At 43.0% G+C, this 60,948-nt stretch overlaps 2 protein-coding genes and 2 long non-coding RNA genes across 6 annotated transcripts; 2 read left to right on the forward strand and 2 right to left on the reverse strand.

Moving 5' to 3' along the window:
- The first annotated feature begins 22,504 nt into the window (after nt 1–22,504).
- On the forward strand, nt 22,505–43,431 carry AMMECR1L (AMMECR1 like). Of its 3 annotated transcripts, XM_087435011.1 has the most exons (9): nt 22,505–22,994; nt 24,474–24,582; nt 32,049–32,493; nt 34,810–34,920; nt 35,235–35,349; nt 36,002–36,092; nt 37,730–37,844; nt 37,980–38,096; nt 39,826–43,431. In XM_087435011.1, exons 3-9 carry the CDS (start codon nt 32,087–32,089, stop codon nt 39,935–39,937), a joined length of 1,068 nt encoding a protein of 355 aa, XP_087291137.1. In that variant the 5' UTR covers nt 22,505–22,994; nt 24,474–24,582; nt 32,049–32,086; the 3' UTR covers nt 39,938–43,431. The 3 variants fall into 3 exon arrangements, with proteins under 3 accessions (XP_087291137.1, XP_014638008.1, XP_004423994.1); XM_004423937.3 differs by lacking the exon at nt 37,730–37,844 and having other exon boundaries at nt 22,657–22,994; nt 38,000–38,096; XM_014782522.2 differs by lacking the exons at nt 24,474–24,582; nt 37,730–37,844 and having other exon boundaries at nt 22,647–22,994; nt 38,000–38,096.
- Nucleotides 27,051–32,167, reverse strand: LOC147916218 (uncharacterized). The gene is made up of 3 exons (XR_015553145.1): nt 32,030–32,167; nt 31,654–31,814; nt 27,051–28,233 (listed from the first exon to the last, which is right to left on the reverse strand). It is a non-coding gene; the product is annotated as an uncharacterized LOC147916218 (long non-coding RNA).
- Nucleotides 42,614–47,303, reverse strand: LOC147916219 (uncharacterized). Its single transcript, XR_015553144.1, has 2 exons — nt 46,997–47,303; nt 42,614–46,414 (listed from the first exon to the last, which is right to left on the reverse strand). It is a non-coding gene; the product is annotated as an uncharacterized LOC147916219 (long non-coding RNA).
- Nucleotides 47,304–47,423: 120 nt separating this feature from the next.
- POLR2D (RNA polymerase II subunit D) lies at nt 47,424–57,516 on the forward strand. The gene is made up of 4 exons (XM_004423936.3): nt 47,424–47,516; nt 52,704–52,884; nt 54,728–54,823; nt 56,326–57,516. The coding sequence occupies exons 1-4, from the start codon at nt 47,444–47,446 to the stop codon at nt 56,402–56,404; spliced, it is 429 nt and encodes a 142-aa protein (XP_004423993.1). The 5' UTR covers nt 47,424–47,443; the 3' UTR covers nt 56,405–57,516.
- The last annotated feature ends 3,432 nt before the right edge of the window (nt 57,517–60,948 follow it).

Below are 60,948 nucleotides of genomic sequence, written 5' to 3' on the forward strand. Positions count from 1 at the left end.
ACAGAAAAGTACACAAATCCTAAGCATACAGCGCAGTGGATTTTCATAAAGTGAACATATCTGTGTAAGCACACGCAGATCAAGAAACAGAATATTACCAGTGTTTCAGAAGCTCCTTCGTGCCCTCTCCCAGCCATTGATCTCAACCAACACCCCAAGGATAACCATATACTTGGCTCTTCACACCATAGATTTGATGTCTGGAATGAGAGTCTCTTCTCTGTAGCTAACAATGGACTGGTCATTTTTTCTTTAACTCCAAAGCTCTCTTAGCCTGCTCAGCCTGCTATAACAAAGTACCATAAAAACTGGATGGCTTAAACAAAATTTACTTCCCACAGTTCTGGAGGCTGGAAGTCCAAGAATAAGGTGCCAGTCAATTCAGTTCCTGGTGAGAGCCCTCTTCCTGGCTTGTAGACAGGCCCTTCTCACTGTCTCCTCACATGGAGGAGAGAGAAAGAGCTCTCTTTCTTCCTCTTCTTACAAGGCCACAGTCCTATTGGATTAGGGCTCCACCCTTATGATCTCATTTAACCTTAATTATTGTCTAAAGACCCTGTCTCCATATACAGTCCCGCTGGGTGTTAGGGCTTCAAAATATGAATTTGGGGAGGGACACAATTCAGTCCATAGCAGAAGCCAATGCTTCTCAAATTTTGGTAGCTTTACGATCCCCTGGAGAATGTGTTGAGATTTCAGATCCCATCCAGAAGACACTGATGTAGCAGGCCTAGGGTGGAGAGCATCTTCTGTATTGGTAATCTGTCCCCTTGATGACACTCACCACTCTAGTGGGAAAACTACTGTCTCAGCCGTCAAACTGAAACAGCCTATTTTTGAGCTGTCTGTCTTCCTTACCTTCCTCCTACTTGTCCACCCTCTCTCTAGCTAACACATTTATCTCTCTGCAGTCTGAGGATTATCTCTATGCAGCTTACATGAGGATTTTTGTGTCTGATTTGGAGAGGGTTGCAAATAATTGAGGAAACAGCTTTTTTTTTCCTTTGGTGAGGAAGATTGGTCCTGAGCTAAACATCCGTTGCCAATCTTCCTCTTTTTGCTGAGGAAGATTAGCCCTGAGCTAACATCTTGTGCCCATCTTCCTCTATTTTGTATGTGGGACACCGCCACAGGTTGGCTTGACGAGCGGTGCGTAGGTCCATGCCCCGGATTTGAACCTGAGAACCCCGGGCCATTGACGTGGAGCACACGAACTTAACCACTACACCACCAGGCCAGCACCAAAACAGAATTTTTTTTAAAACGCAGGTTTTATATTTTACAAACTCAGAATGAAATTGATAAGCCGAGCCTCTCCTGTCATGTGGGACTAACTTCAAAGTGAAGGGCACATACAATGATTTCAAATCAGAATCGTTGGTAAATGTCCCATAATTTTTACTAGAATACTCTAGATGTCCCCATATTGCAAGGCATTTCAGCAGTACTTATTTTAAATAAACATTTCTTCTACAGGATTTTAAATAAACATTTCTTCTACAGGTATTCAGCACCTAGATACACTGAGCAGGCCTGCGTGCCCAGGCACATGTCCTCCCAACGTCTCCTGTTGGAGCCAGAGAAAAGGCCTGCCTGTCATTGTGGTTCTGGCACCAACTCTCAGATTCTCTCTGACACCAACTGGGTGTCCAACAATTCAACTCAATTATGACACTAACTACACAGAGTTAGCGGCAGATCTCACAGGTTTAAGGATTTGGTTTCACAAGACCACCCACATTTTGTACACCAATTGCAGGTCCTAGGAGGCCACTCATACTGCTGACCGACCAGCTATAGATCAGGGGTGCCCATTACAATAATTCACTAGAATGACTCATAGAACTCAGGAAAACACTTTAGTTATGCTTACTGGTTTATTATAAAGGACACAACTCAGCAATAACCAAATAGAAAAGATGCACACGGCAAAGTATGGAAGAAGGGGCATGGAATTCCTGTGAATGAATTTTGGGAGGGAAACAAACATTCAGTCTATGCCACATCTTCTAGTGTAATAAAGGAATTCACATAGTATTTATTTTTAAAAATCACTTCCTGGGCCGGCCCCGTGGCTTAGCGGTTAAGTGCGTGCGCTCCACTGCCAGCGGCCCGGGTTCGGATCCCGGGTGTGCACCGATGCACCACTTCTCCGGCCATGCTGAGGCCGCATCCCACATGCAGCAACTAGAAGGATGTGCAGCTATGACAGACAACTATCTACTGGGGCTTTGGGGGAAAAATAAATAAATAAAAATTTAAAAAATAAATAAATAAAAATCACTTCCTGTATAATTATTTGAAAAGGTGTTTAGTTAGGATATCTTAGGACAGTTCCCTCTTCCTGCCAAGATTCCTGAAATATCTTACAAAAAGTGTCACTTTATAATGAGAATTTGGGAGTAATTTTCTGCTAAAGTAGTTGCAGTCCATGGGCCTTAATGATGAAGTTGGCTGGTAGAGTTTATAATCATACAGTAGTCTGAATTTAGGGGCCAGTACTAAGTTTCACGTGGATAAGGGGGATTGACTTCAAGCTCAGATGACTGTTGGGTTACTCGTACCTTAACCTGGCCCCATCTCCTCCACATCTCACTCTTCTTGTTAAGAGCCAGGACCAGATCAAGTGACCTGTCAAAGGAAGGGCACAGTGGCCAGCCCCTCAGATAGACAGCGACAATAACCAGGTCCCTGGAGCCTGCCACGTCCTTGGCACCTGCTGGTAGAATGAAGGCTAACAAAGAAGGACTGGTTTCCTGAAGCTGCTAAAACAATCTTCATGTCCCTTCTCCAGGGAACTCTGGAATATGAGAAACTGTAACCTCTCTTGGGCCAGAGACACCCCCTCACACCCAGCATCTTCTCCCCCACCCCAGCCCTGGCCTCTAGGGAAGGAAGGAAGCACTGATCATTGCTTGTGTGTTACCCATATGTTGAGTCTTTCTCTTTAGAGTCAAAAGAATCTGATTCTGGCTCCACCGATAGAACTAGAAAATTATTCCCTAATGAGACTGATACAAAACAGGGTCAAAAAAGTGGGTGACCGTTCCCGCAAAAATCTTCCGACTCGTTAGGGATCTCCCATTTTTGTGAGGATGGAAGATAGGGCTCAAGCAACACAGAATAATTCTTCTCTAACATACATCCCCTTCCTTTAGACTTAGGGAGTTCAGCAACTCCTTCATTCCGAGCAGAGGCATTTCTGTTGTCTGCTGCATTTGAATTGTTCCAGCGACACTTTATAGTTGGTTTGTTCTTTTAAGAGAAGACACAATTTACTCGCTCACATAAGTGATTAGTCTGGGGGTCGTTTTACCTTCAGGCTGAAACAATATAATTGGCATGGTTTTTTCCCAGCTCATCCAGGTCACGTGCTACGTGGTGGCAAGACACCAGCCAGCAGTGCCAGAAGAAAGTTAAGCCAAGACTCTTGCTCAGCAACTGTCTTTGGCCTGGGGTCATGTGGTCAGACCTGAGCCAATCACTGGAATGAGGAGGATGAGATGCCAGGCCCGAGTCCCATCTTGTCCTCGTGGTGGAGAGTGAGTTGGGCCTACCTGCAGCAGAGGCTGGAGAGTGGTCGAGGTGTGCTCCTTGAGGACCTCTCGACACACGGCCACCAGCTCCTGCTCCTTGAGCTCCATCCAGGCAGGTGTGTTTTTCAATAGTTTGTTCATTTTTATTAGTGAGTAGTATTCCACAGTATGGACATATCACAATTCATTTAACCTTCACCCATTGAAGGACATCTGGGCTGTTCCTAGTTCTAGGCTAGTATAAACAAATCTGCTATGAACAATCGTGTAACGGTTTTTGTGAGGACGTAAGTTTTCATTCTCTAGGATAAATGTCCACTGGTGCAATTGTCAGGTCATATGGTAAGTATAAGTTTAGTTTGTAAGAATCTGCCGAACCAGCCATAAGAAAGGATGAAATCCAGCCATTTGTGACAACATGGATGGACATTGAGGGTATAATGCAAAGTGAAATAAGTAAGAGGGAGAAGGTCAAATACCGTATGATTTCCTTCATTAAGTAGTAGATAATAACAACAATAAACAAACACATAGGGACAGAGATTGGATTGGTGGTTACCAGAGGGGAAGGGGGGAGGGAGGAGGGTGAAGGGGATGATTTGGTACATGTGTGTGGTGATGGGTTGTAATTGGTATTTTGGTGGTGAACATGATGTGGTCCATGCAGAAATAGAAGTACAATGATGTACACCCGAAATTTTTACAATGTTATAAACCAATGTTACTGCAATAAACAAAAAATTAAAAAAAAAAAAAAAAGAATCTGCCGAACTATTTCCAAAGTAGTACAATTTTACATCCCATCCACAAGGTATGAGTGATCCAGCTTCTCTGAATCCTTGCCAGCATTTTGTATTACCACCACTTTTTATTTCAGCTGTTCTGATAGGTGTGGAATAACATCTCAGTACGGTCTTTATTTGCCTTACGGCCAGTGATATTGAACATCTTTTCATGTGCTCATTTTCCTTCCATATATCCTCTTCAATGAAATGTTTATTCATGCATTTTGCCCATTTTCTAATTGGATTGTTTGTTTTTTACTGTTAAGTTTTGACAGTTCTTTACAGTCTAAATACAAATCCTTTATTGGATGTGTGGTCTGCAAATATTTTCTCCCAGTCTGTAGCTTGTCTTTTCATCCTTTTAGAGAGGGTCTTTCACAGAGAAAAAATTTTTATGAAATCCAATTTATCAACTTTTTCTTTTATGGATGGTGTTTTTCTTGTCATGTTTAAGAACTGTTCGCCAAGCCCTAGATCCTGAAGATTTTCTGCCATGTTTTCTTCTAAAAGTTATATAGTTTTCCATTTTACTTTAAAATCTATGATCCATTTTGAGTTAATTTTTGTTAAAAGTGCAAGGTTAAGCCAAGGTTCTTTTCTTATGTTTTTTGCCTTTGGATGTCTAATTAGTCCAGCACCATTTGTGGAAAAGACTCTCTTTTCCTCCACTGAATTGCTTTTTCATCTTTGTCAGAAACCAGTTGGTGTACCTGCACAGGCTATCTCTGGCTTTTCCATTCTGTGATCTATGTGTTTGCCCCTCAGCCAAAACCACAGTCTTTTTTCCCCCAGTTTTATTGAGAAATAATTGACATACATCACTATATAAGTTTAAGGTGTACAGCATGATAGTTTGATTACATATATTGTGAAATGATCACCACAAAAGGTTCAGCTAACATCTACTCATATAGATACAAAAAGAAAAGTAAAAAAAAAAATTGTTTCCTTCTGATGAGAACTCTTAGGATCTACTCTCTTAACAACTTTCTTATACATCATACAGCAGTGTTAGCTATAGTCATCATGTTGTACATTACGTCCCTAGTACTTATTTACTTTATAAGTAGAAGTTTGTACCTTTTGACCACCTTCCTCCAATTCCTCCTCCCCCCACCCTCCACCTCTGGTAACCACAAGTCTGATCTCTTTTTCTATGAGTTTACTTGGTTTTTTTCTTTCAGATTCTACATATAAGTGAGATCATATGGTATTTGTCTTTCTCTAACTTATTTCACTTGGCAAAATGCCTTCAAGGTCCAGCCATGTTGTCACAAATGGTCAGATTTCCTTGCTCATTTTTTGTGGCTGAAAATATTCCATTGCATATATATAACACAAGTTCTTTACCCATTCACCCATCAATGGACACTTAGGTTGTTTCCATGTCTTGGCTATTGTAAATATTGCTGCTATGAATATGGGGGTGCAGATACATTCTTGAATTAGTGTTTTTGTCTCCTTTGCATATATTTCAGAAATGGAATTGCTGGATCATCTGGTAGCTCTATTTTTAATTTTTGGATGATCCTCGATACTGTTTTCCATAGTGGCTGTACCAATTTACAACCCCACCAACAATGCACAAGGGTTCCCTTTTCTCCACAACCATGCCAGCATTTTTGTGTGTGTGTGTGAGGAAGATTAGCCCTGAGCTAACATCCATGCCAATCCTCCTCTTTTTGCTGAGGAAGACCGACCCTGGGCTAACATCCGTGCCCATCTTCCTCCACTTTATATGGGATTCCACCACAGCATAGCTTGACAAGTGGTGCATCAGTGCACGCCATGCATCTGAACCCCGGCCAACAGCAGCGGAGCACGCACACTTAACTGCTACGCCACGGGGCCGGCCCGGACGCCAGCATTTATTATTTCTCATCTTTTTGATAATACCTTTCTAATAGGCATGAGGTGATATCTCACTGTGATTTTAATTTGCATTTCCCTAATGATTATTGATGTTGAGCATCTTCTTGTATATCTTCTTTGATATACAATATTTAATACCACAGTCTTGATTATTGTAGCTACATAAGTAAGCCTTAATACCAGGTAGAGTGAGGCTTCCTACTTTATTTTCCTTTTCCAAATTGTTATATTCTAGTTCCTGTTCTTTTCCATATAAATTTTAGAGTAAGCTTTCTATGTCTACAAAAAACATTGGTAGAATTTTGATAGGAATTGCATTGAATCTATATATAGATCAGTTTGGGGAAAACCAATATCTTCATTATGTTGAGTCTTCCAATCCATGAACACAGTATGTCTCTTCATTTTTTAGATCTTTTTTCATTTCTTTCATCAGCATTTTGTAGTTTTCATTATACAGGTCCTTACATATTTTGTTAGATTTATTTTGTTTTGTTTTGTTTTGTTTTTGTGAGGAAGATCAGCCCTGAGCTAAATCCATGCCAATCTTCCTCTTTTTTGCTGAGGAAAACTGGCCCTGAGCTAACATCCGTGCCCAACTTCCTCCATTTTATGTGGGAAGCGGTGCATTGGTGCACGCCCAGGACACGAACCCAGGCCACCAGCAGCAGAGTGCACACACTTAACCACTACACCACAGGGCCAGCTCCTATTTTGTTAGATTTACACCTAAGTGTTTGATCTTTTTTTTGAGCAATCGTAACTGGTATATATTTTTAATTTCATTGTCCATTGCTAGGATATAGAAGCACAATTGATTTTTGTGGGCTGATTTCGTATCCTGTGGTCTTGCTGAACTCACTTATTAGTTCTAGAAGTTTTCTGTAGTTTCTTTGGGATAGTCTACATAGACAATCATGTCATATGCATGTAGGGATTGTTTTACTTATTACTTTCCAATCTGTACTCCTTTTATTTCCTTCTATTGCTGTATTGCACTGGTTAGAACTTCCAGCACCAGGTTGAATACATACTTCACTTTTTTAAAAGATAATTTAAAAAATCCTTTCTTCTTTTCCAAGTAACAATATATTTTTCTCCTAAACCGTCCTCAGCATATTTTTTTTTAATTATCTGTTAAACACTTATGAACATGTACCATGTGCATACCTCTACGTGAGAGCCAAGGAGATGGAGGTGAATGAGCCCCAGTTCTGTTTTGGAACAGCTCTCATTCTAGAGGCAGAAACAGACAAGGAAATAAATAATAGCCCTCCTGGGAGGGACGAGCACCCAAGGAGGTGAGTACAGGCTCTAGGTTCAGGCACAGTGACTATTCAAAGGAGCCCATGTTTCCTCCCTGGTGGTCTGGGCAAGGGCTGGTGGGAGAGGGGCACAGAAACCCATAGAATGGCCCAGACATCCCTGGCATCTATACTGGGAGCAGCTCTTCCTCACAAGCACAATGGATTATGTGGTCCTAGAGATCCAAAACCTCACTTCTTTGAGGTTCAAATGGTATAATTAAAGAAAATTAATAGGAGAAAACTTGGTTCTGATGGGGGATTGTTAAGTCCTTTCTCTGAGTAGGCAGGAGATAGAAATATGTAGAGGAGGTCTTATATCTAAATTGGGCAGCTGGCAGAAGCTGAGCTATTGTTGTCCTCACAGTGGTGAGTCAAAAATACCTCTGTGCTTAGAGGCTTGAAAAACCATATTCATTTCCAGCCCAAATGGAGTAGTAGGCCCCGAGGTGCATCCACATGTGCATGTCCACTCTCCGGCCTCCTGTTCTCCTGCACACCCCTCCCTACAGCTTTGTGTAGTTAGAAGAAAGAAGTTCACTAGGCTGGGTTGCCTAGGCTCTAGGTTTCTCTGGAGAGATGTGTGCCGGGGTTCTAAGGCTCTAAAGCTTAGGAACTCAGTTACTTCTCAAGTTAAGACCCTCGCCCTGACAAATAAGAAACTATTCATGGCATGTTAAGCCTTTGAAATTCACTCATTTATTCACTCTTTTAGTCAGACACATCTGTGCCCAGGGCTGTAGCTACATGTACTTCACAATTTGACCTGTCTGAAGCTGCATAGCTTCAGCCTTTATGAATTCTGGTGGCCAAGGAACAACAGTAGGGTCAGTGAGCAAGGGTTCCTGAAGCTTTCAGCTTCTTTTACTTTGCCTGGGTGTTACCCTCAGCAATTCAATGTTTTCTATTGCTCTGTGTCTATTCAGTGATTTCCATCAACATGGTTACTTTCTGTTGTCCTCGAGCAAGCCCCAAGCAAATTATCATCTTCTTCAGCACAAATCAGTATCTGCGCTTATAGCTTCTCACCAGCTCCTTCCTTCTGGGTCCCCATATCCTGCCTTTCCTTTTGTGGTTAGACGTTAATTGTTTATTCAGTCTCATTGTTCACCTATCGTGTCTGCACATAAAGGTCTCCTAACAGAACAGTGAGGGGAAAAAGATGGTAGTCTTAAACTGCTCTCATTTGTTTCCATTTCTGAGAAACTTAAACTCATTATATTAAGAGAGTCCTTGTAACATTTGTAAGGCATTGACTCTTCAAGTGTGTCCCACCAAAGAAGGCTCTTTCCTTCCCTTGGTGTGTATCCTATTGCTGCAGCTTTAGAAGCTAGAAGTTCAGGAGCTCTGCGAGCCCCAAGGTGTGAGACAGTTCAGGAACAGTGACAGCTGTCATCTTCATTGGGAGAAGGACCAGAACTTCTAAGGTTTCACTCAAGACCCAAAGGAGTTGCTACTGGCATATTCCCAGAAAAACCAGAGGGCAATCTTCTTATTTTGCTGAAACCTTGATGTGATGGCTGTGTCGTTATTTAGCTATTCTTGCTCAGGCCAAGCCTACCCTTCTGAATTCCTCCACTCTGTGACGCTGGGTCTGGGAGTCTGCAAACTACATTTCCCAGACTCCTTTGCCACCTGATTTCCTTTTAAGTTCTGCCAATGGAAGGCGCTGGTGGAAGACTGGAAGGTGGGAGGAGAGAAGAAAGTCCTCTCTTCCCATTTTCAGCTACTGTGGCACTCCTCCAGTAACTGCAGGAATTTCCAGCTCACCACTACTCTGGTTCTCTGAGTACTGGCCCAAGAGCACCCTTCAAAGGCCTGAGCACCAATTGTACACTGGTCCCAGTACCAGATGTACAACAGTCTCTCAATCCAGCACCAGCCCATGGGGGACTATCCCTCAGTTTCATAGGTTCTGGTGATGCTAACTCTTTTGTTCTTCCAGTCGTGGAGGTGGTAGCTACTTCCTAAGTTGCTAATTTTGGGGTTACCTCAACATCTACTTCATTCTTTTAGACTTCTAACATCTGAGTAACCAATTCCCTGTATTAATCCCTTTTTGTTTTGTTTAAAATGCTTACTGCAGTTTCTATTTCCTGATCCCTAATTGGTACAGTACTTGGTACCAGGATCAGGGGTTATTTCCCACCTCCTGGAACACATGTGACTTTCTAATGTATCTAAGGTACTTACCACTTCCTGCTCATCAGGTCCATTCAGCAAGTTTTCACCAATGTAATGGATCAGTGTGATGCTCTGTGGAATGTCAGGAATATTAAGTTCTTTTTTTTTTTCTTAATTTTATTTATTTATTTATTTTTCCCCCAAAGCCCCAGTAGATAGTTGTATGTCATAGCTGCACAACCTTCCAGTTGCTGTATGTGGGACACGGCCTCAGCATGGCCAGAGAAGCGGTGCGTCGGTGCACTCGCGGGATCCGAACCCGGGCCGCCAGCAGTGGAGCGTGCGCACTCAACCGCTAAGCCACAGGGCCAGCCCAGGAATATTAAGTTCTATGCAGGCAATATTATTGCAGAGAGGATAGGTGACATAACCCTGAGACTAGCCAAGTGAAGATGTATTGCTATCTCTGAAATACCTCCTTCCTTACTGGATCCTGGCAGATACAATAGCTATTTTTAACCATTGTAATTTGAAGATGAACTACACTGAGCTTGCCAAAAAACACAAGATCTTAGAAAAAATCTTCAATCTCTAGACCCAGAGAAGGGAACAAGATGGTTTTAAAATAATGCTGGCTAGACAAACTGTCACATATTCATTCAATATATATTGAATAGTATATATTCAATAGTATACATTCAATATATATTGAATGGCATAGTAGTCTATGCAGCAAAGAAAAAGAATGAACTATAGCTGCATATAACCAAAGAGATGAATTTCTTGGACATAATGTTGAACAAAAGAAACCATACACAAAAGAATACATACTGTATGCGTCCATTTCTATGACATTGACAAACAAGCAAAACTATTCCATGGTGATAGAAGTCAGAATAATGGTTATCTTTTGAAGGGGGATTAGTAACTGGATGGAGGCACAAGAGACACTTCTGGGCTGTTGGAAATTTCTACATCTTAATTTGGATGGTGGTTACATGGATATATACTAACATAAGAATTTGTCAAGCTGTACACTTAAGATTTATGCATGCCACATGTGTATATCTGAATAAAAAAGCAATACAAAATTCTTGGTACGGACTAGACATTAAGAGTATTTACAGGGCCGGCCCCGTGGCTTGGTGGTTAAGTGCGCGCGCTGCGATGCTGGTGGCCCGGGTTCGGATCCCGGGTGCGCATCGAGGCACCACTTCCCCGTTCATCCTGAGGCCGAGTCCCGCATACAGCAGCTAGAAGGATGTGCAGCTACGACATACAACTATCCACTGGGGCTTTGGGGGGAAAAAATAAAATAAATAAAATCTTTAAAAAAAAAAGAGTATTTACAGAATATGTGTGACTTGAGCATCCCAACTTGGTTTCATTTATTTCACCAGTAATACTAGTAGAAGTTTAGAAACTTTTGATGTTAAATTGTGTTCCCACGTGACAAACCAAGTTTAAAAACACATCCTCTTGAGAGTGACATCAGCATCACGGTAGAGTGAGTTGTTCCCTTTGTTTCTCCCCTCTAAGTTACAACTAAATGGACATTCATTAACCAGCAGAGAATTCCTTACATAGCACAACAGGACATCTGAGAGAGCCATGCAGCCATGCATCTGAAAGTGGGTGGACTGGATCCCTGGGAAGCAGTGGAACTAGGTGAGCACACCCCTCCTCCTCTCTGGCCACACCAATCTAGGTCTTGGGTCCTCACACAGCAGCTGACGCAACTGTAAGAGAAGGCAGGGGGCACCCCGGCCTGAGTGAACACTTTCAGAATTTAGCCCACCCTGCAGGAGCACCCACCGTGCCACGGAGGCCCTGCCCATGGGAACGCTTCCCACCAAGTGACATGGTTCAGCCCCCAGGAAGGACCCCAACCAAGTGCAGTAGCTCAGCCAAGCTGCCCGCGAGTGCAGAGCTGCCCCACGCATGAAAGAAAGTGCCCCTCCACATCCACTTAGTGCACCACCTTGGCTTATCACCAGCTGAGCACAGTAGTTCTGCACCAGAGCAACCCACTGGTGGAGCACAGAGCCCCACCTGCACATTCATGTAGGACCTGCCAAGCAGCTGCAGCCAGCACACAAACACAGAGAAGCTCTACTGGCACAACTTCCAGAAGACAGGGTGGGATCAGACAACACAGCTCCTGCCCATCCCCACAATGGTGGCAGGTGGAATCTGCGACCTGATACTACCACAAATGCGCCAGCAAAGGGTCACTTCATCAAACACCATGAGGAACTACATTAACACTTCAGAGCAGAAGGAGAGAAGTCTCCAGAAACCAATCATGAACTCACAGAAATTTGCAATCTAAATGACAGAGAATTCAAAATAGTTATCATAAAGAAACTCAATTAGTTACAAGAAAACTCAGAAAGACAGCTCAATGAGCTCAGGAATAAAATTAATGAGCAGAAGGAACACTTCACCAGAGAAACTGAAACTCTAAAAAAAAAACTAAACAGAAATTCTGGTTATGAAGAACACGATGACATAAAAAATAATCTAGAATCCATAAAAAAATAGAGCTTAGTTATGGAGGACAGAATTAGTAATTTAGAGGATAGAAATGCTTCAGGTGGAGGATGAGAGAGAACTAAGACTTTTTAAAAATGAAGAAATTCTTCGAGAAATATCTGACTTAATTAGGAAAAGCAATATAAGGATTATAGTATTCCAGAGGGAGAAGAGTGAGAGAAAGGAGCAGAGAGCTTGTTCAAAGAAATAATAGCTGAGAATTTCCCAAGCTTGGGGAAGGAACTGGACTTACAAGTACATGTAGCCAGTAGAACTCCTAATTACATCAATACAAAAAGACCTTCTCCAAGGCATATAATATTTTTTGTTTTGTTTTTTGTTTGGTTTTTTTTGTGAGGAAGATCAGCCCTGAGCTAACATCCATGCTAATCCTCCTCTTTTTGCTGAGGAAGACCGGCTCTGGGCTAACACCTATTGCCAATCCTCCTCCTTTTTTTTTTTCCCCACAGTCCCAGTAGATAGTTGTATGTCATAGTTGCACATCCTTCTAGTTGCTGTATGTGGGACACGGCCTCAGCACGGTCAGAGAAGCAGTGCCGTCGGTGCGCGCTCGGGATCTGAACCCGGGCCGCCAGTAGCGGAGCGCGTGCACTTAACCACTAAGCCATGGGGCTGGCTCAAGGCATATAATATCAAAACTATCAAAAGTCAATAACAAAGAAAAAATATTAAGGGCAACAAGGCAGAAGAAAATACACTACAAAGGAACCCCTATCAGGCATTTAGCAGATTTCTCAGCAGGCACGTTACAGACTAGCAGAGAATGGAATAATATATTCAAAATACTGAAAGACAAAAACTTACAACCAGGAATAATCTATCCAGTGAAACTATCCTTCAGATATGATGGAGAAATAAAAGCTTTCCCAGACAAACAAAAGCTGAGGGAGTTCATCACCTCTAGACCTCCCTTACAAGAAACATTGAAAGGAGCCCTCCCATCTGAAATTAAAAAGCAAAAGTTTACAAAACCTTGAACAAGGAGATAACTAGACAGATAGAATCAGAAAATTGCAGCTCTATATCAGACTGGGTAAGTAAACACTTAATTATATCATAAAAGACAAGGGAAAGAAAGCGTCAAAAATAACTATAAACACTTCAATTTATTCATAAACTCACAACACTGAAAAGAAAAATTTGTGACAACAATAACTCAGAAGGGGAAGAGGAAAGGGATGGAACTTGTTTAGGCTAACGGAGATAAGAGGCTATCAGAAAATGGACTGTCTCATCTATGATATTGTTTATGCAAACCTCATGGTGACCACTAAACAAAAAAGCAGAGCAGAGCCACAATTCATAAACAAAGAGAAATCAGAAAACCACCACAGAAAACTACCAAACTGAAATGGCAGTCAGAAATACAAGGAAAAAGAAACAATGGAAATATAGAACAACCAGAAAACAATAGATAAACTGGCAGTAGCAAGTCCTCATATATCAATAATCACCCTAAACGTAAATGGACTGAATTCTCCAATCAAAAGACACAGGGTGGCTGGATGGATTAAAAAACAAGACCCAATAATATGTTGCCTCCAGGAAACACACCTCAGCTCTAAAGACAAACGTAGGCTAAGAGTGACAGGATAGAAGACGATACTCCAAGCAAATGGCAAGCAAAAGAAAGCAGGTGTTGTCATGCTTAGATGAAACAGAATCAAGGTAAAAAAGTCAATGGGTGACAGAGAGGAGCAATATATAATGATAAAAGGGACATTCCACCAAGTAGACATAACACTTATTAATATATATGCATCTAACACAGGAGCACCAAAGTATCTAAGGCAACTATTAACACACCTAAAGGGAGAAATTGACAACAACACAATAATAGTAGGGGACCTCAACACCCCACTTACATCAATGGATAGATCATCCAGACAGAAAGTCAACAAGGAAACAGTGGCCTTAAACGAAATACTAGACATGATGGACTTAATAGATATATATAGCACATTCCATCCAAAAACAGCAGAATACACATTCTTCTCAAGTGTACATGGAACATTCTCAAAGATAGACCATATGTTGGGACACAAGGCAAGCCTCAATTAATTTAAGAAAGTTGAAATCATATCAAGCATCTTTTCTGACCACAGTGCTATGAAACTAGAAATCAACTACAAGAAAAAGGCTGGGAAGATCACAAATATGTGGAGACTAAACAATATGCTACTGAACAACCATTGGCTCAATGAAGAAATCTAAGGATAAATCAAAAAATATCTGGGGCCGGCCCCGTGGCTTAGCGGTTAAGTGCACGCGCTCCGCTACTGGCGGCCCGGGTTTGGATCCCGGGCAGGCACCGATGCACCGCTTCTCCGGCCATGCTGAGGCTGCGTCCCACATACAGCAACTAGAAGGATGTGCAACTATGACATACAACTATCTACTGGGGCTTTGGGGGAAAAAAAATAAATAAAATTCAAAAAATATATCTGAAGACAGATGAAAATGAAAACACAACATACCAACTCTTATGGGATGCAGCAAAGGCGGTGCTAAGAGGGAAATTTATAAAAATACAGGCCTACCTCAACAAACAAGAAAAATCTCAAATGAGTAACTTTTTTTCTTTTTTTTGTGAGGAAGATCAGCCCTGAGCTAACATCCATGCCAATCCTCCTCTTTTTGCTGAGGAAGATTGGCCCTGGGCTAACATCCGTGTCTATCTTCCTCCACTTTATGTGGGACACCGCCACAGCATGGCCTGACAAGCGGTGCGCCGGTGCGCCCCCAGGATCCGAACCCGGGCTGCCAGCAGCAGAGCACACACACTTAACCGCTATGCTACGGGGCTGGCCCCTCAAATGAGTAATCTTAAACTACACCTAACAGAACTAGAAAAAGAAGCACAAACAAAGCCCAAAGTCAGCAGAAGAAGCAAAATAATAAAAATTAAAGCAGAAATAAATGGAACAGAGACTAAAAACCAATAGAAAGGCTCAATGAAACTAAGAGCTGGTTCTTTGAGAAGATAAACAAAATTGACAAACCTTTAGCCAGACTTACTAAGAAAAAAAGAGAGAAGGCTTAAATATGCAAAATTAAAAATGAAAGAGGAGAAATTACAACAGATATTACAGAAGTACAAAGGATTATAAGATACTACTATGAAAAGCTATATGCCAATAAATTGGATAACCTAGAAGAAATGGATAAATTCTGAATCATACAACCTCCCAAAACTGAATCAAGAAGAAATAGAGAATCTGAATAGACCAATCACAAGTAAAGAGATTGAAGCAGTAATCAAAAACCTCTCAAAAAACAAAAGTCCAGGACCAGATGGCTTCTTTGGAGAATGCTACCAAGCATTCAAAGAAGATTTAATACCTATCCTTCTCAAACTAGTCCAAAAAACTGAAGAAGACAGGATGCTTCCTAACTCATTCTACGAGGCCAACATTACCCTGATACCAAAACTAGACAAGGAAAACACAAAGAAAGAAAATTACAGGCCAATATTGCTGATGAACACAGATGCAAAAATACTCAACAAAATACTGGCAAATCGCATACAGCAATACATTAAAAGGATCACACACCATGATCAAGTGGGATTTATTCCAGGGATGGTTCAACATCTGCAAATCAATCAATGTGATACACCACATTAACAAAACGAGGAATAAAAATCACATGATCGGGGCCGGCCTGGTGGCGCAAGCGTTTGAGTGCGTGCGCTCCGCTGTGGTGGCCCGGGGTTCACCAGTTCGGATCCTGGGCACACACCGATGCTACCACTTGTCGGGCCATGCTGTGGCAGCATCCCATATAAAGTGGAGGAAGATGGCCACGGATGTTAGCCCAGGGCCAGTCTTCCTCTGCAAAAAAAGAGGAGGATTGGCATCAGATGTTAGCTCAGGGCTGATCTCCTCACAAAAAAAAAAAAAAAATCACATGATCATCTCAATAGATGCAGAGAAAGCATTTGACAAGATCCAACACCCATTTATGATTAAAAACTCTGAATAAAATGTGTATAGAAGGAAAGTACCTCAACATAATAAAGGCCATATGTGACAAACCCACAGCCAACATCATACTTAACGGGGAAAAACTGAAAGCCACCCCTCTGAGAATAGGAACAAGACAAGGGTGCCCACTCTCCCCACTCCTACACAACATAGTAGTGGAGGTTTTGGCCAGAGCAATTAGGCAAGAAAAATAAATAAAAGGGATCCAAATTGGAAAGGGAGAAGTAAAACTCTCACTGTTTGTGGACAGCATCATTCTATATATAGTAAACCCTAAAGAATCCACCAGAAAACTATTAGAAATAATTAACAACTGTAGCAAAGTTGCAGGGTACAAAATCAACTTACAAAAATCAGTTGCATTTCTATACAATAATAATGAACTAGCAGAAAGAGAAGTCAAGAATACAATTCCATTTACAATCCCAACAAAAAGAATAAAATATCTCAGAATAAATTTAACTAAAGAGATGAAAGACATGTACACTGAAAATTCTAAGACAATATTGAAAGAAATCAAAGGAGACATAAAGAAATGCAGAGATATTCCATGCTCATGGATTGGAAGAATAAACATAGTTAAAATGTCCATATTACCTAAAGAGTCTATGGATTCAATGCAATCCCAATCAGAATCCCAATGACATTCTTCACAGAAATAGAACAAAGAATCCTAAAATGTGTGTGGAACAACTAAAGACCTCAAATACTCAAAGCAATCCTGAGAAAAAACAACAAAGCTGGAGGCATCACAATTCCTGACTTCAAAATATATGACAAAGCTATAGTAATCAAAACAGCATGGTACTGGCACAAAAACAGACACACAGATCAGTGGAACAGAATTGAAAGCCCAGAAATAAAACCACACATCTGTGAACAGCTAATTTTCGACAAAGGAGCCAAGAACATACAACGGAGAAAGGAAAGTCTGGACAGCCACATGCAAAAGAATGAAACTGGACCATTATTTTACACCATATACAGAAATTAACTCAAAATGGATTAAATACTTGAATGTAAGACCTGAAACCATTACACTCCTAGAAGAAAATATAGGCAGTACACTCGTTGACATCGGTCTTAGCAGCATCTTTCGAATACCGTATCTACTCAGGTAAGGGAAACAAAGAAAAAATAAACAAATGGGACTACATCAGACTAAAAACCTTCTGCAAGGCAAAGGAAACCATGAACAAAACAAAAAGACAACTCGCCAACAGGGAGAAAACATTTGCAAATCATATATCTGACAAGGGGTTATTTTCCAAAATATACAAAGAACTCAAACAGCTCAACAACAGAAAGACAAACAACCTGACAAAAAATGGACAGAAGATATGAACAGATATTTCTCCAAAGAAGATATACAGACAGCCGAGAGGCACATGAAAAGATGTTCAACGTCACTAATTACTAGGGAAATGCAAATCAAAACTACAATGAGATATCACCTCACACCCGTCAGAATGGCTATAATTAACAAGACAAAAAAATATAAAATGTTGGAGACGATGTGGAGAAAAAGGAACCCTCGTATACTGCTGGTGGGTATGCAAACTGGTGCAGCCACTATGGAAAACAGTATGGAGATTTCTCAAAAAATTAAAAATAGAAATACCATACGATCCAGCTATCCCCTACTGGGTATTTATCCAAAAAACATGAAGTCAACAATCCAGAGAGGCTTATGCACCCCTATGTTCACTGAAGCATTATTCACAATAGCCAAGAGGTGGAAGCAACCCAAGTGCCCATCAACAGATGAATGGATAAAGAAGATGCGATAGAAATATATACAACGGAACACTACTCAGCCATAAAAAAAGACCAAATCATCCCATTTGTACAGGCCCCATGGCTTAGCAGTTAAGTGCACGCGCTCCGCTACTGGCAGCCCGGGTTGGGATCCCCGGCACGCACCGACGCACCGCTTCTCCGGCCATGCTGAGCACGCGTCCCACATACAGCAACTAGAAGGATGTGCAACTATGACATACAACTATCCACTGGGGCTTTGGGGAAAAAAAAAAAGGAGGAGGATTGGCAATAGATGTTAGCTCAGAGCCAGTCTTCCTCAGCAAAAAAAAAAAAAAAAAAGGAGGAGGATTAGCACAGATGTTAGCTCAGGGCTGATCTTCCTCACAAAAAAAAAAAAAGCATCCCATTTGCAACAACATGGATGGACCTTGAGGGTAGTATGTTAAGCGAAGTAAGTCAGACAGAGAAAGACAAACACCATATGATTTCACTCATGTGAATGATAAAAAAACACATGGATAAAGAGAACAGATTAGTGGTTACCAGAGGGGAAGGGGGTGGGGCGACAGGCGAAAGGGGTAAACGGGCACATATGGATGGTGATGGATAAAAACTAGACTATTGGTGGTGAGCACGATGCAGTCTATACAGAAACTGATATATAATAACATACACCTGAAATTACACAATATTATAAACCAATATGACCTCAATAAAATAAAAAAAATAAACACCGCTTCTCAAAGTAATATGGTTTAACTCTACCACATACAAAAACTGTGCGTCTCATCCCACAGTTTATGTAAAGTACTTCTTATTTCTGAAATACTCAACCCATGTACACATTTGTATATACAGATAAAGATTTATTTTAACCAGATAGATATTCGTCATCCCTTTTAAGTGCCCAACTGGACTTATCCTGTGAAGGATACTCAGGAGACAGGCACTGTTTCTGAGGGAGATTACGGTCTCTCTGTGCCTGCCTGTTGTGGATGCTGAAGCACAGATTCGGACTACTCATCTCCAAACAAGACCAGACTCACGTCCATCTGGCAAACGGGACAGATGAAATCTCCTGTCATCCATCAATATCTCCTGTGAAACCTTATTTCATCACCACAGGTTGGCAAATGCCCTTAGCGCATCAACGCGTTCAAATGCTCATCCGAGGTGCAAATCCAAAAGAATGAGTGTGTCTGGTGTGCAGGCTAATTTCATGCTTATTGCAACACCCTAACATTAATGAGGCTCAGTTATTGAGCATTTTTGACATGCTAATCCTATAATAGCTTTATATGTACAAATTTATTTCAATCTCATAACAACCCTGAGTCAGGTACTGCTACAATCCCCATTTTACAGATGATAAAACCGTCACTGACATATTAACTTGCCCTAGGTTCACAGGTCTTCAGTGTCAAGTCTGGAATTTGAACCCATGCTGTCCGATTCCAGAGGGCACTCTCTTAATCACTGTCATATATTCTTTTATTAAAATTGAGATATAATTGACATATAACACTGTGTAAGTTTAAGGTGTACAATGTTGATTTGATACATTTATGTTACAATATGACTACCACCATAGAGTTAGCTAACACCTCTATCATGTCACATAATTATTATTTATTTATTTATTTTTGTGAGGAAGATCAGCCCTGTGCTAACATCTGCCAATCCTCTTTTTTTGCTGAGGAAGACTGGCCCTGGGCTAACATCCGTGCCTCATCTTCCTCCACTTTATATGGGACGCCGCCACAGCATGGCTTGCCAAGCAGTGCATCGGTGCGTGCCCGAGATCCGAACCGGCGAACCCCGGGCCGCCACAGCAGAATGCGCGCACTTAACCACTTGCGCCACCTGGCCGGCCCCCAATTATCATTTATTTATTTTTTGTGGTGGGAACAATTAATATCTAGTCTCGTACATTACCATATATTCTTAGCCATTCAAGGTAAGAAATGATAGAAGGCTGCACATCAGGGAGGCAGATGACTTGTTTTGTGGTATTTTGAGTGTGGTACAGCGATATAACAGCAGATCGCAATGACATTTCAGGATCAGGCAGAGAGCTTGAGCCACCTAGCTTTTCTGCAGTTCCCTCTTCCCAGCTATATTATCTCCCCACTGCTTGCTGGCTTTCTTCTTCACTTATTCATTCAGGATACAAACAATTATTGTATGCCTACTATGTACCAGGTTTCTGGTAGGAAATGAGAAAATAAATAAGACACAGCCTCTTCCATAGTGATAGCATATATTGCCCTCAGTTTCTTCCTCCTGTTCATAATTTCATTCTGTTCATCTTTGCATCAGTTCAGACTGTTTTCCGCTGTTGTTAGGTGACCCCAAAGTGACTTTATAAAAGTCCTGATCCTTTGCCTTTTAGCATCAGTTAACAACAGCAGCAGCATCTGGGTCCTACTTCTCAGGAAGATGCCTTTTTGACAGCTCAAAGCAAGGTTTGGTTTTGTTCTAATTTGGGAGTGTTCCAAGTCCAATTTAGTACCATCATTTACCTCCTGGCAGCTTGACAATAAGGGAGCAATATTTCCCTTATCTGTGGGCTGTTTAATGATGATATAGGACCACCCTGGGAGCAACAGACTAAAGCCCTTTTCCAGATGCCATGCTTTAAGACTTTCAGGTGGAAAGACCTTCACCATGTGAAATTTATTCTGATTATTTTAAGTTAGGATTTGGTCTTCTCCTTCAGAAACCAACAAAGTTGACCTCTGGCTTGCTGCCTCCTGCATTTCTGACTCTAGGCCATAAGATCATCTAATTTGTACCTGTTCAGGCAGATGTTAGATATGGGCAAATGTGGCCTCAACAGCAGATAAGCACGTCAAGACTGTGACAGGAATTATGAAGATTGCTATAGAAATCGCTTTTTTAAAAAAGTCTCCTCCTGTTCTACAAAGCATAGCTGTCTCTTCCCTCCTCTGTTATCCTTTGCCAGCTTCTTGATAGCTCCGGGTCCAAGAGGCACCAATCAGACACTCAGTTTCCCTGGTTTTTGTTGCCTACAGGTAATTATGCTAAAAGTGTGTAGTAGTAGATCTTATTATGCTTGAGTACATTATGCATTCTAGAGCAGAAACTTTTTGCTGGAAAGCTTCACTGTTAGATGATTTGCATTTTTTACTAGATACTTTTCTTTGCTCCTTGACAAACATGTTAAGGATTCCTTTGTGCATAAACAGAACGGCAAAACACAAAACTATCTGTACGCTTCAGTCTGTGTTCTTAAAAAGACTGGCAGTGCCTTAAAACAGAGCATGCCTTTGCTGCAGGGCCTACAGTTTGCGTGTGGAGTGGTCAGGGGAGGGAGCAGGGCAGAAATAAGACTTTCAGTGCAACTCCACCTGTAATTAAAAATAAAAATGCTAAGTCATCAAATCAAGTAGCAAGTATTTGAAAGAAAAATGATTTACTCCCAATTTTTATTTATTTATTTATTTTTTTTTTTTTTTAAGATTTTTATTTATTTTATTTTTTTCCCCCCAAAGCCCCAGTGGATAGTTGTGTGTCGTAGCTGCACATCCTTCTAGTTGCTGTATGTGGGACTCGGCCTCAGGATGAACGGAGAAGTGGTGCCTCGATGCGCACCCAGGATCCGAACCCGGGCCGCCAGCATCGCAGCGCGCGCACTTAACCACCAAGCCACAGGGCCGGCCCTATTTAAATTTATTTTTGTGAGGACCAGACCTGAGCTAACATCCAATGCCAATCCTCCTCTCTTTTGCTGAGGAAGACTGGCCCTAGGCTAACATCGTGCCCATCTTTCTCTACTTTATATGGGACGCCGCCACAGCATGGCTTAACAAGCAGTGCTACGGTGAGCGCCCGGGATCCGAGCCGCTGAACCCTGGGCAGCCGCAGCGGAGCGCGTGCACTTAACCGCTTGCACCACCGGGCTGGCCCCTACTCCCAATTTTTAAAAAATGTTTTGTATTGTTCTTTTTGAGGTCCTTGCCCTGCAAGTGATGAAGAATGGGCATAGTCGGCCTATTGAATAATCCTGTACTGTGGGTAATTGCACCGAAGTCATCTCCAGCCTGGGGATTCCAGGGTCAAGACAGAGAGATGGTCTGACACCACCTAAAGCTGGGCGTACTTTGCCCTTCTCTGTCGTAAGGACGCCTGCACTGATCCTGGAACAACTTCCAGCAGGCCTGGCCAGGGCCGGTGGGTCCGCTTGATTTAAAGCTGGTCTGAGCTGCCCCTTCCTGGCTGCGGCCGGGTCGGGTGAGGCGACGTGGGCTTGGCTGCTAGCAGAGAAAAGCCGGGGACCGCTGAGTGTCGGGTCCAAACGCGGCAGGGGGCCGCGCTGCGAGGCCGGGGCACTCCGCTGGCATCCCAAGGCCGCGTTGCCGACACGCCGCCCAGCTCCGGCCTGCACTACGACTCCCGGCGCGCTCTGCGCTCCGCTGCACGCCCGGGGCGGCCCGACGTGCACTGCGCCCGCCGCGTGACAACCGGGGCTGCGCTCCGCCGGCTCAGCGACCTGCCGGCCCGGCACTCGCTGCTCACCTGGAGCCCCTCTTTATTCCAACTGCCTGGGACTTGGCCCCACGGGCGGAAAACAGGCCCCTAAACTCAACCCCGGAGAGTCGGCGCCAGCCAATAAAGCGCGGGTGCTCAGGCCACGTGACAGTAGCGGGGCGGTGCTCTGGTGGCTTCCTGATCTCTATGGTATTCGCGGCTCGCTAGAGGGCGGGAGGTCCGCCGGAGGACTCCCTACATTCTTCCTCCATTACCTCACTGCCTCCAGTGGCTGCTGGGATACCGGAGGACTCGGGTCCCGGCTCGACTGAGTCCTCCAGCTGGCCGGGGAATACCTCTAGCAGTTCCTCCTCGCCGCCACCGCTGCCCCGCCGCTTCCTCCTCCGCCCGCCCGCCGGCCTTCCTCGCCCCGCCCCATCCGCGCCGCGCGTCCGGGCAGCCCGCGGCCCCGCTTCTCTCCGGAGCCCCCACCTAGGCGCATGGCTCCATGAAGCAGGAGAAGAAGGCAGGGCGCGAGAGGTCCCGTCCACCCCGGCTGCGTCTGGGCCAGGAGAAAAGGTGGGAAACTCGGGCTGCGCCGCGCCCTCCTCCTCCCTTCCCCGCCGGGCCCGGCCTCCCTCGGGCCGCCGCCGCCGTGCCCGCCGGGCCTCCGCACCTGAGGCGAGCTGAGGGCCGGGAGCGGATCCTGGGGTCCGGGCGAGGGTCCCGGGGCAGCGTGGGGGAGGGGCTCCGGGCGCCGGTGGAGGGAGGCGGGCGGCAGGGCCTGCGAGCCGCGTGTCCCAGCCGAGGGCAGGCGATCGGGAGCACTGCTGGGGAGGGGTGGGCGGACGCCCCTGCCCTTGGCCACGAGGTGAGGCTCCAGCTCCATCTGCACTCCCTCCAGGAAACAGTGTCGCTCCGTGTAAAGTTTGGTGGTCTCCGGCGCCGCCTGGCGGCCCCCACCCACCGTCCCGCCGCCCCCTCCTCCGCCCGGCGTCTAGATTCCACCCCCGCCGCTCGGCCCTCGCTGCCCTACCCGTTCTCCGTGGTCTCCCCGACTCCTTCCGGCTCACCGGACCCTCCTTCTCCAACCTCTTCTTTCTTACCTTTCACCTTTGCTCGCTGCCTGCTTTGCCCCTCCCCGCTCCGGCCTCTCCTTTCCCCACTCTATCTCGTCCTTTTCTTGCTCAACTCCACGCGCACGCTTTCTCCTCTTCCTCTTCTCCTTTTTTCCAACCCCTCCCTCAGTCTCTCCCCCCTTATCCATCCACCCCGTTTCCATTATCCCTCCACCTTACACTCTGGGTCTTATGCCTCTCCTTCCCGAGCTGTGGGTTTTGCCCTTCATTCCCTGCCCTCCTCCATTCTCTGTCCTGATGTGAACTCCTCACTCTGCCACATTCCCTTACCCGGTCCCTCTGGGCCTCTCCTCTTTCACTGCCCTCTCCTTGGATAGAGTGGGTGGGGCCTGGAGTCTCCTGTTTACATCTTTGGGAATAGCTCACTTCTCTACTACTGGGGGGTGGGGAGAGTTGGTGAAGAGATTATGAAGAGATTTATGCAAGACTGAGATGGGTGATTCTCACCAGCAATTATCTCCATCTGGGGCAACAAGACGGCCTGTCCTCAGGACCCTGGCCTTGGCCTGCTGTGCCTAGTTCTTCAGCACCGTCTTTGCAGATAATTTAGAAATATGTATTCTGAAACCAGTGGAGAGGCTTGAAATGGTATATCTTGGCCTGAGAGCAAGTTTTGATCTAAATTAGCAGTGGAGGAAGTTTTAGTGTGTCTCATGTTCAGGTTCAGTAAAACCTTTGATCCTCAGTGTCCTCCCTTCTTGGTGATGATGCCAAGGATGAGGGGATTCAGTGCATGGGGCTGCCATTGCTGCCTTGTATTTAGATTTTGAAATGTTTTGAAGAAAGGAGAGCCTGTTCCCTAGCTTTTTTTTTTTTTGGTATAGAAATTGTTAGTTGAGTTTTGGTTTTTCAGAAATCCTCTCTTATCTCGGCCCTACCTTGATTTTGTTTGTTGACTGCACCTGCATTTCCATCTTAGGTACAGGAAGAAGGAATGGAATCAGAAGGAAGGAAAGTCATTTCAGAGACAAAATAGCTCCCCTCCTCTGTTGTAGCTGTTCCCCAGCAACACAAACTTTCTGCTTTCAGTGAGTATTACTTTGGAAATATTTAGAAAAGAATTTTGTTGCTTTGCTTTTGGTGTGAGGCCTTTGTCAGGACTTGAGGATGTAGGTCTACTTTGTTCACTTGTCTTTTCCAACTTCCATGAGGGGGTCCTAATGTTGATGAAGTTCCTTTCAGTTGCTCTCTTTTAAAATAATGTAAATATGTAAAGACAAGTGTATTGTCTGTAATCCCTTTAGAGTGACCTAGGTGGTGGTGTAGCGTTACACTTACCCTTTATGTTTTGGTACATAAAGTAGGCTCCCACCCCTTCCCAAATTAATCATTTTTTTAAAGACAACCAGAGATCATAACTCAGAGGTTAATGCAGTTCCTATTAAAGTCAATTATTGGGTCTCTTCCATATGGTTATAGTCTTCAGAGCTTTTTGGAACATTTTGCCCTAAATCTGCTATGGTGATACTATTTTCTTCAAAATAATTAAAATTCTGTATGTAAACAAAGTTCTGGAAAGATTTTTATTACTGCTGCGTCCCCTTGAGTTTATTAATAATGGTATGCTAACACTTCTAAGAGAGTTTTTCCTGCTTCATGTCTTATTGGAGACTCACAATCCCTCTGTGAGGGAGGCAGCAAACAAATATTTTCATTTTACACATGAAAACACCAAGGCCCAGAAAGATCTGGCACCTTGCCATAGGTCGGTCACATAGTAAAGGGAGGGGATCTAAAAACAGAACTTTTGACTCCTATATTCAAGTTTTTCTTTAAGCTAAGTTGATGTGAAGATGTATATTTCCATGCATTTTTCTAAACCTATAGATTTTAAAAGCAATTATATAGATAGATCTGTATTTTGTGGGGAAAATTTTCACACAGCAAGTGTTTTGGATGTGTGTGTGTGTATGATGGGGTTTCAAAAATATAGAAGTGATTATTTGAAATGATTACCAGAATGTTTGTGGGTTTTTTCTCTATTTCTTGGAATAGTTCCATAAGTAGGCCAGAATTACAGCTCAGGTGCTATTTCACTACTCATACAATATAAGTATTAAATTGAATTTCATTTCAACTCTCTGTCACAAAGGAAACAACAGCCTGTTCCCTTCTGTATAAAGCTTGATTCGAACAGACATCTGGACACTAAATAATAACAGAAGAAAATGCAGAGACCCCTGGGTTGTTTTTTTTTTGCCTCTTTCCTACCTCCCAAATCTATTTTCTTTGTTTTAAGATCATACCCCCCAATAAGCTGTTTTGAGGCTTGTCTTCAAAAAGTGCATCTAGATTTTTTTTTCCCCACTTTCAGGCTTTTTTAGATATTTTAATCTGGTTATTTGAAATCTCATTACTTTGAAGCCCTAGTTCTATTAGTAGTCAATATATATCAAGACTTCTACAATAATAGCATGTTTAGCAAGTTTAGTTTCTTTTTAGCATATGTCTTTAAGCTTAAAAGAGGGCCCTGGTAGAATAGAACTATGTACAACTCTCAGACAGTCCAGTATTCTTTATGTTTTCTGGCATCTCACAGTGAAAAGAACAATGATGGTTAGAAGCCATTGCTCTCCAAAGAGGAAAAGCATCAAGATTATTAGAGTAATTATTCCATGATAATAATACGATCTTTTAGACTACATGGTAGTTCTTAGTAGAATTTTATTTATGAGGGCATTTATTTCTCTAGAAATTCTAAGAACTCAAGCTATGTTATTTTTATAACCAACCCTATTTTTATTAGTAGAGGTAGTGGTAGTATTAGTAATAGCTGACACTTTAATCAATAGCGGTTATATGCCAAAGAACTGCTAGATGCCCTTCATGTATTCGTCGTTGAATGCTCACAACCCTCTGCGGTACCAAGAGCCTGAGAGATGTGACAACCCGCCTGAGTTTGCATAGCCAGTACGTGGCAAGTCAGAGTTGGGATTTGAGACAAGACCATAATCCCAAAGCCTAGGTTCTGTCCTTTGAAGATGGGAGCTGCTCTGGGAAGACATCAGCTTGTTGTTTTCAGTGGACTTAGAAGCCTTGGAAGGGACCCTCGGTAAGGGAGGAAGGCCTCTTGCCCAGCCAGCCACATCAGTCAGGGCGTCCCTACATCCTCCCCTCAATACTGGTCTCCATACCTTGTCTATAAACATCAGCAGTTTATGAGACATCATTTGTATTAACTCCTAAAATCACAAATTGCCCTCCAGGCAGATAATGCTCCAGTGGGTAGCTCTTAAAGTGCACCATCATTCAAAAAGAAAAAATTCTTCTCAAGTGCAGTTTAGAAACCAGGTATGGCCTGTCAAAGGAAAGCCTTGAGCAATCTAAAGTTAAATAGCACCTGAGGCCAAGTCCAGAACTGACCAATTTCTGCTGCGTTTTAGTAAAGAAGACTGCTACCAGTGTAAATCAAACCAAGAAGTTAATGTAGGGAATATTTGACCTAATTTTTAGAATGAATTGTCCACCTTCATTGTGGTGTGCATTGTGCTATGAATTAAACCGTTCCTTGGTTTGGGCTGAATAGAGTTGACATTGTTGATAGAACAGATACTTGTAATACAGTCACCCAGTCACCTTCAGCTTCTGACAGGCTCCACAGTCACCATCTCACAGTGGAATCAGGTGTCGAAAGATCAAGTTGTGCCATAAACATTCTTTTTATTAAAAAGGCAAACTTAAGTGAAATTACTAGGAGATCTGTAGATAAGATTGTTGGATGTATACTACATGCAGGGCACCGTGTTAGGGGTTGTGAAAGATAAAAACACAAATGCGCGCAACCTCTGAGACCACAGGTGTTGATGAGTTCAGTGCTGGCTGGTATTTAAGTGGCCTTGTAAGCCACCCAGCCCAGAGCCACAAAGCACTGCTCAGCTTCCTTGCAGAGAGGGAGGAGTTGCCAGCTGACATTTGTTGTGGACTCTAATGAAAGTCTGGACCCCTTGAGTTTTGCATGGCAGGTAAAGGGCAGGTGGTGACTTTCAACACTGAGAGCGTACTTTATTTAACACTTTGTAGGTTAGGAGGTCTTAAATGAAAAGGTACAACAGTGATTCTTGTTATTTCCTCCAGCTTTTTGTGGAAGTACAGGTGTTGTCTCCCTCCAGTGGAAATTCGGTTTTACCTAGTTCATTCTCATTGATTTTCTAAAGTGCACAGGCAGTAGGAAAATGATTTCACTGCTGCTGGCTCTTACAGTGGCCTTTGAATTTAGCTTTGAGAGAGTAACCAACCAGGTTTGGAAGGGTCTCGCTGATACATGCGTTTATAAGGGAAGGGTTTTTACACCTGATTCCAATTATTTCAAATGAACCAACTTCACAGTAACCATTCAGTTACTCCCACTATGATCAAAGTACCGTTGTTGATAGTTTTTATGAGGTTTTGGGCAAGGGTGAGAACAAATTCACACACAGTTTGAGAAGAGGTAGAGTATATCATTAGGAGTTTTTGTTTTTAGCTGGTCAGACAGGAGGTTAGTCTGGTGTATTGAAATGCTGTTATTCTGGGGCTGGCCCCGTGGCTTGGCGGTTGGGTGTGCGCGCTCTGCTGCTGGCAGCCTGGGTTCAGATCCCGGGTGCGCACCGACGCACCGCTTCTCCGGCATTGCTGGGGCCGCGTCCCACATGCAGCAACTGGAAGGATGTGCAGCTATGACATACAACTATCTACTGGGGCTTTGGGGAAAAAGAAAGAAATAAATAAAATTAAAAAAAAAAAAAAGAAATGCTGTTATTCTGAGGCATCTTAGACTGTACTCTCAGAAGCTGAGCCGCTGAAGAAATGAGTGTCTCTTTGATCATTGTTAAGGCAGTGCTGGGAGCTGAGTCTGGAACTACTTAGTTAGATGCCCACTTTGTTGGAGTAGGGTTAGAAAAATCTCAAACCTAAAGAGAAAGTTTTGAGGAATTGGTAGGGGCCGGCCCAGTGGCGTTAGTGGTTAACTTTGTGCACTCCGCTTTGGCGGCCTGGGGTTCGCAGGTTCAGATGCTGGGCACGGACCTACACAGCTCATCAAGCCATGCTGTAGTGGCATCCCACATACAAAATAGAGCAAGACTGGCATAGATGTTAGCTCAGGGACAATCTTCCTCAAGCAAAAAGAGGAGGATTGACAACAGATGTTAGCTCAGGGCCAATCTTCATCACCAAAAAAAAATTGGTAGATGGTGGTTGATGTTGTAAATAAAAACGTATTTACTACCAGCATCCTAATGTACTTCACACTCTTTACTGTGATTCACTTAATATTTGCTTTATGCTGACTAGTAAGTAAAATATTGGCCCCCTTAAAAACACGCCTTCAAAATAATTCAGTGGGAGGAGAGGAGATGGCGTGAGTTAGGTGTGCTATAGATGAAATAAGATTGGCCATATGTTGAAAATTGTTAAAGCTGGCTATTGGGTTCACTATACTGTTCTATTTTGTTTATGTTTGAAATTTTCCATGATTTAAATTTATGGAATAAATTTTAAAAGAAATGCCTTCTGATATATTTTTGTTGCAGAAAGTCTCTAACTCTGCCTTTGGTCACTAATTGAGAATATTGATGGAGTTGTCTGCTTCGTGGCCTCTAGAGAAATGCTTGGGCCTAAAGAGCCACAAGATTTGGGTCGGTTCTGTTGATGTCAAATCAGAGTTTGGGAGGGTGTGGGGGAATTGTTCAAAGGACTCACTTGGTATCAGTGGTGACCCTGCCCCACTGCAGTCAGAAATAGTACATGGTGTGGAGGCAGGACCTGCCTAGACTTGAATTCATCTGCCTTGGCATGGTTTGCAAATCCTTCTCGTTGCTCTGTTGTAGGGTGTTGTGCAGTCAGGTGGCTGATAACACCTGCTCAGGAACACCTGAGTTGCCACCATCTCATGACATTTAGCTCTTCCTTCAGGTATGCTTTGGTGTAATGAGAATGAGGAAAGATTTCTTTTTTTAACTTTTGTGTTTCATCCCTTCTGTTTGCTGCTTTGAAGTTTGGAGCTCTCTAGAGGCAGAGCCTCAGGGCCCTGTTAAAACTCCAGCTCTCTAGAGATGGTCCTGCAGCTTCATTCAACACGTGTCCTACACCCCTGCCCACACAAGTTATGCACAAGTCAAGTAAGAGCTCAGAGGCCAGTGACGTCCATTGTGGACTTAAATGACAACGGCAGGGGTACTGATAATTGTCAGGGTGATGGCTGAGATGTTGGCTTTGGGCTTAGGTTTTGATTTTTTTTCCTGCTCCATTTTTGTTGGCAAGATTCTGCAAACTATTAGGTTAGTTTTTAGTATGCCATTGATTGTACTTTTTTTTTTTTATCACTCCCTTAGGAAAGGGACTGAATCCAGTGGATGTTATTGGCAGGCCTCATTCTTCTTTGTGGCTTGGTGAGAAGACCCGGGCCTTGGAGTCTGACAGATAGATTGTGGTCCTAATCCTCACTCTGCCACTTAGTGGCAGTCTGGCTTTGGGCAGGTTATCTTGCTTATTAAATCCAAGGTTCATCCTCTGTAAAATGATGGTAACATCATCTGCCTTGCTGAGTAGTTTCGAGGACTCAGTGAAATCTTGTTTAAGGAGCACCTGTTCAGTGCAAGCACTGCTCTAAGCCCGGAGTGGACAGCGGAGTCCTGGCCCTCCGGGATTTCCATCCTAGTGGCAGCCATCGAATGAGAACCCAGATGATAAGAGCAGCTAAAGAAATTGATGCTTACTACATACCAGACACTGTATTAAGCACTTTATATATATTAAACTCATTTAATTCTCCTAACAATCCCATGAGGCAAGTAGTATTGTTTTTCCCATTTTGAGGAAACTGAGTCATAGAGAGGTTAATCCTAGAGGATTTGAACCTAGGCCATTTGGCTCTAGAGGCAGCATTTTTAACCAAGACATTCTGCTCTGTTTCTTAACAGTCTGAACAAGACAATGACATCTGCGCTCAAAAACAATATAATCATTGGAGGTTTTATTGTATGAAGTGCGTAAGGCTTTCTCAAAAAGAAGCCCCTGTTTCTAACCAGACTTTGAAATGTGCAAGCTATTATTCCTTGGCTACAGACAACTTTCAACTCATTAAGAATTGTCCTAGATACAAAAATGTGTATTTTGTTGTGGATCAGCATGTATCAAGAACATAAATAAATAATGTTTGTGAAATTTTTTATCTCGTTCAACCTGAAGTGACAGATTGTTTTTGTAGAAATAATGGCATTGCAAATGGGTATGTAAATATCTAATTTGATTTAAAAGGTTGTAGAATTTACAACCAAAATACTATGTTGTAGAGCATTGCCTAAAAAGGCAGTTAATATGCTACCTGTTCAAATCACAGGGAAAATTTTAGGTAGGATAATACATACACACACATATATACACACAACTACCATATATTGACTTGAAGGAAAAAAAGTGTACTTTTCTCAAGTCAGCAGAATTTTACAAATTTTGGTATTATCAATATTGAAATAACTAGAGTCTATTTTCCTGATTCTTTTGACACAGACAATAGAGAAAGGATCTTGGTCATGTTATAGCTATACATTTTTACCTTAGGCTTTTTAAGGAAAAAAAGTAAAAAAAAAAAAGATTCCTTCCTCCCCTTCACATCATCAGATGGGAAGCTCTGGTTTCCTGGCCCATCTGACGCCACATTTTGTTAAGCTGAGTGGCTTTGCATCTGTCTGCCTTGCTGTGACAGGGCAGAAACAGCTACCTCACAAAAGGACTGTGAAACTTGGGTCATTTGTGTGAATAAAGGTTTCTACTAGGTTGTAGCTTTTTTTGAATGGGATCTTGAAAGAATAAAGAGATGTGTAGAAATTGAAGTGAGCTCAGAGGAAGACCAAAGAAAATGAGTAAGGCATTGGAGAAGGAGCATTGTGAGGACAGAAAGGTGGGCCTTGTGTTAGAAGGTGTGCTCTTTTCAGAATGGCAGCTAACTGCTTTTCATCTTCACTAAAGGCTGGGCTGAAATTACACAGATAGATTTAGGTTAGTGATGAGGAAAATGCTGAAAGGATGTGGTTAACAAGGAAAAGCATGAATGTTCCTCTGGGGTTCTTTAAAAATGGGGTGGTTCAATTTGGAGCTTCTAAAAAGGTAGAGAAAGCAACCTGATGAAGAGTCTGTTAGGTCAAGTGCAATCTTCCAGTCAGTCTTCAGATGTCCTCATCCAGCTTCATGCTGGCTGCCACCCCACCCTTCCTTCTGCCCTGAGGAGTCCTGGGCAGGAGGGAGCTGCTTGTTGCCTGCCTCCATCCACGGTGATCATAAGCTTTATGGGAAATAAAAAATAGTTTCACTTTAGGAAAAGCTTAGGAGTCCCTGGTTAGGATCTCAGGGTCTCTTCTAGCCGTGCTGGTCTGCAACCCGTTGTGACCATGTGACCTGGGTTAGAACGAGAATTTGATGACTCTTACCCTCTCCATGTAGACTCTTTCTCTTTGATTTTCGTTTTCTCCTTTTAAGTAACTTTGAATTAATGCTTACCTGTTCTCTTTTTGGTTAGAGTTCTGCAGCATTCCAGACCTCGAGCACTGAATCAGGATGGGAAAAAGACGTTGTGTTCCTCCACTCGAGCCCAAGTTGGCAGCAGGCTGTTGTGGGGTCAAGAAGCCCAAGTTATCTGGAAGTGGAACGCATAGTCACGGGAACCAGTCCACAACTGTCCCTGGCTCTAGTTCAGGACCTCTTCAAAACCACCAGCATGTGGATGGCAGCAGTGGTCGGGAGAATGTGTCGGACATAACTCTGGGACCTGGAAACTCTCCCATTACGCGAATGAATCCCGCATCGGGAGCACTGAGCCCTCTACCCCGGCCCAATGGAACTGCCAACACCGCCAAGAGTCTGGTGGTGACTGCAGAGATGTGCTGCTACTGCTTTGACGTCCTCTACTGTCACCTCTATGGCTTCCCACAGCCACGACTTCCTAGATTCACCAATGACCCCTAGTGAGTAACTCAATCAGGTACAGGGGACAGGGAGAGAGGCATGATGGCATCTTTCTGGAGTCGTTCTCTTGAGAGAGTCTGCTATTTAGAAAAAGCGTTAACATGATTTGGGTAAAAAGTAATGGGAATAGGATGATGAGAAATGTCCAGAGAATATGTAGAACGTTCACTGGATTCAGTAATGGAAGAGGACTAAGTTACCTTTGGAGGACCTGTAGGCTTGTTGTTAATGTGCTAGAAATCAGGAGGATTTCGTTCTTAGCTCTTCTGTTGGTTCATATGGTAGTGGGTAGGTCATTTAACCTCTCAAGTAGAGAGCTCACACCATCACACCATTGTGGACCCCAGTAGTGTTGAAGTCCAAGTGAATTGGGAGTGTCTAAGGGCCAGGCTGGAGACTAGGAGGTCATTTAGTGGGAGCTAGGATGCTCTTAACAAGGATCCCCTCACTTCGTTCATCAGCAATCCCATGGTAATTCCATCAGGCCTCTGGCGCCCCACCAAGAATGTCAGAATCTGCTCTACTGTTTTTAGTTCCAGACTATTTGTCCCAAGCCCTCTCACGGTGTCAAGGACTTAAATAAGGAATATGTATAAAGCATAAAGTAAAGTGAAGAAACTCACGCCAATGTTTTCTTCTTTCTCGGAATTGGAAGCAACCCTGAGCTGGTTTTAAAGAGCACTGCTGCTTTTGTGTGTGTGTGTGTGTGTGTGTGTGTGTGTGTGTGTAAGATCAGCCCTGAGCTAACATCTAACATCTGATGCCAGTCCTCCTCTTTTTTGCTGAGGAAGATTGGCCCTGGGCTAACATCCATGCCCATCTTCCTCTACTTTATGTGGGATGCCGCCACAGCGTGGCTTGACAAGCCGTGCGTCAGTGCGCGCCTGGGATCTGAACCGGCAAACCCCGAGCCGCTGAAGCAGAGCACACGCACTTAACCACTGCACCACCGGGCCAGCCTGACTGCTGCTTTTTGATTTTTGTTTTTAGGAGATGCTTTTGGAGCATTCATTGACCTAAGATCATTCCTTCCTCAGCTGTTCATGCCGTACTGAGGCAGTGCGTAGCCCCACTGGGCAAGGAATGAGGGAGTATGAAGAAAAAGTCCTTGTTCTTGGGAGACTTGTTGAGTGGGCAAATCACACACGTGAAGCTAAATAGTATGTGTGGCACACTCTCTGGGCAGAGGTAGAGGGGAAGTTACTCCTGTGTGGTTGTGTCAGAAGAGAGGAAATGTAGAGAAAAATGGGCTAACTTGTTAGGGAAGTATTGCCGTGGGATACTGTGGTCAGAAAAATCCTGACTGAGCAGGTGGCGATTCTGAGCCTTGATCTGAGTGGGATCAGGTGTGTCCTATGCAGGAGAGGGACGCGGGTATAAAAGAGTGGGTAGTGGCCGCGGTGTTGTAGGGTGTGGGCTGTTGTATTCAGGGGCTTATATTTCCATCCTGCAGTCAGTGGAAGTCTTAGAGGTTTTTGAGTAGGTTTTGGGATGATAACTTTGGCTGGTGGTGTTCAGGTATTTTATTGGAAGAAAAAGATGGGTGGGCGGGAGATCTGCTTTGTAACAATGATCGAAGAAGTAGATAACTTTAAATATTTAAGTTGCTTTTTAGAAGTGTTTAACTCAAGAATCTCAGAGATAAAGGCATAGGAGTATGGAGGAATCTCATGAAGAGGGGACAGCCCTGTAACCTCTTTCTAAAAAATCTGTCACCATCAATCTGATGTAGCCTAATGAAGCATGACTTTGGCCTAGAAACAGAAAGTGGCAGCTTCTGCTAATAATAAGCTTTCTTGAGGAGACATTGTTTTTCTTTTCTGAACATTTATGAGCAGGAGATATTTGTAGTTGCCAGGAGCAGACATAATTATGGGAACAATGGGGTTGCAGGGAATGCTTGCAGATAAGGGGTGAAGGTATCCAGGCCCAGTGTGTCTTTATGAAGATTAGAACTGGGAAACATGGACACTCATAAAAATAGAATAAAGAAGAGGAGAAAGACATGGAGAATTAGAAGAAGGAAAAGTTGAGTCTTGGGCAGAGGAAGAGGAAGATAGCACATACAAGTGGTGTCAAAGTGATTTAAAGCTGTCAGCAAGGAACCTAGGAAAGGCTGCGCAGAGAACCTTTCTTTGTGCCATCTTGTTGAGGGGTCCTCTCCCACAGAAAGGCACAGAGCCCTTCAGATAGCCAGCAATTCAGAAAACAGTCTTTTTGGGGAATAACAGAAATGAACAGGGATAAAGCCAAGGTTTTGTTCTTACCCATGATTGGTTTGGGGCTGGAGAATGTTTTGTGTTTTGCTTTTTTAGTCCGCTCTTTGTGACATGGAAGACAGGGCGGGACAAGCGGCTTCGTGGCTGCATTGGGACCTTCTCAGCCATGAATCTTCATTCAGGACTCAGGGAATACACGTTAACCAGGTAATGACACCAGACATAGGATCTGAGATAAACTGGCTAGAAGCGAAAAGAACTGCCTGACTTTATTTCTTCTAAGTGATAAAGTTTGAGTGTTCTCTTTTTGGTAATCAGGAAATGTGGGGGCTTTAATCTGGTGAGTCACTTATCAGTTCAAGTATAGACAGTTAATATTAATAACATCACATTTTCTTAGCATATTAGTGTTGATGGGTAATAGATGTTCTCTGTATAGCTCAGGATTCATCAATATTCAGGCACGTGATGTTGGCTCCAACTCCAGAGCAGCCTCACTTATGTTTTCTGTCCCCCTCCAGTGCACTTAAGGACAGCCGATTTCCCCCCCTGACCCGAGAGGAGCTGCCTAAACTTTTCTGCTCTGTCTCCCTCCTTACTAACTTTGAGGATGCCAGTGATTACCTGGACTGGGAGGTGAGAACAGCCGCATTTGGAACTCTGCGTCTCTCGTTGCATTTGGGTTCGGGTTAGTACATGGTAATGTATCTCCTTCATTGAGAGGGTATAAGAATGTGAAGCAATTGTGGGCAACATAGGTGACTGAAAAGGTGCTGCAATATTAGAAGCAGGAAGAAATGTGAAGACTTTCTTCTTCTCCTACTTCTTCCCAGTCCACTCTGTTCCACATCTTTCTTCCATGTCTAATAGGAAATAATAATGGGGATAAAGGAGAACATTCCAGATCCCTCTTGGTAAGCCCTTGAGTAAATGTTATTAGGAACCATAGGTGAAGAGTCCTGAACCCAGGTCAAAACCCTGTGGCATGTTCATTTAATGGGATAGATTAAAGATGGAATATTCAAGACTATTGGATGAGCTAGTGAAAGAATTTATTTCTATAACCTTCATACTCTCAGAGAGGTGGCTACACATAGACTCACACCTTCCCTCAAGCTGAGGTTTCTTTGGCTTCTATACCTGAGAAAGAGAGTCATGAAAAGCAAGAGAGTCTCCTTTTCTCAGACCTGGGTCAAGCTGGTCAGAGGACAATGTCGATTTATATGTGGGTAACTGAAGTTCCATTAGAATAAGTAAATGCCATTTATTCGGCTATTTTTTCCTATAGGTAGGGGTCCATGGGATTCGAATTGAATTCATCAATGAAAAAGGCGTCAAACGTACAGCCACATACTTACCTGAGGTTGCTAAGGAACAAGGTAAGCTGGACAAAGGGGATTTCAGTGAACAATACTAGTCACAGTATTGCCAGTTAACGGGCAGGAAAGTGGAGTGTGTTGCCTTTCAGCCCAACTGCAACTAAGAATGAGTGCCTTTCTTTCTCTTAATATCTATCAAATTCCTATAGAATGAGAAATCAACTCTCAAAAAGAGGTAGCAGGTGGTAAAAGAAAATGGGTAAAGATTTCCCTTACTTACCCACTTGTTTTATTTCTTGGCCCCCAAAACTACTGTGGTTGACCATATTATGGAGTTCATTGTAAAGGGAAGTTGCCCATATGAGTGGGTTTTTTTTTCCCCCCCCCCAAAGCCCCAGTAGATAGTTGTATGTCATAGTTGCACATCCTTCTAGTTGCTGTATGTGGGACGCGGCCTCAGCATGGCCAGAGAAGCGGTGCGTCGGTGCGCGCCCGGGATCCGAACCCGGGCCGCCAGCAGCGGAGCGCACGCGCTTAACCGCTAAGCCACGGGGCCGGCCCTGCCCATATGAGTGGGTTTTAAACTTTTTAGTCATGAATTATTAAACAGTGTTATACTTGGAAAAAGGCAAAACATGATGTCTCCTCTTTTTTTAAAGAATTCAGTAGTTACTAAATGCTTATAATGGGACACTAAAGGTAGGAACTGAGTTGGGCAGATTTTCTGTTTAGAAGAATACCTTTAAATGTTGCTTGTGCATTCTGTGATGTGTAACCCAATTTTCTTTCTTTCTTGGAATTAGTCTGCTTTTGAAAATAATATGTGAAATACACAGTGTTTGGTGGGTGTGAACCTAGAATAGAGAAAAATATCTAGTTTAATTTATGAATGAACTAATTACGTGGAGAGCAGTTGCCTTTTTGGTTTCCATCATGGTAGCGTTTAAACTTTTTCAAAAGCAGCGTGGAGGGCCGGCCCCATGGCGTAGCGGTTAAGTGCTCGTGCTCCGCTGCTGGCGGCCCGGGTTCGGATCCCGGGTGCACACCGACGCATTGCTTGTCAGGCCGTGCTGTGGCGGCGTCCGGCATAAAGTGAAAGAAGATTGGCATGGATGTTAGCTCAGGGCCAGTCTTCCTCAGCAAAAAGAGGAGGATTGGCATGGATGTTAGCTCAGAGCTGATCGTCCTCACAAAAAAAAAAAAAAAGGCAGTGTGGATATGGCATAAAAAGGAAGCCTTTTAGCCACCTCTTTTGACGTCATAGATCTAACATTTCTGTACAAGGAGGCACATCAGAAGTAGTTTCTAATAGTGAGATGTGATGATAACTTAGGTAAATAAAGTTTTGCCATTTTGAAAATTGGTTGGGAAAATTTAAAAAATTGGAGTATCTACTGCAGTAATTTAGGGGTTTTTCTTCAGTTTGATATATTTGGTTTTATCTGTTAAAAATGTACAAGAACAACACTACAGTATATGTGTGAACAACTTTCCCATCCTTCCTAAAGAAATAGCCTCCTTCCTGCTATCAGTTCTCTGTAGCAGAAAACAGGACTCCTAGAAATCATCAAAATGAAGGAAGGCCACACAAAGGAATACAAGCTGCAGAATTTGAATTCACTCTTCCCACAGAACAGCCCGGGTTACCAGCACTAGGCCAACAGGCCAGTCAAAGTTGGGACCACATTTGTTCCTAGATAATTATACTGGGATCACATCTGACAAGACAGATGCAGGAGCAGGATGCCTGGGGACAGCCATTATGAGATGTGTCGGGCGATCATCTCATGTCTCTGAAATTCCATTCAGACTGTCAGTGAGGCAAACAGGGCTCCAGGGATGTGGGGCCAGGGCTCAGGGCTTCCTCTGCCCGTAGCAGACTTGGCTGCTTCTCTTCTCTCACTGTGTTAGATGTCCCACTTTTGTGTCATGGTATGTTGACCTCAGTGTGCCTCTCTTCTCCTTAGACTGGGATCAGATCCAGACAATAGACTCCTTGCTTAGGAAAGGTGGCTTTAAGGCTCCAATTACAAGTGAATTCAGAAAAACGATCAAACTCACTAGGTAAGCCACTGTCTCATTTTCCTTATTTTAATTTACTTGGGGTTGGATGGAGGATACTTTTGATGAAAAGGGGAAGAAAAAAACTTTGTCTGAAAAAAACTTTGTCTGCTAATGTCCCCACACCAAAGACGTATGGGTGAGGTTTAAGCTCTGAGGACACAGTGGCAGCAGGGGCAGAGACTCTCCCCAGCATCCTGGGCGTTTCTACAGCTAAACTGATCAGCAGAGTGGGAGCAGGGTTTAGGCCACTGAGCAAGTTGTGGAGTCTTTGCCAGACCCACTTGTTGGGAGGCTGAGGGGGAAGATTGAAGTCAAGAGAGAAGGCTCTCAGTGCAGAAGTCCAGGGTCAGTTGAAGTCAGGTGGCAGGGGATACAGGTGGCATGTTAATGGAATAGTCAGAAAATGCTTTTTACAAAGAGTTACAAGGAAACGCCTCTGCTAGTTTAGGACAAATGCTTCTGTGGGGAGGCTGCCTAGTGTAGTAGAATGCACATGGACTTGGGGTCTGAATCCCAGCTCCACCACCTCCTAGCTGTGTGACCTGGGCCAGTTATTCCGCCTCTCTGAGCAGAAAAAAATTTCCTGTCTGTAAGCAGTGAATGTTAATGCCTTGGGTTGTTTTACGGTATGGTAAGGTAACGTATGAAGAATTTCTAACCCACGGCCAGGCAGTATTGTAGGTAGTCAGTAGATGTCAGTTCTCTTCCCATCCCTACTGAAATTGGAAACACTAAGAGGTTTAGCTTGTCTGGGCTTCTGTGGGCCTCTGTTGGCCCCCTCATCTGTAAAATGCTAAATATAATCATATACTAACCTCACAGGTCTATTTGGAAGATAACCCAGTGTTTTTGAAATGCTTTGGATTCCAAAAAAAAAAAAAAATTCTTCAAATACAAAGCATTATTATTATTATTATTATTATAATTTATTTGAACAGCCATTTCCCTGTCAAAATTCAGGAATAATCACCTTGCAGTGGAGGAGTGATAACAGTGGGAAAGAGATGGCTCTGGGTAAGGATTGTCACACCCAGCTCCTGTGGTCTGTAGTAGGCTCCATAGGTTTGTAACACCCCATGCTTCGCATCCTGACTCATGGCTCTTTCCAGAGCAAAGCCAAAGTGCTATGAATTCTGTTCTGGTGACCCTGTGATATATGATATGGCATATTCATCTGGGAATTGAGACCCGTCCTATATAGCCCCAGGATCTTTTAATCTGCTTCATCAGAATTTGACCCAGAACTAGGTGTCTGTGCCCCTTTTAGTTATAAATAAATTGTTTGTTGCTTTTCTGCAGATTGAGGTTGCATTTCTGTCAAATTTATTACATTTTAACCTGAAAGTAGATACACAGCTTACACTGGGCATTGGTGCAGCCATCTTCCAATCTGCCACCCATGTAATTTGACCTTGAAATTCTTCATCCAGACCCCAGTAGCAGATTGCTTAAGAGCAGCCTGATGATAAGCATATGTAGTGTTTAAAGGTGGGATGTGCAGAAAATACATTCTCAGGGGTGAATTGTGATTGTGCTTTTTCATCTTGTTCATTTGTAATAACAACATTGTTTTCTTGTGCTGTCTTTCATTTTCTGTAAGTAAGATTGCTCTTGGTCTTCCATTTTATTCTTTCAAAATGTGGAATAAGCTTTTGGTTTTCACTGCTGAATGACTTGACAAAATGAAGTGTTTGGGGTTCCTAATACCCTTTCCTGTTTCCTTATACAGGTACCGAAGTGAGAAGGTGACAATCAGTTATGCAGAATATATTGCTTCTCGACAGCACTGTTTCCAGAATGGCACTCTTCATGCCCCGCCCCTCTACAATCATTACTCCTGACACACGGCTGCATGACCAGTCCCACCCCCCTGTGGCCACCAATGGCTATGACATCATTGGAGCAGATGCCTCCTCTTCCTGGTCCAGTTACTTCTATTACTGCACCATTTTATGATGCTAGCTTCCGTTGCCAAGTCTGCCTCCAGCTGACTGAGGGGGGGGCGGGGTTATACTGAATGAAACAGAACTTTTGGGGCCCAAGCCTTATCTCAGCCTTTCCTCAATATGGGGTTCCGTTGGATTGGGGCTCCTCCATGACTAGTGAGAATTACCGTGTGGGTTCAGAAGACCCTTGGCATGCAGGTGCCACTGGTGATTTGCTGCCTGTGTGTTGGCCACACAATGGAAGCTGGAATTGATGATCTCTGAAGGCTTACCCCACACACACCCCTACAGCCTCCCCAGATCAAGTAGGTGTATTCCCTTGGCAGTCTGGGCAACGGAGACCAACAAAAAACATTTTTAGGTTGTTTTAAATTCCTTTTTTTAAACTTCCAGTTTATCGCGTACCAAGAGTTGATCACAACCTCCATGCTTCATAAGTGGACGCCATGTTAGGGTTGAACGTGGGCACCATCAGTCCTTCAAGGCTCTTGGACAGAGACCCACATCAAGATCGGAAGCCCTTTGGATGGCGTTGCAGATCTCATTGCTCAATTAGCCTCGAAAGTTTTAATTCTCATCCCACTATCAGTTGGATTTTCTGGCACTCTTCCTGCATTGAGTCTCCTGGTATTGAACGGAGCTCTGTGGTGTAGCCTGCTGAGGAATGGACTGGGATGCTCACGGGAGGTCCTGATGTCATTGCTGCATGCAGTGTGAAAGGAGAGACCTCTTCCTTACCACCAGGCTACCTCATTCCTCTACTGGTAGCGGTGCCTATAGCTGGATCTAGGTTCTCAGAAGGCATAGTTGTGACACAAGCGCTTGGGTTGGGCTTTAGAAGGACACGTCATAGGAGAGAATCCAGGGTCTCCAAGCTGTTTTTCTTTTGAGGCAAACATCCTGAGGAACTCTTAAGCAGAGGAGTTCCTTTTTCTAGTTTGCCTGTAAAGGTGGGAAGACTGTTGATGTTTCAGTCCTCTACAGGACTTGAGAACAAAGCGGTGTTATTAAACAACGTGAATCTTTATCTTGCCTAACATGCTGGAAATCTTCACCCCACCATGGCAAAGTTCCAAAAAGCTCATTTTCTTCTAGGTCATTCAGACTTTCATGTGGCATATTTCCCTTTCCTGTTGTTGCTGATTCCAAATAGCTGTCAGCAGGTTTCTCCCCCTCCTGCCTATTCTTCACCCATTTGGTGGCAAAGTTCATAGAAGTTGGGGACTTGGAAGATGCTTTGAAAACATCACAGAGGCACTGCTGAAATGATTCACAGGAAGAGGTGGCCAGTTGGAAGAAAGGACCCTAAGGGTGATAAACTGGTTTTCAACAACATGCTTAGGGAACTCTTGAAGTGGATTGGGTGTCAACCCGGTGAACACAATGTTTTGATTTAATTTATTTTTTAAAGTTTATGTGGTGATGGTGTGGCTTTCCGAAATGGGCAAATAATTCAAGTCAAAAGATCTTGTGAGTTTTCTTCTGCCAGGAATTGGGGGAGGGGGAGTAGGGACACAGTCTAAGAAACGACACACGTGCTGTTCTAGGCATTGCTGTCTCATTTCTTGGAAGAGCTGGGTAAGGGTGAGCAGATTTGCTTGGCACCATCCTCTGTTGTTTATGAGGATACGGAACGTGCAAGGGAAAAGTAGGGTTGACGTCAGGATACCCAGGCCAGGCCGCATCACCTCATCTTACTGTTGTGTTGCGTTCTTGTACCCTGCTACTTTTCCCTTGCAATGTTAATGAGAAAAAGCTTTTCAAGATGAAGGAGTTTTTTCATGATTTCCTGCTGCTGAAAATAATAAATGTCTTGTTACAAACAAATGTGACGACAGTTACTCTTAGGTGCCATGGATTGATGTCAGGGTGGTCAGCTCTGGACTAAGCCACCCACCTCCAATTTGTACAACAGTATTGATACATAGGGCTACACTCATTACTGTTCAAGTGTTCTATGTTAAAAGTTGTGTTTAATTTCTAAAGATTAAAAAAAGCAAAAAAATTGGTGCTAAACTTTCACCCCTGAGCACGCTCAGTGAGACTGGTCATGCAAGCATTTACAGTGCCATGCTCTTCAAGCCTATTTTTTCTTGTAGAAATGTTGCCCTGTTCGTCGTCTTCTGTGTATAGTGTGTTTTTTATTTTATTGAGGGTGGGATAGGATACCTGCCATTTAAGAAAATGAACAGAAAATTTAAAAACCCACAAAATGGGGAAAAAAAAATCAGTGCACAAGAATCGGGCTGGTGAAGCCCAGCACCACACTGAAGTGGGCTCAGTGGTTTTTGGAGTAAAGAAGCCTTATTCCCTGCACATTCCCTCATGTTCCCATACAAGTCCAGCAATGGAGATGCTCAAGGTCCTCTTGCCTTCCAAGGGGACTCAGGAGTCAACCAAGGAAAACTAGCTGGCCCTGTAAGGAGTGGCACTGTTAGTGTCTGTCCTGAACGGGGCTTAGTCAGGAAGTGGTCTGGAAGCGTACAGTCATGGTCACCTCATGAAGATGTGTGGCAGGTGGCTCTCAGGAAAAATACTGTCTGGATCATCCATGTGGCAGCTTTGCATAGGGAGATGACGACTCCGAACTGGAATCGAACTGCCTTCCACGTGCTTGACCAAAGCAGTGATGAGGGTGGCCGATACATGTGGTGTGAGTGGTAGGTTTAAAGAGAAAGGAATGTTTTCTGCTTGGTGTTTCCTTTGTCCTTGGGCTGCTCAAGCTGAACAGTAGGTAACCACTGTTTTCAAACCATCCCAACTTGGCTGGTTCGGTTCGGAGTTCGTTTCATCCCTAGCTGTGAGTGCCTTTTGGTCTGGAAAGTTGGCTTGTCTCATAATACCCACAGCTAGGACATTCTCTCTGTAATTATGGATTGTCCTTGTTTTACATGAACTAAAGAAGAATGTCTTTGATCACTAGAGTTTGTCGTGTTGGATTGTTTCCACAGTGAGGTTCTTAAATTTTTTCGCTTCATAATATTAAAGCAGCTCATGTTAGAGATCCTTTCAACATGAAAGGTTTGTAGTTGAGACATTACATATATTTTATTGTTTATAATAAAAATCATCTATACAGAAGTCCTGGGTGTTAATTTCAATATTTGCACAAGATCTGTTTTCCATGATATGTTAACACCTACCATTTCACTAATTGTTGATGTTATTTTCTATTGAGATTCTGGAGCCTAGGAAGCTATGTGTTCTTTCTGTTTATTTTCATTCATATTTCCCTGAAGCAAGAGACTTTGTATGGCCTTCAGTGCAAAGACTTCAGACCAATTCTTTGTATTACACTTGGTTGCCTCTTGGCTATATAATTTCAGAGTGCAAATCATTGAACTCTTTAACAAAGTATTGTAGAGAATAAATCATAATGGGTAAAAATTGTTCTTTGTGATGCCTATTTTTTTTTTCTTGGAATAGTGGTAACAGTCATCTTATTTTTGAAGACTGCCAACCAGACAATGTTCATTCAGCCTGCATATTTTGTGTGGTGTTCATGACCCCCAATAACCTCGCACTTGTATTTTTTTTGTGGTTAGTAATAATGCCACTGGTTTTTTAGAGCCAAGTTTCTTGAGCCATGAGCCAAGAATTCATGAATCCTTTGAAATTTGGATTTTTCTAGAAAGAAGGCTCATAGTTTTCATTAGATTTTCCACTGAAACTGACCTTGCCCAAAAAGCTAAAAACTGAAGAGGGGAAAAAAATGCTCAAATTTAAGATGTCATCTGGTGACGTTAATCCAAGCAAAGACCGTAGGACATATTGATGGTCTGGCCAAAAGGGAAATGTTTTGGGCCAGAAAGGATGAGATGTGTTTGAAGATAATGGTAAGGAGTAATGTTTCAAACATACAAACATTCATATGCTGGGATTGTCAGTCTTCAGTTGAGATTTTTATTTGCAAGGAAGTAAATTCTTTTTTTTTCGGATTCCCAGTTCTGAGGGCCTTACACTTGGCAGACCTCATAAGCCACAGGTATGCATGCTGTCAGGCTTAGGTAATATTGGAAACAGACTACAAGCAACTGGTTAAACACTTAGAGATTTGGTTAGACTTAGAGACTGGTTAAACACTTCACAGATTTGATAGTAACTCGGGTGTGTGAGAGGAATTCTTTCAAGAGAAATTATGGTTCTTGAGATTACTATTCCATATTACCTGTAATACCACCTGTAGTCAAACAGCATGGAATTCCATATCATTGATTTTTTTTTTTTGGTGGTGGCGGTATAATATGTATAACATAAAACTTGCCATTTTAACAATCTCTGTTGTCTTCTGAAATGCGAACTAAGCCATCTAGTCAGAGATCAGTGGTGCTAATTCTTGTGGGAGTGGGGGCAGGGGAGGTGCTCTAAAGCTGCTTCCAGATCAATCTAGGGTCTGTGACCTTGGCTTGAATATCTGGCTTTGAAATACTACAGTGATCTGGCTGAAGGATCTGACTCTGAACCAACAGTGTACAAAGAACCATGTAGCGTCCTGAGGAACGTAATGTTAGTCCTGTCCCTCCTGGGTCTGTTTCCCTCGTTCTAAAATGAAACTCTGACAAGGATTCTAGGGTCTCTTCCTGCTGCTTACTCGCTCTGTTTCTATGAGGTTTTGTATGCTACAGCAAATTGGAAAACAAGTGACTCCTCCAATTTCAAAACTAACTATTGATGGGGGAACCAAACAGGAGAGAGTTCTCAAGTTCTGCTGCCAGTCAGACCCCGACTCCCACTATGGCCATTGTTTCTTTGATCCCACTTTGGTTCTCAGCCAAAGAAGTAACCAACCAGAATGCTGACATTGGAATCTTCACAGTCTGGCAGTCTGATATTTGAGCTCAAATCTTGTTCCTGCCATTTATGAGCCAGACAACTAGTTCTGAGCCGAATTTCCTGCTTTGTGACAGGCCTGTGAATCTCCAAGGTAGCCTGTTGGAAATGCTTTACCAAGCCCCAGCACATGGTGCACTGGCTGAATGATTATGACTATCCAGACTGTCATCCAGTGCTAAGTGTAGATGGGAACAACTGGGCAAGTGTCAAACCCTCTGAACCCTAAGCTACTCTGGGCCCATGAAAAGAGGTGGCATAATTGGTGTACTCAGCCCTTCAAGTCCGGACAGGCTTCCTGAAAGACATGGGTGCTGAAATCAGCCCAGCTTGACCTGAAGAAGAGAGGGCTTCTCAGGTAGAGTCAAACAGCGCCAGCACAGCATGATGGGGTGGACGAGCCCTCTCAGGGCTCACTGCCCTGTCACATTGCCACAGGCCAGCCAGGCCTTAAAATCCTGGGACTCCCAGGACCGCCCCCGGAGGTTTTTGTGCCTGGAAGTCAAGGGCTGTTGGCAGAATCACACAGCCCCACCCCCACTGTATATACCCCATTCCTTTGTATCGCTAGAGACTATTAATAGCATGAGGGAGAGGATTACAGGTGGATGCCTTTAGCTTCCTTTGTAGCACTTACCAGCAGACTTCAGCAGCTGGTGACAAAGATTTTTTAATTTATGAGAGAATAGCTTAAATTGGGAGATTCTGTACATTAACTTTGAGTATACAGAGAACTGGGAAATGTCATCATTCTACATTAGGGGCAGAACACCTGGGTCCAGGAAAATACATGAGTGATTCAGTCCACAAGCACTTTGAGAAGCACTGTAAAAGGTTACAAAAGGTGGAAATTACTCTTTTGATTGAAAAATGATAGAGCAACATTAATGAAAAATATAGCAAACATTTGTATAAGGGCTGCATAATTACTGTGTTTTCCTTCATTTTCCAAGAATGATATAATGAAAATGACATTTGAGGAAGTTGAAATATGAATTTACCTTAAAGAGCGAATATTTCTCTTATGTACCTGACAATTTTGTTCATGTGACTCCTCCCCCATCACTGACTACATGTTAAGGAGTGGTTCCAGGCCAGCCCCTGCTCCCCAGACCCCTTGACTCATCTACCTCCAATCAGAAGAGGCCTCTTTCTCTTTGTATCCTTCCACAGCACTTGTTTTTACTTTCTCGCATACTATTTGCTACTTTCTGTCTTTTATTATGGAAAATAAGTCCAGATCTTGCATCAGCTACTCCAGGAGAGCTCCTTGTGGGGACAGAGCTATGATTGATTCATCTTTTTAAACCCAGGGCCTTGTACATAAGTGTTTATAATGGTTTCCTGAATGAAAACGTTGTGGACAAACTAACCTGTGAAACATCACTGCATGTATTTTTTGTTATTTTCCTTTCTTCTCTCCTCACCTGCTGACTTCTCTCCCGCTATGTGTGTGCAGAAGCTACCAAGTGTGGGGTATCCAGCGAGCCCTCGAGCCAGCACATGGTGAGGTCCAGTAAGTAGTAGGTGCTCTGTAAAGCCCTGTCGATGGACAGATGGAAGAAAGAGGCCTACACTGAGTTCCAGGTCCATTTCCACACCCAGCGGCTGCATGTCCTCAGACTTCTCAGCAGGACATCTGTCCGCAGTTCTAATGAAAGCACTTTGAAACAGTAATAAGCTCTGCCAATACTATGTAATCTACTATTATTTTACCCAATACATGCCTTCTGGAAATACACATACAGAGCAAATTAATTTTGTGAAAATTATATTTATAAATCAAAGGAATACAGGTACACATTCTTGTCTGGTAATATCTTAATTCATTTTTTGTTAACAGAGCTTATATGATACCTAAACATTGTTCGCCACTGAGCCACGTTGTGCGCTATGATTATTTCCTTTACGGTATAACCTGTTTTCTCTGTAGTTGAAAACACCATCATTTTTCATTTGCTTACTTTTCTATGTATCATCCAAATGCTCCAACAGATGTGTTAAAGGCCCCTCAATATCACTGTTCACGAGCTCAGAAGTATCCACTACAAATCAATCAAATTTTTTAAACGCTTAAGGTATTGAAAGGAATTCCACTGTATGTTTTCGTAGTCACCTACCCACCTTTCCATCAACCGGAGTTCCTTGGGTCAGTCACTTGGCGCGTTTCTGCATCTCATCTAATCCGTTCCTTCGCCCTGGAAGGCAGGTTCCTTATCCACACTTCATAGGTGAGGAAGCTGAGGCTCAGAAAGGCCTAGTGACCGGTCTCAGGACAAGCGGCAAAGGACGTACTGGACAAGAGAAGGAGCACGGCTTCCCCCAGCGCAGACCAGCGCAGGACGCCCTTGGCGCTCCGCTAACCTCCGGAACTCCGTCGCCCTGGCCCGGTCTCCGCTTCCTCTCTGGCAGCCCGAGTCCGCTCGCTTGCCCTCGGCCGCCTTTCCGGCCCCGCCCACCCACCGGGCCCGCCCACCTCCGCCAGGTGCCCGCCTCGGCCTCCAAGGCCACGCCCCTCCCGCGGCTGGCGGCTCAGCGCTTCCGCTTCCGGTGGTGTGGTTGGCGGCTGTGATGGCGGCGGGTGGCAGTGACCCGAGGGCTGGCGATGTAGAGGAGGACGCCTCACAGCTTATCTTTCCCAAAGGTGGGGCCTGGGGCTGCCCGACTGCCCCTATCGTCCGGCTTGGTCGCCGCAGGCCTGGCGTTGCCGGCGCCCGACCAAGGTCTGGCCACGGCGGGCAGCCAGGCGTCCCCGGGCGGCGACGGGCGGGGGGGGCCTCGAGAGCGGGCCACCTAGGTTCGGCGCCTGCAGGCCTGGAGCCGTCGGCGCCCAGCCCACTCTGCCCCTGGGCGGCCTCTTGTACCTGTTGAAGTCGTTTATTTTCTCTGATAAACCGCAAGGTGCTGGAGGGCTGTGTCAGGCTAGACAAAGCCGGCACTGGTCGAAGCGGTAAGGACAGATTGTAATCAGTAATATGCTGTCGCAGTAGGGGAAGAGTCCAGCGTGGCCTAGGCTCAGCTTCGATTTGGCGTTTTAAAGGAAGAATGAGGGGATAGAGAGGGGGTGAGCGGGGCCTCGGCAGGGAAGTGAAAAATTACAGAAGGCGGGAAGGGGGGCTTTGGTCTATTTGAAACTCGTTTTGTTTGTTAACTGGCACTTAGGGAAGTTCGGCTTCTGCCCTCCCTCTGGGCTAGGAGACAGGGAGCCTCTCTTCAGGTGTCGGCTGGAGCAAACAGTCCGTTATTTTAGTGGCCTTGAGTTTTCACAGGCAGGCGCTTTAAAGGGGCTGGGGTGGGCCATGAGCTGTTAGCAATCATGTTGGTGTTTTGTTCAGGTCTTTATGGGCCAAGGTTGAGGCCTAGTGGAGAAGAGGGCTCAGAAGAGCCCGGCTAGTGATTGGTCAAGGAGGGACTCTTGTCAGATGGCAAGGAGTAAAGCACATTTTGCTATCAGGGAACTTCCTCAGTGCAGTGGGATGCACTTTGCTTGTAATTTAGAAACCCAAAATAAGCAGGAAGCTTAAGATTTTAAAATACCATATTTTACAGGTACTGAAAAACACGAAGTAAACAGGGGAAACCTTAACAACACCCTCCTGTTTTAAAAATTATTGTATCCGGGCTGCCCAGTGGCTTATCGGTTAAGTGCGCACGCTCGGCTACTGGCGGCCCTGGTTAGGATCCCAGTGCGCACCGTCGCACCGCTTCTCCGGCCATGCTGAGGCCGCGTCCCACATATAGCAACTAGAAGGATGTGCAGCTATGACATACAACTATCTACTGGGGCTTTGGGGAAGAAAAAGGAGGAGGATTGGCAATAGATGTTAGCTCAGAGCTCGTCTTCTTCAGCAAAAAGAGGAGGATTAGCACGGATGTTAGCTCAGGGCTGATCTTCCTCACACACACACAAAAAATTATTATATCCACAGTAACAAGTGAAACTCCACACCCCCTTCACCCAGAGGAAAGTACTGTAAACATTTTAGTGCTTATCTTCCCAGACTCATTTTATGCTTATTCATAAATATATACGTATACACTTTTTTCTTTGCAAAAATGCAATTATGCTGTAGAAATCCTACAGCTTTTTAAAAATTTGACTATATATTGTACAGAAGTCTTATTTTTTTAAAGGGCTAGATAGTACTTAATATATCTATTGATAGACTTATAGGTTGCTTCCAGTTTTTTATTTCATAGACTCAAGGTCAAATGTTTCTATAGGATAGCTTCATGGAAGTTTTTGGCATAATGGAAATATGTTTGTTTCTTTTTTAAGGTGTAATAACTAAGAGGGACATGGTTTTTCTTAATTTCATGGTAAATTAGGACAAATTTTTTGTACTTGAGTTTTATCTACCTACTTTTTATTTAGTTTTTTTTCACTCAAAATATTTGTTTTGATAAAATCAGGTAACATCTGATACACATGAACATTTTATTGAATTGGGTATAATTAGATCCTATCAATTAACAGTGTATCAGTTCTGAATATCTATCTTTAACTTCTCAGCTGATATAGGCATATAAAATGTTTATTATGTATTTTAGAATGTATGTAGATACATAGTATTTAACAGTAAGTAATGGGCCGGCCCGGTGGCTTATCGGTTAAGTGCGCGTGCTCTGCTGCTGGCGGCCTGGGTTCGGATCCCAGACACACACCGACGCACTGCTTCTCCGGCCATGCTGAGGCCGCGTCCCACGTACAGCAACTAGAAGGATGTGCAGCTATGACGTACAACTATCTATTGGGGCTTTGGCGAAAAATAAATAAATAAATAAAATTAAACAGTAAGTACTTAAAAGATAGGGAAAGTCTTTGCTGTAGGATGGAAAGTAAACAAATGTGTGATATTCCATTGTAGGACTGAAAGAATGGATGAGACGATTGAAAGCTTCTGAATACGTGTAGTGGTAGTTTTCACAAGCATATTTGCCTGCAAATAAAATTTGTCCTTCATCGGCATAATTAACAGCAACTGTATGGAAGAAATTAGGAAGTAAGCCATTTTTTCCAAAAAAGATTATATAATCCCAGTCACTCCCTCCCTCAACTAAAGAAATCCCCTAAACCATTTTATTCTAGAGAGAAAAATGTACATTATAAGAAGACCACCTGAAATTGCTACCCTTATCATAAAACATTTATTAATGGTTGTAATGAAGAATCTTTAAGAAAATTCCTAGATGAGGTACTGACCAAGGAATTGTTTTCCTTCTTACAGGAACAGGGATTAATAAATTGTTCTGAAAATATCTGCACAGAGGGAGAATAACATGCAGATTCCCTGATGTATTTCATTTTGTTTCCCAAATAAATTAAATTATGTATAATGTGTGTGTATATGGTTTCACCTAAAAAAAGGTTTGTTGGGATTAGCATGGGGAGAGGTCTTGGCTTCCTTCTCTCCACATTTATTGGTGCCACATCCCGGAAATGCGTCCCCAGGCCTCTGCGGTAGGTCTCAGGTACCCTTCTCCTCGGTCCTCAAAGTCAAAGTTTGGCTGCCTTGACCTTTCTTTTTTTTGAGAGATTGGCCCTGAGCTAACATCTGTTGCCAATTTTCCTCCTTTTTTCTTTTTTTCTCCCCAAGGCCCCCGTAGATAGTTGTATGTCATAGTTGTGCATCCTTCTAGTTGCTCTGTGTGGGATGCCGCCTCAGCATGGCTTCGTGAGCAGTGTGTAAGTCTGCACCCAGGATCCGAACCAGCGAACCCTGGACTGTCAAAGCAGAGCACACGAACTTAACCGCTATGCCGCTGGGCCGGCCCCTGCCTGGGCCTTTTATTGGTTGAAAGGAGTGAGGGTGATGTATAAATAGTTCTTGGGCATTGCTCTCAGTGAGGAATAGGGACCCGTGACTAGTCTCATGGTGTCCTGAAATTTCCATCCCACTACATTTAACAGGTAACTTTGGTTTAGTGCAGAAAGGGAGGCATTTCTAACTTTGGCCGATTTTCCAGTAGCCTTAAATTCTTATTAATAACTCTTATTTAGCCTCTTAATTCTCATTTTCTTTTTTTTTTTTTTTTTGTGTGAGGAAGATGGGCCCTGAGCTAACATCCGTTGCCAATCCTCCTGTTTTTTGCTGAGGAAGACTGGCCCTGGGCTAACATCTGTGCCCATCCTCCTCTACTGTATATGGGACGCCGCCACAGCATGGCTTGACAAGAGGTGCGTCAGTGCGCACCCGGGATCCGAACCTGTGAACCCCGGGCCACCGAAGTGGAGTGCGTGAACTTAACAGCTACACACGCCACTGGGCAGGCCTTTAATTTCCATTTTCTAAGGCTTTGTTAGTGCTGCAGCCTCAGAAGCTGAGACCGACCTACTAATTAGCTGCTGCTCGTTTTTTTGTTGTTGTTCCCCATTATGTCACTTATTACTCTTACATCAGTGATTTGGGGTCGTACAGTCCAGATGTTGAATGCCTCCTCCACTGATTGCTCTGAGGCAGTAGTTTATTCACCTGTATTAACACCACCTCAGCTGCTTGGACTAGAATTAACTCTGAGGTTCCTCTTGTTTGAGCTGTGCTGCCCTCAGGTAGAAAATAGCTTTTGGGTGCCTATTATATTCAGTAGCAATAAGAACCTTTTCGAATAAAAATACTGTTTCCTCCTGACACCCACCCCCCCCACCCCCGCTCCCCAGCTCCCCACACATAGGCGTTGTGGAAGGGGAGTGAAGCTCTTGTGACCTGGCCTGAGAACTGGAAAGGCATTATTCTGATGGCAGTGTTAGTGAGTTCCCCAATAGTAAACATACATCACATGTAAACGCCAGATTTCAGGTAATTTTGGATTCTTCTCACTGTTGCTTCCTCTTCAGTGTGGGATTATGAACATGAACTCGTGTTTATGAATGGTTCCTACTCTGGGGGAACTCACTGATAACGAGAAGGCGGATAAAAACCAGCTCTAATACTTATGGTAATAAATATTAAGAACATATACTCCTATGGGAATGTAGGGGAGATGATGATTTTCCCAAGGAGATAATACTATTTTTAACAGTGTTATTCTGAAAATATAGGAAAAGGTAGCCATATATTATGGAAAGGAGTCATGGGTATCTTTTTCTCCTTCACACCTAGTTTTTAAAGGTTGCTTCTAGTTATTCTTATTGGTCAAGAGGATTTTTTTAAGTGAGTATCAAGGGCAAGAGATCTGTGCAGTGGTAAATATTTGAATTAGGTTTAGTTGATAGATGACATTAGACTATGAAATCCAGAGGTCAGGGGCTACTAGACACAAGCCCAATGCCTAGTAGTACATAATAGGCAGTGACGTGGGTGAATGAGCAAATAATAGATTTGTGTAGATACAAAAATAGAATTTGGGGTACATTATTAATCTGTGTTTCCAAACATTGGCCCTCTGTTAACATGTAATAATTCTTGAGAGAGTATATCAGCATTGTGGAACTAGAAAGATTATGAGCTCCTGCAAGCTAAAGGGAAATAATTGTTGGTTGTGCTCCATTTTGAACTCAATAACTGGCCTAATTTGGATAATGATGTATCTTTATTTTTTTATTATTTTTGTGTGTGTGTGAGGATGATGATGTATCATTACTTAATAGCATGTTGAGGTCAGATTCTTTAATGTTAGAAACTGTCTAGCCCAAATGAGCTAAATTTTAGTATTTTATGAACTCCACTGTGCCTTGTGGTACACAAATCTGGATGAAGGTAAAGTGGGATATGAAGCCTCTGGATTTCTGCAGGGACAGAGACCTGCTGTTAGTCTCAAAGGCAAAATGAACATTTGGAAGCTGACTTTTGAAGGAATATTTTCAGCTGACATGTATGCTTCTCACAAATAGAGTTTGAAACAGCTGAGACGCTTCTAAATTCAGAAGTTCATATGCTTCTGGAGCATCGAAAGCAACAGAATGAGAGTGCAGAGGATGAACAGGAACTTTCTGAGGTCTTCATGAAAACTTTAAACTACACAGCCCGATTCAGTCGTTTCAAAAACAGAGAGACCATTGCCAGTGTCCGTAGGTGAGTGCCAAAAGAAAGTTTTTATTAATCTGCAGGTAGAATGCTGTCCTCCACCCCACCCCTTCCTTGGGTATCATCTGTAGGTTTAATGTAAGTAAAATAATATCTTTGTCAAAAATTTTAAAATTGCTTATGAGGCCAAAATCCTCTTTGGCCGCTTCCTCCTATACCCCAAATCCCAGTTATCTCCTCGCAAAATAACTATTAGCAGTTTGTTGTCAGCCCTCTAGATCTTCTTCCATGCATTCACATTCATATATACACCTATCGAAAACACATAGCATCTGTTCCTTGGAGTTTTGTTTTCCTTTTTTAAAGTGGGCTTATTTATTTGTTATTCACCTGAAATGTCTTAGAGATCTTTATATGTTAATAAATATAAAGCACAAGCATTCTTTCTGGATCTTTGCTTTATCTTTAAAAACGTGACCAGCTTTTAGTATCTGTTCCTAAGGCGTTGCTTCTCACATGGGATTGAGAAGCAATGCCTGGGAAACGGTGATGTGCTGGGCCATATAGGAGGCCAAGGAACAACATCCCATCTTCCTGAAGTATCAGTTTCACTTGTTGATGGGTGATTTAAAACATTTCTACATTGGGGCCGGCCCCGTGGCATAGCAGTTAAGTGCGCGTGCTCCACTGCTGGCGGCCCGGGTTTGGATCCCGGGTGCCCACTGACGCACTGCTTGTCACGCCATGCTGTGGTGGCATCCCATATAAAGTGGAGGAAGATGGGCACAGATGTTAGCCCAGGGCCGGTCTCCCTCAGCAAAAAAGGGGAGGATTGGTATGGATGTTAGCTCAGGGCTGATTTTCCTCACAAAAAAAAAAAAAAATCTACATTAAAGCAAACAGATACCAGCATATTGTGGAGTAAAACAAAAGATGTATATGAATTCTTTCTTTCTTTTTTTTTTTCCTTTGCTGAGGAAGATTCTCCCTGTGCTAACATCTGTTGCCAATCTTTCTCTTTTTGTATGTGAGCTACTGCCACAACATGGCCACTGACAGACGAGTGGTGTAGGTCCATGCCCAAGAACCAAACCCGGGCCACCAAAGTGGAGTGCACAGAACTTAACCACTCGGCCACTGGGCTGTCCCTATATATGAATTCTGGAATTAAATCATGAGACTTAACAACCTTGCAGTTGCAGAAAGTCATTTGAGCCTATGCCCCCAGGTTGCCTAAGGGCACTTGTTTGCTCTACTCTGGTGAAAATGTTTGAGATGTACTGTCCTTAGGAAAAGCAAATGGACAAAAAGATGTATATACAGAGATACTGTTCAGAGAGCTATTTATAATAGCCAAAGGTTAAAAAAACAACCTAAATATTCAACAGTAATTAAATAAATTGTGGAAAATTCATTTGATGGGCTACTATATTATCATTAAAAATTGTGGTAGAGGAGGGAGATGTTCCAGCCAAAGAGGCACAACACAGTCCCAAATAGCAAATAATTCTGTTTGGCTGAAAATGTAGAGCATGACAGTGAAGTTGGGGAAAATTAAACTGGAGGGTGATTCATGGGCCAGATTGGGTCTTGTAAGCTTGGAAGGCACTGAAAATTTGGTCGAGAGGAATGACTTCATTGGATTGGTGTTTCAGAAAGTTTGCTGGCTGCTGTGACATAGAGGGAACCTTGGAGGGGACTGAGGTTGCAGCTGTAATTCAGGTCAGAGATGGTGGTTGCCTGAATGAAGGTAATGGCAGCCAATCTAACCATAATGGAAAGATTGCAAGTGCTCTACTTTTTCTCTTCCTTGAAGCTAGCTACCTTTGATCCTCTGTTTCCTATTCATGATTTGATTTTTGTTTGTTTTGATTTTCTTCCCTATGATCAGCTTGTTGCTCCAGAAGAAGCTTCATAAGTTTGAGTTGGCCTGTTTGGCCAACCTTTGTCCAGAGACTGCTGAGGAGTCCAAGGCTCTGATCCCAAGGTTAGTACCAGTTGTGATAAGTTCTGTGTGTATTGTGTAAATTCTTACAAGTAGAATTACTGTGTCTAAAAGGTGTGTGTGTTTAAAATCTGGATAGATGTCACCAGCATCAAATGAGAGTGCCTTTTTTAACAGAGTACGGTGCTTTTTCTTTTTTTTTTTTTTTTTTTTTTTTTGGTGAGGAAGATTAGCCCTGAGCTAACATCCAATGTCAATCCTTCTCTTTTTTGCTGTGGAAGATTGGGCCTGGGCTCACATCCATGCCCATTTTCCTTTAGTTTATATGGGATGCTGCTACAGCAGGGCTTGACAAGTGCTGTGTTGGTGTGTGCCCAGGATCCAAACCTGTGAACCTCGGGCCGTTGAAGTGGAGTGCGCGCACTTAACTGCTACACCACCGGGCCGGCCCTGAGAATGATAGCACACCAACTGTTACCAAAAATGTGAAACAGCTGAAACTCTTAGACACTGATGGTAGGAGTGCAAATTAGTACAGTCACTTTGGAGAGCAATTTAGCTACATGTAGTAAAGTTAAAGATGAATATACCCCATGTTCCAAAAATCCATTCCTGGGTACATGCCCTAAAAGCAACTCCTGCAGTTTAAAGGGAGATGTGTATTCCAGTGTTAGTGCATTAGAATTGCAGCATTGTTAGTGATAGCAGAAACTTGGCAACGACAATCTGTCAGTCAACAAGAGAATAGATAAATCATTGTGTGATCATACGTTTATTATATAGCAGTGAAATAATTAATGAACTAGAACAACATGGAATAATGTCCTACAAATGCTGGAATGAATTTTGAGTGAGAAAAATTGTGGAAGGATATATACAGTATAATGCCATTTCTTATAAAGTTTAAAAACAATGCTGCGTATTGCTTATAGATGCATTTACATGTACGTATAGTAAGTCTAGAAATTTGTATAGGAATGATAAATACCAAATTTAGGATAATGATTACTTCTGGGGAAGGAGGGGCAGGTGTTGGCATGGGGGAGCATACAGAGCCATCAGTTTGTTCCTGTTATGTTTATTAAAGACACCTAAATCAAGTAGGGATAACTGTTAAGGTTACTTATTTTCTATACCTTTTATATGTTTGAAATACTTCATAATCCTTTTATAAAGATTTTATTTATTTATTTTTCCCCCAAAGCCCCAGTAGATAGTTGTATGTCATAGCTGCACATCCTTCTAGTTGCTGTATGTGGGACGCGACCTTAGCATGGCCAGAGAAGCGGTGCGTCGGTGCGCGCCCGGGATCCAAACCCGGGCCGCCAGCAGCGGAGCTCACGCACTTAACCGCTAAGCCACGGGGCCAGCCCCATAATCCTTTTAAAAGGAAAGGCAGGAAAGAAATAGTTGAAATGTAAAAGTGTCACTGTTTGTAAATGGTGAGGTGGGCATGTGGTGCTCAAAGCTGAGCATGTATTGAAGCAGCATGGAAACATTGTCCATCACTAAGATACTCGTTTCTTTTGGTTTTCTTCTTGTAGCCTCGAGGGACGGTTTGAAGATGAGGAGCTACAGCAGATTCTTGATGATATCCAGACCAAGCGCAGCTTTCAATATTAATCTCCAGACATCACTCTTCTGCTAAGGGAACCACATCCCCAGCACAGCACCACTGTCCTGGGGTCTGGAGTTCACTTGCACAGAAATTCTATTGCAGAAGACACTTGGGCTTGGGCTTGATTTAGGTTGCTGTTTCAAACTTAACAGTTGGACCGTGATGACCATTTAATCTTGGAGAGGCCTTGCAATGGCTGCCTGTGGCTTCCTGAGCTTGCCTCTGGGAAGAGTGAGGCGGGGTGATGTGCATATAAGCTACGCTATGGACTACCTCATTCCGTGGTTTTTGGCCCCTGTGTTATTTTTGATTCCTAATATTTTATGTTTTAATTTCAATGTGTTTATGGTTTTTGAAACTAAACTAGAACATACAAAACTGGTATGGGAAAAAACAGTCTTACCTAAATGCAAAAGGAAGAATTAAATCAGACGTGTATCATTATTCGAAATTCTTAAGGTAAGGATGATAAGTATTGTAGTGTTAATGACTGTAAGAGAGCCTTGGCATCATTGTGCTTAACCCAGGAAGCAAGGAAGAAGCTCACCATGGGAAGCAATTCCACTTGAGGATAACTGTGCTAAGGATTGTGGGGCCCATAGCCTTGAGGTAGACAGGTTCTTTGGCTTTTTTCTTGGACTGTTGCAGAATGTAGATTTGGAGTACGTGGTCCTAAAGCACTTATTATGTTAGTCCTAAATTAAGATTTTTCCTTCATAGGCCAGATGTGAAGGTCTGAACACTTTGAATTCTCCTTGTGTAGGGCATCCAGTCCAAACCTCTGGCTTACTGCTTGGCCGCAGGTCTTCTCTAGTAGGGGTGATTTGGAAGGAGGGAGCCTGCCCCTTCCTGAGCCACTCCAATGAAGTCACTCGATCTGAGGCTAGTTGGGGGTAAACTTTAGTACCTAACGTTCTAGTCTTGATTTTTCTGAAGGGAAATATGCCTGTTTTCTTCACAATTTAGGGACTTTTCTTGGGAGCACTTGTAGGCTCCAAATGAGTTCATGATCCAAGGGAAAGGTTGAGGAAACAACAAAGTTGGCTTTACAGGTCAAGATCGTTTTATGTCAGCTGCTGGGTAAGGCAAAAATAAAATATTTTTATAAATGCTGAAATTCTGAAATGACGTGGTTTCTAAGTCACTAATATTCTTGATCAATATTGGAAGGAAATGTCAATTAGACGTCAATTTAAAACAGTTTTTGAAGGAAATAATCGTGGCAACTTGGCATCCTTGGGCACCTTCGCTTCTTTGAGAGTCATCAGTGTTCTCGGCTGTAAAATGTATATAATGATAATATCTATTCCAAACATATGTTGAGAAGATTGAATGAGAAAATTACTAAAAAGAGCCTATTGGAGTCTGACGTATATTATGCCCCAATATGTGTTAGCTGTTATTAGTATCTCAGTCAGATGTGCAAGTATATATAGGTGATTAAGTCACCTTGCTTCATAGAAATTAGTGCAAGAATTCGGTAGTGTATCAGCTGGTATTGGTATCAGACTGTGAAAACAAACCAAATTTCTTACTCCTAAATCTGCAGGATTATTTTTTAAGAGAGGCAATTACATGTGCAAGTTGGCACCAAGCAGTGGAACGGACAGAGCAAGCCTGGAAGGCACACCTGAGTTACAGTCCAGGTGCGTGTGCTATATGGCGAGGGAATAGTGCAGTGCCACCATCTTCACTGGTGCGCCCACCTGTGTGCCAGGAGTCTGTGCTACCCCCGACAGTATTCAAGTCTGTAAAGTGCATGGCACAGAGAGGCACTAATAAGTGGTAGTAAGATGATTAGAAGGAGATTTGAAAAAAAAAAAACAGCTCATATTAGGGAATTACTTGTGAAAGCAGCCTCATGCTATGTTATAGATTCAAAGCCTGGTCAACACATTCCGCTGGACATTGTTCTCTGCAGTCCTGGACAGCAGCTCACTGTTCAGTCAGTTGGAGACCCTGCAGAGTCTTTAATCATCTGTGAGACACTGTTGGACTCACTGTATTGTGTTTGCAAAAGCAGAATTCACGGACGCATTGAAACAAAGCAAAAGATGTCAAGTTGTCCAACCCTTACATCACCAGAAAACTAAATTAACCAGAAGGACCTTTTCTGAAAGTTCTAGTCCTTCTGGTTTTATTAAACTTGGGGCTTGAAAAATAGCATTACTGGATGGGGTCTTAGCACAGTCTATTCTAATTAAACATTATTAATGTTTTAAGCTTATTTATGAAACCATTTAAGCCTACATAAAGACTTGTCTGTGAATAGTCATTGCAGCATTATTCGTAATAGCCAAAAACTGGAAACAATCTGAATGCCCACCACCTGGTGAATGGAGACACAAAAATGTAACATATCCATACAAGTGGAACACTGTTTCACAATAAAAAGGAACAAACTACTAAAAGCCACTGGAGCCCACAGGATATGCCAGGGGTGTGCCATAGTTTTTCAACTTAGGAAAAGTATTAAACATAACAAAAGCTGAAAGACTAGTACATTGGTCACCTATGTGTTCATCACCTACATTTAACAAGATAACATTTGTAATACTGGCTTTATCTGTATTTTTGTTAGGAAGCGTTTGAAAGCAGACAGCATGACACTTCATTGAAATACTTAAGCATGCGTTTTTTTACTTTCCTCTGTAAGTAGAATTATTTCGCTTAGGAACATCGACAAGAATTTCCTGATATTTAATATTCAATTCATATTCACGTTTCCTCTGGGGAGAGTACTGGGCCAAAGGTCAGTCCCAGTGTTGGTATAATTTAGTGTTATATAAAAGCAGTTATAATTAAGGCTCTAAAGTGACGCTTGACTTGTGAAAAATATTGAAGGAATACCTGTTACTGCCTTCAAGTTGCTGTAAGGAGCTCTGGACAAAAATACGTGTATGCAACCCTAGATGAAAAATGGGCCCAGGTAGATTGCCAGCCCTGTGTAGTGTTTGATCAGTAATGTGTCTGCATGTAGCTCTTCATCTCTTCCTCCATCATCAGCAGGAGGGCAGTTTGGAACTAAATAGGCAGAATGGGTGAACGGTGACAGCAGAGGGAAGGCAAGTCTGCTGTATGCCACCAAACCTCGAGTAACATTCAGACTAGAGTTATGTGTCCCTCATTTCCTTTTGCATGGCAGTGAGTAGATACTTATTCATAAATGTTAGTTGAGTAAGTACACAGACCCCATTTTCACAAGGGTCCATGTGGACCTGCAGGGAGAGCAAGAATGTATCTGAAACAAAATTGGAGGAAAGGGCTCCATTGAAATAGAGTCAAGGTGGTGGAGAAACAGCCCAGAAGACACCTGGGGATTTTGAAAGACAAGGCAAAGCTGTCCAACAGAACTTTCTGCAAGATAGGAATATTTTATATCTGCACTGTCCAATATGGTAGCTGCTAGCCACATGTAGCTGTTGAGCACTTGAGCCTAGTCAGGAACTGAACTTTAATTTTAATTAAAAAAATGAAATAGTCGAATGTAGCTAGTGGCTACTGTATTGGACAGCACAGCGCTTAGATCCGAACACAAATGGCCTGCAGGCCATTGAAATCAAACAGGATTTTAGCAAGATTAACAGTGCTCACAAGAGCAACGGTAGTAACGGGAGACCATCATTAATCAAAATTTAGTTCCCAAACTTCTGAAATCCAAAAATGTATATCACTTTCTATATATCCCTGAGTCCAATTTTTCTGTATAATACAAGTTCTGTTTTTAAAAATCTTCCTCTTCTCTACTACTAATGCTCATAGACAAAATTATGAAAGCTGTTTTAAGAAAACATTTAAGAGTAGTGAAAAGATTTTGGTGAGAACCTCTTTTCTAATTAATTTTGCCTTTTAGTAGGCTAATAACTTTTGTGTTGAATTTAAAAAACAAAATCCCAAGATGTAACACCTTTTAGGCTTCCAGTATTCATATTTTGTAATTCTAATAAATGTGTCCAGGCACAGGATACTTCTAGATTCTTGGGCTGATGACCTTTTAAATTCAGACCAACCTCTGGGCTGGCCCCGTGGCTTAGCGGTTAAGTGCGCGCGCTCCGCTGCTGGCGGCCCCGGTTCGATCCCGGGCGCACACCGACACACCGCTTCTCTGGCCATGCTGAGGCCGCGTCCCACATACAGCAACTAGAAGGATGTGCAGCTATGACATACAACTATCTACTGGGGCTTTGGGGGGAAAAATAAATAAATAAAATTATAAATTCAGACCAACCTCTGTCTCCCCAGCCATATCACACCAGCCTGTGGCCATGCATGTCCTAAATACATTCTCCTTGTTAACAGAGAACTTCACAGTTCTCCATATTCAAAGGCAACTGAAGTTATGAGATATTTGAAAAATAATACTTTCTAACCTTAGTGATAAAAAAGATGGAAAGACTTGATTATGTAAAAATTGAAAACTAAAATCACTAACTTAAAAGGCAACAGACTGATAAAATGTATAGCAGAGAAGACAGGCAAAGGGTAAAGATGTTTATTTTATAAAAAGCTTTTAAAAATAAATTTTAAAATATTAAGACCCCAATTTTAA

This window comes from Ceratotherium simum, chromosome 9 (assembly GCF_057802395.1).
Source record: "Ceratotherium simum simum isolate JZ-2026a chromosome 9, ASM5780239v1, whole genome shotgun sequence".
Lineage (NCBI taxonomy): Eukaryota > Metazoa > Chordata > Mammalia > Perissodactyla > Rhinocerotidae > Ceratotherium > Ceratotherium simum.

What these genes read in the sequence shown, in the direction of transcription:
- AMMECR1L (XM_087435011.1), top strand. Translation starts at nt 32,087, where the DNA reads ATGGGAAAAAGACGTTGTGTTCCTCCACTCGAGCCCAAGTTGGCAGCA. An exon ending in GTGATTACCTGGACTGGGAG is followed by an intron (nt 35,350 to 36,001) that starts GTGAGAACAGCC and finishes TTTTTCCTATAG; the next exon opens with GTAGGGGTCCATGGGATTCG. An exon ending in TGAGGTTGCTAAGGAACAAG is followed by an intron (nt 36,093 to 37,729) that starts GTAAGCTGGACA and finishes ATTTGTTCCTAG; the next exon opens with ATAATTATACTGGGATCACA.
- POLR2D (XM_004423936.3), top strand. Translation starts at nt 47,444, where the DNA reads ATGGCGGCGGGTGGCAGTGACCCGAGGGCTGGCGATGTAGAGGAGGAC. An exon ending in ACAGCTTATCTTTCCCAAAG is followed by an intron (nt 47,517 to 52,703) that starts GTGGGGCCTGGG and finishes TCTCACAAATAG; the next exon opens with AGTTTGAAACAGCTGAGACG. An exon ending in TCCAAGGCTCTGATCCCAAG is followed by an intron (nt 54,824 to 56,325) that starts GTTAGTACCAGT and finishes TTCTTCTTGTAG; the next exon opens with CCTCGAGGGACGGTTTGAAG.